This window comes from Hippopotamus amphibius, chromosome 15 (genome assembly GCF_030028045.1).
Source record: "Hippopotamus amphibius kiboko isolate mHipAmp2 chromosome 15, mHipAmp2.hap2, whole genome shotgun sequence".
NCBI lineage: Eukaryota > Metazoa > Chordata > Mammalia > Artiodactyla > Hippopotamidae > Hippopotamus > Hippopotamus amphibius.
Window position 1 is genome coordinate 69,357,961 of NC_080200.1, and position 67,157 is coordinate 69,425,117.

The 67,157-nt window shown below is 69.4% G+C and overlaps 1 protein-coding gene across 1 annotated transcript; it reads left to right on the forward strand.

Moving 5' to 3' along the window:
- The first annotated feature begins 11,623 nt into the window (after positions 1 to 11,623).
- On the forward strand, positions 11,624 to 50,081 carry SLC12A7 (solute carrier family 12 member 7). The gene is made up of 24 exons (XM_057709957.1): positions 11,624 to 11,784; positions 26,139 to 26,233; positions 26,559 to 26,681; positions 28,214 to 28,360; positions 29,549 to 29,603; positions 30,473 to 30,603; positions 30,813 to 31,054; positions 31,671 to 31,879; positions 32,346 to 32,513; positions 33,989 to 34,087; positions 34,643 to 34,700; positions 34,952 to 35,126; positions 35,658 to 35,776; positions 36,035 to 36,133; positions 36,437 to 36,556; positions 37,333 to 37,437; positions 37,883 to 38,051; positions 40,948 to 41,143; positions 41,355 to 41,524; positions 41,931 to 42,062; positions 42,778 to 42,885; positions 43,896 to 44,074; positions 47,372 to 47,505; positions 48,588 to 50,081. The coding sequence occupies exons 1-24, from the start codon at positions 11,661 to 11,663 to the stop codon at positions 48,677 to 48,679; spliced, it is 3,249 nt and encodes a 1,082-aa protein (XP_057565940.1). The 5' UTR covers positions 11,624 to 11,660; the 3' UTR covers positions 48,680 to 50,081.
- The last annotated feature ends 17,076 nt before the right edge of the window (positions 50,082 to 67,157 follow it).

Below are 67,157 nucleotides of genomic sequence, written 5' to 3' on the forward strand. Positions count from 1 at the left end.
TGGCTGCAGAGGTCATGGGCCTGGGATCCGTGGTCACCTGTGGTCCGGCCACTGTGCAGAGCAGGGTTCGAATGTTTCGGTTGTTCGGCCTGTTTTTAGGTTTCTGGGGGGACCGTGTGGCCCTGCCTGTGTGAGGTGGACAGCCTCAGCCTGTGGAAGAGGCAGAGTGGGCTCAAGGCGGGCCCCAGGGGAGATGGACCTCGTGGTGACCAGGGGACGGTGGCCCGCTGGGCGGTGGGTGCCTCCAGGGGCACTGAGTCTGGAGCAAAGTCCCTACAGCTGCAGGCTCCTGGGCGTGACGTGCAGGGTGAGGCCTGGGCCTGGGGACACAGGTGCCACCCCCCACGGGGCCCCACCAAGCTGAACCCGGGGGGAGCCAGGCCGGCCACCAGCTTGGGGAATTCGCCGCCCACCCCTGAGCCGGGCCCCTTTCTCTTTCGCTCTCCGGGCCCTGATTGTCTCTCTCCCGGATCCCTGGCCTCCTGATTGGAGGGTGCGATTCTGTTCCCAGGAAGTGTCCCCGCGATGCTGAGTCATGAGCCACCCTCAGTGTGACCGCCGAGCAGCTCGGTCCCCAGACAGGCCCCCGGGAGGCTGAGGAGCCGCTGCCGCCCAGCCGGGTCACGGTCACAGCCCCGGCCGCGGCCACAGCCGCCGTCCCGCAGGCCCGTCCCGCAGGCCCGTCCCGCGGCCGGGCCCTGGGCGGCTGGGGGAGGCCCGCCGGTGTGGAGAGGGAGGCTCCCTTTCCCCGCAGGCTCACCGCGGGGCGGAAACGCCTCCCAGACACCGGTGCCCTTTGCCCTCGGGCTGCACGGCAGGCCTCGGCTCCGCCCGCTGCCGCTCCTGTCGTCCGGACCCCCTGCTCCTCTCTCCAGGCCCCCCTTGCCCCGCCCACCGCTGCCCCCGGGGTCCCACACGGGCCCCCGAGGAGCAGCCCCAGCCCTGATGTCGGCTGTGACGCTTGGCCCACCCGCCGCCCCCGACGAGGCCCCACTCGTCTCAGCTCCCGGCCCCGGGCGGTGCCCGGCCCGTTGGAGCAGGAGAGGAGCCCCGCGGGGGGACTCAGGACCCTGAGGAGCAGGGGTGCTGGGCTGTGAAGGTCTGAATGAGGTCGTTAGGCTGAGAGACAGTTCTCCGACCCAGGAACGGTCGATCAGACACGCCTGCCTCCTCTCTCTCTTCGTGGAACGGAAGAAAGCCGAGAGAAGGAGGTGGGTTTGGTTCCGTTTGCCATGCAGACGTGAAGTTTAAAGCTTGGGGTGACCGCTCAGCCCGTTTGGGAAATGTTGGCAGAATCCGCTGCAGCCGGGCCCGTGTGTCCCTGGCCCCCACACGACACGCACACGTGTGTCCTTCGGAGGCGCGCGTGGGGGTCTCGGCCCAGAGCCGTGGGCGGCTGCCAGCCCGCGGGCAGGAGGTCCCCTCCCTGGGCCTCCGGACTGTTGGTGTGACCTTGGGACGGGTCCTGGGTCACGGTATCTGTGCTGTGGGTAATAATAGGATCGAAATCACCGCCCTGGGCGCTGGAGGGTGACCTGCTTATCTCCGGGCTGCAGCAGCTGGTTAATGTAAAAGACTGTGAGGTATTTTTGTCTCGGTGAGGCTGGCACACGGGGCGTCCAACGTAGCAGGCCCGGCGGCAGCCCACGGAGAGCCCACCCTCTTCCCTCCCGGCCCCGGGGCCGCCGCCTGTCTCCTCCTGGGCGGGGTGGGTGTGCCTGTGTGCGCACCTCTGTGACTCCCTCTCCAGAGGCGAGCGTGGCTCAGATGCTCGTGTTTCTTACTTAGACAGCGACTCTGGAAAGTGTCCCCCCACTCTGTGCAGGGGAAAACATGCAGGAAAGCAAATGGCCAGGAGGTGGAGGCGACCCACGTGTTCATCGGTGGGTGGTGGGTAAACACAACGTGGTCCTTTCAGACCGTGGAGTGTGGCTCAGCCTCCCAGGGCAGGACCTTCTGACCCAGGCTGTGGCGTGAAGGAACCTTGAGGACCTGTGAGCTGGTCCTGAGAGGACAGGCGCTGTGCCTGTCTCCTGCGCGAGGGCCTGGAGGAGGCAGAACCGTGGAGACGGAGACCAGGAGGCTGGGTCCCTGGGTGGGGAGGGAGGTGAGGGCAGGGGGCGGGAATTAGTGTTTAATGGGGAGAGTTTCAGGTTTGCGAGATGAAAAAGTGCCAGAGATGGAGGTGGTGATGGTCGCACAACCACGTGGGGAAAGGTAAACTGAGGCACATTAAAAATTTCAAGGGTGTGTGTGGTGGACACAGAGTTGAATCTGGCAGAGTGTCTGCGGGGGCCCCGCCCGATAGGACTCGGGGGGCTTTGTGGAGACAGCGGGGCGACTTGATGGGCCTCAGCCTGGTGTGGCCTCCTCGGGGAGCTCCCTCTCTGTGCCCGTGGCTCTGTGACGTGGCTGACGTGGCCGTGGCTCTCTATGACAGGTGCTCTTACACTTCCTGCTCTGACTCTGACCCTGGCTGGGCTTTTGTTTGTTTGTTTTAAATAAATAAATTTATTTATGTATTTATTTATGTATTGGCTGTATCGGGTCTTTGTTGCTGTGTGTGGGCTTTCTCTAGTTGTGGCGAGGGGGGGGCTACACTTCGTTGTGGTGCACGGGCTCCTTATTGTGGTGGCTTCTCTTGTTGCAGAGCACGGGCTCTAGGCGCGCAGGCTTCAGTAGTTGTGGCTCGTGGGCTCTAGAGTTGCAGGCTAAGTAGTCGTGGCACACGGGCTTCATTGCTCCCCCGCACATGGGATCTTCCCGGCCCAGGTCTCGAACCTGTGTCCCCTGCATTGGCAGGTGGACTCGTAACCACGGTGCCACCAGGGAAGCCCTGGGTTTTTGTTTGACACTTAGGCCACCAAGGTGCCAGAGCAGCTCCATGTAGCGGCCTCCTTGTTTAATCATGGTCACAAATGTGAGTGTTCCTGATGCCACCGGGCTGCTCATACGATGACACTGAAAATGGCAAACTTTATGTTATAGGTATTTTATCACAATTAAGCAAAATTCATTTTTGTAAAAAAGGGAACAAAAAGTCGAAAGGAGTAGACAGTTTGACGTCTCCGAGGCTGCTGTTGAAGGCAGGCCTCCCTGCCGCCGTGACCTGGGCTACAGCCCGAGGTCCCCACTGACCCGGGCCTGACGCCTGGCCGGCTCGAGGCTGGGCCCCCACGTCTCAGTCGGTCCTCACCAGGCCTGCAAGGGGGTCAGCGGTGGACGCCGTGTCCGCCAGGTGGTGGGCTCCAGGCGGACCCCGTGACCACCCCCCACGGGGACTCGGGGTGCGTGGGGGCAGCACGGCCCAGTCTTAAGGAACCACGTAGGGGTGCTGGGACCAGAGGAGCTGGGACAGCCCCGCCCCGCCCCGCCCACGGGGCTGGGACACCCGAGCCTCAGCCTTCCCGAGACCCCTCCAGAGCCTGGGGAGGGGACACGCGTGCAGGACTGTGCTGGGAGGTGGTGGCCCTGTCCAGGGCCATCTGGGGGACCCAGGGGGTGTCACCCGCTGAGCACAGTGCGCCCAGAGAGGATGGGAAATGAGGGTGAGGCTGGGGTGGCAGGGGTCTCACCCCGCAGGGCGCCTGGCCTGATTCCTGCCCCACCAGGCAGGCCCGTCCCCTGGGGCTGACGGTCTGGGGCACAGGCCCCCAAGTGACCAGCGAGGTGCCTCGAGCAGAGGCTGGCCGGAAGAAGTAGACGTCCCCCCAGCCCCGGCGTCTTCCGTCTGTCCCATCCACCCGGCACCTCCTGCCCAGCGCCCATCCACAGCCCATCCGGGCGAGGGGGGTGCCTGCTTCCCGTGGGCCTGGGCCCCGCGCTGGCACCGCACAGCCTCCCCACCTGCCGCCGCCCTCTCCATCTGCCTGCCGGCCGGGCCTCTCCCCAGCGCCCACTCCCCGTGCCCTGTGCTTGGTCCACCTCTGTCCTCCAGCCTGGGGACTTGCCTCCCAGACCGGACGGTCCCGCCCGTCTGCCCTGGGTGTGCAGCCTCGGCCGCCGTGCTGGGGGGTGGAGCCAGTCAGTGGGGGCGCCCACCCTCCCCGGGAGCCTCGTGACGCCACCCGTCGGGGGTCGGGGACAGCCCTGCCCGGGCCCCGTCCCCAGCAGAGGCTGCCCTGGCTCCCGCGGACGCCTGCGGACGTGCGGCAGGGCCCGCCCCTCGGGGCCGGGCGGGCTCCGGGTGACAGCGGGCTTAGGTCCGGGAAAGGCACGGCCCCACCCCAGCCCCCACGGCTGGGTGCTGTCTAGCCAGTCACGTAGCCTCTCCGGGCCCCACAGGACGGGTGTCATCCAGGTGCCCGTGGTTGCTTGTCTTCCTTGCTCTGCGATTGGCCGGTCATCTGCGCGAAGACCCCGAGCCGCTCCTGAGGCGGGCGGTGTCGGGGACGAGCCCTGCCGGGGCCTGCGGGCTCTCGGGGCCTGGACGCCGGCCTCCACCCTCCCCGGGAGGCCGTGAGCTCCGTGAGGGTAACGGACGCTGAGCTCTGACTGTTCAGGTGGCCTCGGCACCCGCCCCCGTCGGGGCCTCCTGCCACTGGGCCGAGCAGACCGCTGTCTGGGGTCCGACGCGCCTCTGGTGGGGGCTGCGCGGGCAGGCCCGCCGGGGCTCTGATGCCGGACGTGACGTCGCGGGTGCCCGTTGCTGTTGACAGAGGTCGGGACAGAAGCCGCCCCGGGGGTCCCGCAGCCAGACGCGGATGCGGGCGGAGATTGGGGCGGCCACACCCTTCCTTCCGCGGTGCAGGTGCCGCGGCCTAGGTTCGACTCAGAACACGCCTCACAGCCCTCCTGTCTCTCCGGTGAGGGGCGCGCACACGCCTGTCCACGCCGGGAGCGTTCTGTGCCTGGGACGCCCGCGCAGCCCCGTCCGGTCACAGCCGGGCCTGGTCAGCGCTGCGGCAGCCTGCCGGCCCGGGAGCTGCCGTCCTGGCGCCTGGCGCGCGCACGGGCCGCCTGCCCCGGAGCGTCAGGTGGACGGGATGGCACAGCCTCCTCTGGCCCCAGCCCCGCGCACATCCCACCTGCCAGCGGCACCTCCCGCTCCCCCGGCGCGGCTGGCGGGCCTGTGCGTTGTGCCGGCTCAGCCGGCCCGACGGCGCTGCGGGAACGTCCTGGGGTGTCCCTGGGGCACACATGCTGCCGGGTGGGGGTGGAGCCCGTTTCACACCCCTGGCGTGTCGGGACGTCCCCGGGCCGCGCCCGCTGGGCCTTCCTGTGGTGGTGGGCGGGCCCCGTCCTGGGGGGCTGCCTCCTCTCCGCTGTGGAGTCCACGCCCCCCTTCTTTCCTCCGTGGTCCCTGCAGAGTCGGGTCGGGCCTGGGCCGGTTACTCGGCCAGCACTGCCTTGCGCTCTGGGGCCCACTTCCCGGCCCTGGGCGGCGTCTTTGAGGAGCACAAGCGGCCGATGCCACTGACGACCACGTAGTGTCCTTCCGCGGAGAGGGTTTCCGGCCACGGAGGGGTCCCCAGCCGTCCCTCTTGTGTACGTCTGTGTGTTGCAGCCTCGACCTCAGGGTGCGCTCCTGCAGGCCTGGGGCCTCCGCGATGGCCAGCCCGGGGGCCACCCCACGGGGTGTCCTGGGAGCCTGCGTGGTGGCAGGGTTCCTCGCGGCCCCAGGGAGACCCGTGGCACCCTGAGGGCTGAAGCGGGAGCCGGCCCCTGCGTCAGCAGAAAGGTCGTACGTTGATACTCGTGCCGTGAGGTGGAGCCCCATGGCCTTTAGCGGGACCGCACGGCGGGGAGTCACCTGCACGTGTGCCAGGCCAGGGTGGGCGTTTGCAGGGAGGACATAGCAGCAAAGGGGAGCCGCCGTCCACGACCCGACCCCTCCGCCCCGCGTCCTGGCACAGGAAGCCAGGGCCGGCCCACCCTGGGACTCCCTAGGGAAGCCCGGAGGGGCGGCTGTGTCCCTGCCCTGCACCCTGAGACGCGGCCTCCCGGGGAAGGGCGGGGATGGCCCTGCCTGCGCCCTGAGCCATCTCGGGCCGGGGGGGGGGGTGTGGGGGGCCGGGGCGGGGGGCCCAGGGGGCTGGGGGCTAGTGCAGGGATGGCGGGGGGTGGCAGGGCGGGTGAGGTACGCAGCCCGGAGCCCCCACGCCCTGAGAGTCACGGCTGTTCCCAAGGCCAGGACCGGCGGCCCGGGTCTCGGGGCGCTTGAGCACGGGTGAGACGGGCAGCGCTGTAACTGCATGTGGACAGGCGTGGATGGGAGGCAGTGTCACACGTGCACCTCCCCGCGCAGACGTGTGCGCCCCCTCCCAGTGTTTCCGTGCAGCCGACGGCCCTCGGGGGGTCTGGGGAGGGCTCCGGCTGTGGCCCCCAGGACGGGGTTGGGGAGGGGCCGGCCGTGACCGTGGGTCTGGCCTCTGCACCCCCGGATCCCAGGTGCTTGAAAACTGCTGTGCTGTCGGCGGTGCTTCCCAGAGAGTCACTAGGGAGACAAAACGTCCTGCGGATCACAGACCGAGTTCTTGCCGCTTGCCCAGAACGTCTTTGCCTCCTGCGTGTGTGGCGTCAGGTCCGGGGGGGCACTGGTACTCTCCCAGGTCGCATCGTCACGTACCGGACTTCGGTTTCACAAAACTGGGGCAGGGCCCTCCTTGCTGGACCCGTGGTCACACGCGGCTCCCCTCTCTTCCGGACCGTCCACCACGCGGGAAGGGCTGCTGTGCTCTCCTCTGACCACGGTGCGGCCACTTTCCTTTTTTGAGAACTAGAACGGGGGGGGCTCTGATCACCGAGGCTGTGGGGCTCCGGGAGTGGGGCGCGCCTCTCTCCCTGCCCCTCCCGCGGCTGGTCCGGACCCTGACTGTCTTCCCGTCCGCTGGGCCGAGGCTCCCCAGAGAGGTCGGCGTCTTCGGGGTTTCAGCTCAGTTCACTCTGAGTGCGGTTGTCGGGGGTCAAGGCTGTAGCCGGGCACTCGCCCAGGCCCTCTCTGGCCTGGCCTGGGCCACATCCCACCTCCTCCCCGACCCGTCGTCACCTTCCTGGCGGGAGACTCCCCGAGGCCGTCCCGCCCAGGGCAGCCTCCTTTGGCCCGGCTGGTGACTGAGGTTGTCCGGTTGTGGCACGTCCGTGGGGTGACCGCGGAGAGTCCCGAGAGTCCCGCTGCGTCCGGCCGGTGGGCGGCCCGCTTTCCTTCCCTGCAGCCTTTGGAGAGCTCTCTGCAGAGTGCTCAGATTACAGGGAAAGCTTTCTCAGGGTGGGGGCTTCTCTCTCTCTCGTCAGGGGCTCTGGGTCCTCCTGGAGGGACTCTGGCGGGACCTGGCTTCCCAAGGCTGCGGCCTCCCCCTCCCCCACCCCCCAGCCAAGGCTGTGCCCCTCCCCCTCCCCCACCCCAGCCCGCCCCACCTCCAAGCCCTAGCCAAGGCTGCCAGTGTCTCAAAGGGGATGGGACAGCTCTGGGGCCCCTGAGTCCGTCCCAGGTCGCCCCGTGACTCTGGAGCTGGCTTTTGAGCCCCCAGTCTGGGCAGTCTGGACGCTGGTGTGCAGTTTTCCCTGAGCTGGATGCAACCATTTGTTCAAGGTTCCTTTGAAAAGCGGTTACTTGTGGAGCTGGAGGGCAGGATGGTGTCGGGGCATCTTGGACTCTAAAGGAGGTCGGAAGCCCTCGGTTGATTTGTCCTGACTCAGAGCGTCCTGAGAGTGAGGCCGGAAGATGGCGCGGGGGCAGCACCTGGGGGGGGGAGCTGCATGCCGGCGTGTGGGCCCCCGAGCCTCAGACGGCAGGAGAGACGCCCCAGACAGCCCGTGGGGTCGCGCAGAGGGTCTGCCCCGCGGCCGGATCCCTGCCCTCTGGCGCTCAGGCCCTGTGTTTTCCAACACGTGTGTTCTCTTAACGTCACTTCCTGTCCTGTCCTGCGCCCAGCAAGGTCTCCGGGGGCCTGCGGGTGGGGGTCCCGCCCGCAGGTCTTCAGATACCACCCGACAGGGACTCTTCGGGGAGGTGCTGCCCGGTCCTGCGGGTGCACCCCGATCCGGAGGCGGAGGGGCAGGGTGGCTGAGCCCGAGACATCCTGGCACCAGCAGCGGGCCACCTGGCCACCAGGCACACGGCGTCCTGCGCTGGGGACAGGCGGAGCGGGGGCCAGCTGGCGGCAGGAGGGCGTGCAGGCCGCGTGTCACCTGGGAACAAGGAACTTCTGTTTGTTTTGTTGTTTTAATTGAAGTCCGGTTGACTTACGAACTTATGTGCGTTTCGGGTGTACAACAGAGTGATTCTGTTACACATCTTGTTTTTCAGATTCTTTTCCATTAAAGTTTATGACAAGGTATTGCGTGTACGTCTCCGTGGTTTACAGGAGATCCTCGTTGTTTATCTCTTTTATATACAGTGAAACAAGGAACTTTATTTACCTAGATTTATAAAATGATTTTATTTTGAAAAATTCCAAACCTGCAGAGACGTGCAGGAGTAGCGCAGTGAGGGCCGGTGTGCGCCCCATCCCCGATGTCCTTGACGGCGGACCTCCCCGCGCCCGCCCCTTCGGCCCTCTCACCCGGCGCGGGCTGGGTGCTGCCCGCTTCTCAGGGGACAGTGGCGTGATTCAGGAGCCTGGCCATTGTTCTGCCGAACCTGGAGTCTCTTGGGTCCTGGGCGGGCGGCCTGGCTGGGGGACCGCAGGGCTTCAGGGTGCGCGGGCTCGGGGGCGGGGCCGCAGCGGGGGGCTGGATGCAGGGTCACTGACTGAGGCTTCTGCACGCTCAGCACTGACTGCCACCCCAAGTTGCTGCCGCCTGCGGGGCGGCAGGGGAGGGCGGGGGGCTGCCAGCCTCCTCACAGACCTGGCGGTCTCAGCTCCGTCCAGCTGTGTGAGTGACCGCAGGAGCTCGCCCTTCACTTTTTTTTTTAATATGTTTACTTGGGTTTATTTTTTAAGCTCTTTATTGGAATATAATTGCTTTACACTGTTGTGCCAGTTTCTGCCAAGGTGAGTCAGCTGTATTTATACATATATCCCCACATCCCCTCCCTCCGGCGACTCCCTTCCGCCCTCCCTATCCCAGCCCTCTAAGGCATCACCCATCATCGAGTTGATCTCCCTGTGTTACGCAGCAACGTCCCACTAGCTATCTGTTTTACGGCTTGTAGTGTAAATATGTCTATGCTGCTCTCTCACTTCGTCCCAGCTTCTCCTTCGCTCCCCCGCCCCCTCGAACCCGCGTCCTCCAGTCCATTCTCTGCATCTGCATCCTTATTCTTGCCCTGCCACTGGGTTTATCAGTACCATTTTTTTTAGATTCTGTATATCTGAGTTAGCATACGGTATTTGTTTCCGTCCTGACTTACTTCACTCTGTGTGACAGACTCTAGGTCTGTCCACCTCATTACATATAGCTCCATCTCATTCCTCTTTATGGCTGAGCAATATTGTATTGTGTATATGTGCCACACCTTCTTTATCCATTCATCTGCTGATGGGCATCTAGGTTGCTTCCATGTCCTGGCTATTGTAAATAGTGCTGCAGTGAACATTGGGGTACATGTATCTTTTTGGATTATGGTTTTCTCTGAGTATATGCCCAGCAGTGGGATTGCTGGGTCATATGGTAGTTCTATTTTTAGTTTTTTAAGGAACCTCCAAACTGTTCTCCATAGTGGCTGTACCAGCTTACATTCCCACCAACAGTGCAGGACAGTTCCCTTTTCTCCACACCCTCTCTAACATTTATTTCTTCTAGATGTTTTGATGATGGCCATTCTGACCGCCTGAGGTGAAACATCATTGTGGCTTCAACTTGCATGTCTCTAATGATTAGTGTTGTTGCGCATCTTTTCATGTGTTTGTTAACCATCTGCATGTCTTCTGTGGAGAAATGTCTGACAAAGGATTAATCTCCGAAATATACAAGCAGCTCACACAGCTTAATACTAAAAAAGTAAATAAGCCAATCCACAAGTGGGAGGAAGACCTAAATAGTCATTTCTCCAAAGCAGCCCTTCGTTTTCCAGATGAGGAAACGGATGCCAGAGGTTAAGGATCGTTTGCAGGGGGCTGGGAGGGCGTGTCCTTTCCTGTTCAGAGGCTGCACTTGGTCCTCCAACTTTGCCACCCAAGGTTCAGCTGTGGCCTCATCTTTCCGGCCTCAGAACTTGCTGTCCGGGAGGATGCACGGGGCCCGGGGCGCGTGTACGGAGGGTCCTGGGTCCAGGGAAGAGGCCGCAGCACCTCTCTGAGCCGCCACATGGGGGGCAGACGCGGGGCGCTCGTGGGGGACGGGAGAGAATCTGTACTTCCCCCACCACCTTCAGCCCCACGTCCGTGGTGTCGCAGAGGGAGGCTCACATCTTTCCCACGGCGCCGGTCTCTCTCCAGAAGGACATCTGGAAACCCTCCCGTCCTTTGGGGGTGGCCCTCTCCCCACCTTCCACGCCGCTGGCCCGAAGAGGCGCTGACAGCCACCCAGCGCCATCGGCAGCCCTGAGCCGTGCCAGCTCACGCTCTGCCCCTTGCACAGGCGGGCAGCGAGGCGTGGCCCAGGCCAGCTGCACCCTCGCCTCAGGAGGCCGGGGGCTGGTGCTGGTGGGGGCGGGTCACAGGGGAGCGGTCCCAGCTGGCCCGGCGGCCCTTCTGCCAGGAGCCAGGGCCGGAGGTGGGGGCCTGGGCCTCCCTGACTGCGTCTCTTGTCTCCCACTGGAGGTGGCCTCTCTGCGTTTGGCTTTGTGTGGTTTGGGTGTTGACAAGCACACAGTGGGGGGAATGCGTCTCCCTGTGATCCCAGCCCGGGGAGACTCCCCTGCCCTCAGGCCCACAGACACTCACCCCCGTTCTCCAGCAGGGCGGGGGTGGGGGTGAGGGTGAGCTCTGATGTCCCCGCTACAGTATGCCGTGACCACTCTTCCCCACACCACCCATACGTCCACCTTCTTTTTGTAAGGCAGTGTTGGGGTGACTCGTTGCCCCTGGATGCCACAACTTTTTGGACTCATTTGTCTTTGATGGCCATTGTTTGCGTCCAGGTTCCCTGTGCCTTTAAGAAACTGCGAGGTGGCCGGCCGGTGACAAGGCCGGTGGCATCCCGGTGGCGGCGCCGGGCTGGGGTCTGGAGCCCCACCTTGCTGCCCTCCCGGGGCCTCCGCAGACGGGACCGGCGGGGGGGGGGGGCCGGCAGGGGTGGGCCTGGGGTCCCCGGTGGCCGGGGTCCTGTCGCGGAGCCCCGGTGGCCCGCGTCCCTGGGGTTACGGCCGTCGTGCAGGGAGCGCCCGGCAGCGCTTCCCCGGCCGGGCGCCCGGGCAGCCTCCGCCGAGCCCGGGGGAGGCCAGGGGAGACCGCACCTCGGCCGGGGCGGGCAGTCCCGCGGCCGGGGCGAGCGGCAGGGAGGGCGGAGGCGGGCGCAGCCGCGGGCGGGGGGCGGCGGGAGGGGGCCGGGGCGGGCTGCGCGCGGCGGCGGGGGGCGCGGCGGGAACCGAAAGTCGGGCGCGGGGCCGCGGGGGCGCCGGGGGCCAGCCCGCGGCGGACGGCGCCCCGCCCGGGCCCGCGGCGCGCAAACTTCTCCGGGGCCGGAGGGGCCGGCAGGTGCGGTCACGTGCGCCGGGGCGGGCCGGGGCGGGCCGGGGGCGGGCGGCGCGGACCCCGCCCCTGCGCCCGGGCCCGGCCGCGTCGGCGGGAGCGGGCGGAGCTGCGGCGGGCGCGGGCGGCCGAGCGGGACGCGCCATGCCCACCAACTTCACCGTGGTGCCCGTGGAGGCGCGGGCCGACGGCGGCCGGGATGAGGGGGCCGAGCAGGCCGGGGCGCCGGGCCCCCCCGAGGGCGCCGAGCACGAGCGCCCGAGCCCGGGTGAGCGCGGCCGCACCTGCCCGCGGGACAAAGGCGGAGGCCGGGCCGCGCAGCGCCGGCGGCGGGTGGGGGCGGCCCGGGGGCGCGGGGAGGCGCGGGCGGCCCTGAAAGCGGGGGGGGGGGGGCGGCCCGGGAGAGGCCGGGAGGGGGGGCGCCGCCGGGAGAAGGCGCGCGGGGCTGCTCTCCGCCCTGCACCCGACCCGGGGCCCCGCGGGCTCCTCCCGAGCCGCCCCTCTGCCAGCTCTCGAGGTCCCCCCCCCCGAGCCCCGGGACGGTGGGCGCTCCCCCGCCGCGCCCCGGTGGCCCGCCCCCCCGGCGCCCAGGAGGCACCTTTCCCCCACTCGGGGCGGGGCCGTGGGGAGGTGCGGGGGCTGTGAGACGCCCCGGGCGCCGTGCAGACGCGGGCGCGGCTCTCCCTGGGGCGCGTGCCCAGCGCTCCGGGCCCGCGCGGGGCTCCCCGGGGCTGCAGCGCCTGGCCTGCTGCCTCCCTGGCCGCCGCTGCGCGGCTCGGCTCCGCGCGCCGGGGCACAGGGCCGCCGGGCGGAGCGGCCGGGCTGGCCGGGGCCGGGCGCGCGCCCTGTGGGGTCGCGAGCAGGAAGGTCCTCGCCGGGCGGGGGCGGGGCTGGGCGGGCGCAGGGTCCGCCCCGCTCGCTCGGCCTGTGCGCTCGGGTCTCTGGCGCTTTCACTTTCCCTTGGGGTGGGGGGGGGCACCTGCGGGCTCGGGTCCCCATCCCCCGGGCTCGGGGCGCCTCTGCTCTGCAGCGGGTCACCCTAAGGGCACTGCTTCATCTCCGGGCTCAGCGCCCCTCTAGAAACTGGGGGTCACTCTGCAGCGCGGGGGAGGAGGTGCCCTGACCCAGGCGGGAAAGAGGGCGAGGTCCGTGGAGGTGACGGGTCCCCGGGCCTCCGATCCTTCCGGGCCGCAGTCCTGGTGGGCAGCGGCGGGTCAGCAGGGTCCTGCCCCCTCCCTCGGGCTTCCGCCCGCTTTCCTCCGCGTGTGGGTGTGGGTGTGGGTCTGGGCACGGCTGTGGCCAGGTTGGAGGCGGAAACCAGGGCGGACTTGAAGGCAGAGTCTGTAAGCCCAGCCTTTCTCTGTCCGAGGCTCCGATGAGCGCGTCCTGGTGTGGCCCTTTCGGGGTGAGCCTGGTCTCCCCGGCCGCCAGGAGCTGTCATGTTCTCTGGGATCCGTGGTGCCTTCCGGGTGTTGACTCCCAGCCTGCTGGCCCCTTCTCAGGCGGGCCTGGGGGCTCTCCGTAAGCTCCGTGTCCCCGGGCCTTCGCGCAGGGCTGCCTGGAGGGCCGCGGGGCTGCTGCCTGGCTGACCTTGGGCCCCCAGCCCGCCCTTTGTGCCCGGCTGTCCCCCTTCCTTCCTGCTCCCGGCTCGTCTAGGACCTGCTCTCAGAGGCGGGAGCGCCGGCAAACGCCCCGTGTGGGCATTCTGCACGCTTTTCAACCAAGTCTTCAGGGTCTGAGCTGTACCTGTGACACGTGGCTGCGCGGGTGCAGCACTTGAGCCTGGGGTGTCTGTGTTCTTCACGTGTCCTGTTCCCTTAGAGAGACAGCAGCAGGGGGCCTTGGTGGAACCCCCTGTGGGGTCACGGCTGGGCTGTTGCCTTTCGGGGTGTCTTGGCTGGGCACTGAGTTGTAATGCCGGCGGTCAGACCTGTCGGTGCCCAGAGAGACGGACGGGCACTGCGTGGCCGGCGTGATGAGGGCCGGCCCCGGGGGCAGCTCCCGCTCTGCTCGTTGGTGGGACCGCCCCACGGGGGCCGGGACGGCGGGCTGGAGCCCCTCTGAAGGCCCGAGCGTGGGGCCCTTGCCCCGTGGCCCGGCCGTGGCTATGCCTGTGCGCCGCAGGGTCGCTGAAGTTCCTTCCTGACCCTGTGGCCGGCCCTCGAAGCCCCGGGGAGGCACCCGGCTTTCTGGGTGGGCCTCCCAGGAGTGGTAGTAAAGCATGTTTGGGGAGACCTTTCTGAGTTGCGCTTGGGCTGTCGTGGGACTAGGAGGTGTGGGACCCCAGGGCAAGCGGGGGAGGGAGGTGAGGAGGGGGCGGTGCTCCCCTCTGCAGGCCCACCTGGCGGACCCAGAGCTTGGTGGGAGCAGCCTTGGGTCCGCCAGTCCTGAAGCCGAGGGCCTGGTTGGTGAGCCCGTGGCACGTGGGGGCTGCCCGGGCTGCGTCTGCCCCTCTGTGTCCAGGCCCGGCCTGCCTGGGAGCCCTGTTGTCAGCCTGTGAAGCCGGGGCCCACTTCCTGGCAGTTGGAGGCCCTGGGCCTGCGTGAGGGTGTGGTGGCCGACACCAGCTCTTGACCTTGAACTGCCCCTGCTATTTTGACCTTGGCTCTTTGTCCCATCAGCAGACCTACGGTTGGTGCTTTAGAGCCGGGAAAGTGGCCTGTGGGCGGTGAGGTGAGAGGCTCACGTGTCTGGAAGAGGCTCCGTGCACCCCGTAGGAGGGGCGGCCCTGCCCGGGCCCGTCCCCCACAGCCGGGCCGCGGGCTGGACCCTGGAGGGCGCCTGTCCCCGCCCGCCTCCCGCCGGCTAGACGCATCCTCCTTCCCCTTCCTTCCTTCTGCGCTCTTCCTCTTTTTTGATTCCTTGCCTGTGATTGTGCGCTCAGGTCCTGGGGGTGCCCGGGGGTCTCCTCTCGCCCCCTGTGAGGTCCCGCATCCCCCACCTGCCCACCCAGGCAGCCCTGGGAGCGTCACCTTTGCCCTGCGGGGCTCAGGGGTCACAGGGAGCGGGCTGTGTGCTGGCCACTGCCCTCGAGGGGCAGCCGCCGCCGGGGTGGCCGGAAGACAAAGCCGAGGCTCTGGGCGTTGGGACGTGAGCGCAGCTGAAGAGCGGGCCCGGGACAAAGCCTCGCGGTTCTGCGCTGTCGGGCCTCTGTCCCTGGGCTCCAGGAAGGAAGGGCTGCGTCCCCCCCGCGTGGGGACGTCTGAGCAGGAAGGCCAGGAGGCGCCGGCTGGCCTGAAGGGCGGACCCCGGTCGCCCTCCGGCACCGTCTCCGTGGGAATCTCTGCGGGCGGGCCAGGCTCTGCACGTCATTCAGGGAGACGCGTGACACCAGGCGAGGGGCAGGGAGCCAGATTCCCCTCTTAAAGACAAAGGGCAGCAAAGGGGTTGGACGCACGCAGCGAGCGTGGCACCCCCGTTGGACACAGGCTGCGTCCTGCCCCCTTTAGAGCCCAGTGCACCCCTGGGGCTGCCTCCCGGCCCCAGGTTCTCGTCTTAGAAACGGAGGGAGAGGTGTCTGAGCGCTCCTGCCGAGGTTGCAGGTCTGTCTACCTGGCGCGTGTGCACGTGGCCGTTCCTGTCATGCTGGCGTGTGTGCCCATGCTCGCACGTGTGCTGTGGTGGGTGCAGCGTGGCTTTGTGGTCACCAGTGTCGGGTCACGTGGTGCTGGGACGTCAGGGCCCCTGGTCTTTCCTCTCAGACCCTGGCGGGTCCAATGGCTGGAGGCGCTGCCTCCTGGGGGTGCCCGGCCCCCCACCGCGGGCCGTGTGGGCCCTGCGGACGCCTGTGCCCTCACCTGGGACGTGTTCGCAGCTCGTGTGCCCTGTGACCAGCGTGGTGCGCCCCTTAGAACGCACTCTGTGGTCTTCTCTTCCGGGAGGTCCCCGACCTTCTGGTCTCGATGCTGGGCTGGGTGGGCCTCTGAGCCGTGGACACCAGCGGTGGCCGCCACGCGTTAGGGTGTGAGGCATGTCTCCGAGGGCCTGGCTCTGACGGCAGCCCCCCAAGGGGCCGGCGGGCTCCAGGGCCGCTGGGCGGGGGTTTCTAGCAGCTGCGGTTTGTTCGGTGAAGATGACGGAGCGTGCACGGCTGGTCCCTTGTGGTCCTGGGGGGCACTGAGTAGGTGTCTGCCCCCCTCCTGGGGGCCCGGCGGCTGCAGGAACCAGCACGTGATTTATGGTGTTAAGGGGAAGCTGGGGGTCTGTGAGCAGCTGGGCATCAGGGTGGCCTCTCAGAAGGGGACGCTCGTGCAGGGTGTGGGCGCTAGGGACGGTGGTGCCCGCAGGGAGAGCTGCCCGAGAGGTGGTGGCCATCAGACGTGAGCCTCAGCCCCGCCCACGCGGAGGCCGTGGGCTCAGGGCTGCTGGTCCTGGTGCCCCAGCCATGTGACCGTCCAGCCAGGGGGGCCTCTGAGCTGCATGTTTCCTGTGCGGGCCCCCCTCCCCCCCAAGAACTGCTTCGTCCAGGTGAACCCACCACCCATCTCTCTTCCTAAGGTGGCTGTGGCCTTGAGTTGGGAGCGGCTGTCCCTGGGGACGGACGCTGTGCTCGTGTGGCCACCTTTGGTGGCATGGGCCCTCGGGCCTGCGGCTGTCTCTGTGCCGGGCCTGGCCACACAGGTGGACCAGAGGGAGTCAGAGTGTCCGACGGAAAGGAGGACCAGCCGTCTGCCCTCCAGGGTTCAGCTTTACTGCAGCCCGCGCGACGGGGTAGGGCGAGCCTGGCCTGAGACCGGCACCTCAGGGCCGTGAGTCTGGGTCTGAATCTTCGGGGCGCCGGGCTGGCCCAGGGAGATCCCAGAAGGGCGGCCTGGAGCCGGCTGGGGCGGGGCTGTCCTGTCGAGGGTGTGTGTGTGTCTGGGCGGCGGCAGGAGGGCTGCCTGCTCTGTGGGTCCTGGTGGCCCCTGGCAGCGTGGAGCCGCGCGCTCAGCTGGGCTCTCTGTTAGGGCAGGAGGGGCCCCGCGGGCCAGGGGCCCTGCGCGTGGAGGGGCCGCTGTGCCGAGGCCTGGGCACGGTCCCCTGTCTGCCCGGCACCTCTGGGGGGCGGCTGGGAGTCCCTGCGGCTCCAGCGCTTGGTGGGGCCACTGGTCGTGACGCCTGGTGTGTGGTTGGCGGATGGGGGCCCCTGCTCGTCCTGGGACCTGGGGAGACTGGGAGCCACGTGGCACTGCCCACGCTTCCCTCCGTGGACGAGGCCCGACAGGTTTTCAGGGTCCTTCCTTCACGTGACTGCCCCCCACCGCCCCCGCTGGGTGCTGGGCAGCGGGCGTGCTCTCTGCCCGGGGGGGCCGGGATTCTCACAGGGCCGCTGGAGGGGGCCGCCGGGAGCGGGGGCGGGGCCTCACATGGACCTGCAGCGGTCAAGGCCGAGGTCCCCCGGGGTCTTGATTTACTGCGGCTCAGGGCGTCACAGCCCGTGCAGGGGGCCGCCGGGGTGGCCAGAGATGTCTGCCAGGCCGGACCCCGTGGGCGAGGGGGCCGTTCTCACCACACTGCCCCCTGGAGAACCCGGCGGCGGAGGGGCCTTTGCCCGGCAGGCCTGCGGTCACGGTCTGGAGCCGACCCCAGCAGGTTCTGGCCCCTGCCTGCGTGACGCCCGGGCTAGCCTGGGCTCCCGCCCTGGGGGATGGGCGGCTGCGGGCCGGGGGGGGGCCTTTCCAGGGCCGCTGTCCTCGGGGCGCAGCCGTGGGACCATGGTTGGGCTCGGGGCGGAAATCAGAGGCCCGACGGGAAGGTGGTGCCGCCAGCCGGCCGCCCGTGACAGCCTGCGCCTGGCTGCGGGGCGCGTGAGGCTGGGGGGCAGGGGCCGACGTTTGCTGTTACGTGTTAACTGCTGCGCCTGCAGCCGGTGCTTCTGGGGCGTCCCTCCCGCGGCCGCTTTGCAGCGAGGCCGCGTCGGGGAGCCGCTGTGGGAGTGTGCGGCCGGCCGGGGGCCCGAGAGGGAAGCCGCCCTCCGCCCTGGGGCCCTGCGAGGCCGAGGCCGGCGTGGCGGTCTGGTGCCCGACGGGCGTGGACGGCACTCCGGAATGGAAGCCGGGCCTGCGGCCGTGGGGGCTCCGGCCGGTGGCTGCTGTGGTCTCCCTTCTGGGGGACCCTGGGCAGGGCCGCCCAGGGAGAGGGCAAAGGGTTAACACCTTTTTTCTATGAGGAAGAGGGAACTCCCTCTTCGGAGCAGAGGTCTGGTCTGTGCAGATAAGCCCGCAGCTTCAGCAGGACCAGCAAAGAATGAGACACCCTGGCTTCCCCGTCCATGGCTGACCCCGCACCCGCGGTCGCCGGTGCTGCGTCGGTCCCGGAGCCTCCTGCCAGGAGCCGCGGTGAGCGGCCCCGTCCAGGGGCCCCTGTGGCGGGGGGCGCGGGGCCGCAGGACGGGTGTGAGCTGTTGCGCTGGGTCTCGCCTGGGGTCTCGGGGGTCTGCACGGGGCCGCTGCCCAAGCCCCCGGCCAGGCTCAGAGCAGGGTCCTGGTGCCGCCGGGGCCCTGGCCTGGGTTTGTTTCCTCTTTCTTTTCTCGGGCGGTTTCTTTTTGAGAACAGAGTAGGGGAGGAGGCGGAGGTCCCGTTTCTGAGCTTGCGCGGCCTGGGTGGGACCTGTGACCCGTCGTGTGCTTCCCACGTTCCGGGCTGCCCTGGGGCAGAGTCCCCCCATGTGCCCGTGGCCCCGGGGTCTCTGCAGGTGCCGGGCCCCGGGCCCGCGTTACCTCTCGCAGCCAGAACCGCTGTCCGTCTGCCCGGCCTGTGGCTGCTCTGCGGCCGAGCCCGTCCGGGTGTCTGCGCGGTCGGCACGTGGCTGTGGTCTGGCGCCGTCGGCGTGGTGGGGGCGCCCCACATGTCCACGTGAGCGGGATGCCCCCCGGGGTGGTGAGGGCCCGTGCAGACCCCGTGCCTGTCTCCCCCCCCCGGAGCTGGCCTGTTCCAGAGGCGGCTGCGTCCTGGGCCCCATCTGGCCACGGCGCCCACGGGTCAGGCCTGGGTTCTCAGGGAGGCTCTCGGGACGGTCACCGGGGAGGGATCGTGTGGAGCCAAAATCAGAGGAGAGACGCGCCAGGTGGTTCTTGGGTTTCCTCTTCCCTCTGACGGAGGGTCCTGACCGTAGCCAGACGGGAGCCTGAGTTGGTAACAGGAGCCGCCCCGCGAGGCTGGCGGGGCTCCTGGCTGCCGGCCTCCGCCTTCACCCCCGGCTGGGCCGGCCCCGCCGTCCTGAGCCCTGCACCCCACCCCCAGGCCGGGGTCCCAGCTGCCGGTCCCCGAGGAGGGAGAGGCCGGGCCGGCGGTGAGCGGGCAGTCCCGTGACTGGGCGGTGGCGGGGAGCCCGTGTCCCCCAGAGGCCCACGCTGTCCAGGAGGGAGACGTCCGGCCTGGAAGGCTGGTCCGTTGGACAGAAAGTCTCCGAGACACGCGCTTTTCTGGAGAAGCAGCTCGCAGAGCTGTGTCTCGTGGGCCTGCACACGTGTGTCAACGTGTGTGTGTCGTGTGTGCGCGCTTGTGTGTTTGGCTGGCTCCTCTCAGTAGCGGAGAATCCCAGGACTTTCCTCACTGTCTTGACTGTGCAAGTGTCAGATTTGTGGAGGACGTGCCAGAGGGGGTGTCCTCGGCCCGACTGTTGGGGCAGCAGCGCCGAGGGGGCTGTGGCCTCGGTCCTGGCTGAAGGGCAGCGGCGTCCCTGCAGCGCCTGGAGCCTTCTTGGCCTTCTCGGCGTGCCCCGGTCCTCGGTGCTGCCCGGGGGAACCGTCACCCCGCGGCCGCAGGCGGTGTGGGAGGTGGCGGCGGGTCCGTGGGGGGAGGGGACGCACCTGGGCCAGGGGGGCCTTTACTCCGCGGCTGCACTGCCCGCTGCTGGTAGGGGTGCGTACCTGGTGTCACGGGCGTGTTGGTGGCAGGGTGCTTCCAGAAGCGAGAGCCGTGTCCTTTCAGGAAGGCCTCGCAGAGGTGCTGTGAGCCGGCCCTGCCCGTCTCTCCAGGCGGGGCTCCCGCCCCCGCCGGGCGCTGGGCTCCGGGTGGCCGGCCGGGTGCCAGGCGCACGTGCACGGCGCTCTCGGGTGGGGGGAGGGGCCCGTCCTGCCACCACCCCTGCACCCGTGGTCCATGGGCCTGTTTTAGCCCTAGGCAGTGGGGTTTGTTCGTGGTGGGGGTGGCCGGGGGCCGGGTGCACAGGGAAGATACAGATTTGCCAACCCGAGGGTCGCTCCGCAGGGCCCTTGGGAAGACGCGTCGGAGCGTTTGGGCCTCCCTGAGACGGCACGGTGAGCCCGCAGGCCGCGCTCAAGGTTCAGGCAGGGACCCTCGGGGGCCCTGGGAGACCAGGCCCCAGGGACAGGAGCGCGTCCACCTCCGCCCTCTCGGCTTTTGCCTCGTGGGCAGGCGCCTCGCGTGGCCGAGGCCCGGGCCGGGGGGCCGCCAGCCCTGCGGGAGAGGACGCTGGGGGAGACGCCCGGGCCAGGGGCCGCGTCCGGCTGCGGGGGCTGCGGGGCTTCCCGTCCTGTCACTGTCTCTTCTGTGTTTGCCGCAGAACGGGTTTCTGTCTCAGCCAGAGACTTGCTGTGAAAGCGTGGGAGCGCTCGGCCTCGAGCATTTCTGCGTCTTCCGGCCTGAACGCAGACCTGCTTCTTCTCAGCCTGTGCCCCTCGGGGAGTCCGCCGGCCCAGGCGGCCGGGCTCCTGGGTTTCAGATCCAGCATGGATCCTGGCCGCGAAGCGCGGAGGGCAGGGGCAGGGGCCAGAGGGCCTTCGTTGACCCTGAGGGTTGTGGAACCTAGAACGCCATGCCAGCGCTGAACCACTTGGGAGGGAGGCCCGCCGCCGGGGCGGGGGCCCTGGGGGTGCCCGGGGGCCGGCCGGAGGCACCGTGAGGTGGGCAGGTGGGGCTGTTCCGCTGGAGGTGCCCCTGCGGCCCCCGGGGGAGGACGGCGTGCCCCCCGGTGCCTGCACCTCGGTGCCGGCCCACCGACCCGCGCCGGTGACCCGGGCCGACCCCCCGCGCTTGGTGGCCGGAAGGGGCCACAGCTGCGGCCGTTGGCCTGGCCCAGCTTATCCTCGGGGACGCCTCTGGCTCTGAGCCTCAGGGGTCACTCTCTGCTCCTCCCCTGGCAGCCTCGCCCAGAGTGGCCGGGGTGGGGGTGGGGGGAGGCCGGGGTGCGTGAAGGTGGGGGCTGCAGAGGCTGCGGCCGGAGACGGGGAGGATGCGGCCCTCGGGGCCCTCGGTGGCGGTGGGACCCTGACCCCGTGTCCACAGCAGGCTGCCAGGCGGGGTCCGCTGGGCTCCGCCGTGCCCCTGGGCTGGCGCCCCCGCCCCGCCTAGGCCAGCCCGTCCCCTCCTGCCCCGCAGAAGGCCAGGACTCACGCTCTTGTCGCTGCGTTTCCCGTTCCACCCTGAGTCCAGGGCACGGGGCCTGTGCGGTCCCTGGTCACCTCTCACGTTTACTCAGGTTGGGGTTAAGTTTGCATTCCTTGGAGCCAGAAACTGGGCCTGAAAACAGATGTGGGAAGACGGATCAGAGTCAGAGGGAGAGGACAGAGGCCGCCGTGGGGGTGGGGTCGGGCACACGGGCGCTGGGGGCCGCGGTGCTCGGGGCCGTGTCAGGCCCCCTGGACGGGGAGGCTCTGCGGGGATGCGCGGCCGGTGCTGGTGGGCGCGGGGGCGTCTCAGGCTGCCTGCGATGAGAGAGGACGCGCCGTGTGCGGAGCGCGCCGCCGCCTTCACGGGAAGGAGGAGGCGTGCTGTTCGGGGCCGATACCCAGCCCCTTCCGGCCCACGGTGGCTCCCCGGGGCTCGGGCTCGCGCTGCCGGGCACCAGCCCGTTTCCGGGAGAGCCCCTTGGTGGTCCGGGGCCGAGGCTCGGCTGTGGCTCTCTGTCCCGGGCCTGGTCCGGCCCAGCCTTGCTGGGCAGGCGTCCTCCCCGGCTGCTCTCCTGTCCCGAGCCACGGCCCCCGGGGCAGGCGGGCTTGGTGTGTCGTGTTCAGAAGGTGCCTCTGGCAGCCGTGCTGTTGGAACCGTCTTTAGAACCTGGAGGGACGCCGGCAGGTGGGCGGCCACTGAGGCCTGGCCAGGCCACACGGAGCAGTGACCCCTGGAGCCCTGGCTTCCTCGGGCCTCTGGGGCCTGGGGGGCGCGGGGGCGCCAGGAGCGGGGAAGGGGCTTTACGCGGGCCACTCTGGGGCTGTGACCGCGCCTCAGGCCTCGCAGTGTCCGTGACCTGGGCAGTCCGAGGGGCTGCCGGCCAGGTGCGTCGCGGCGTCCTCAGCTGGGGTTTGTCTGACGTCTTCCGCGGGATTAGACGGGGTGCGGGTTTTCCGGGAGCGCCCCGGAGGGAACGTGAGTTCTCACCAGCACACGCGGCGCGGCCCTCGCCAGGGCTCGGCACGGGGGCGTCCGTCAGGTTCTGCCGTGAGGCCCCCCTTCCCCCTTCCCGTGCTTCATCCGTGGGAAGCGAGGCATCGGGGCAGCACCCCCATCCTGGCTTTGTGGGTGTTTCCTCTTCAGCGGGTGCCCAGGTACCACTCTGTCCTCCTGCTCCGCCTGCCCAGCGTGGCGTGCCTGCGCCGCGGGGGGGCCAGTGAACGTGCATTTCAACGGCACGGAAGCGGTTGAGGACAGCCTCTGGCTGCCGTGTCCCCGGAAAGCTAAACCCGGGTGTGCGTGGACGTCGCAAGTCCAGGGCCAGCTGTGTGGCCGGAGTCCCAGGGCCCGTAAAGCGCGGCTGGCGTCCGGGGCGTGGGACGCTCCTGGGGTGTTTGAATTCACCACGTGGGAGCCGGGGGGGACTGTTACAGGCCCTGTGGCCCCTGCCGGGCAGCACCGCGCACGGCACCCGTCCCGATGCCTGCGTGGGGGTGGCTCCGCGGGCGCGTCCCGTGGGTTCCTGACCTGTTTCCGCGCGTCGCCCCCGCCTCTGTCCCCTCCGCCCCTTCCCTCCTGGTGCTGCACCCACGGTGCGGCCGTTCCTGGGCCCCCCGGCCCGCAGGCACCCGCGCCGGCTGGAGGGGTCCTGGCCGGGCCCGCGGTGACGACCGCGATGAGCTTCCGAGCCTTGTTTGTTCCACGTGGGTTTATTGGCTGCAGGATCCTTATCTTAAAACCAAGTCAGCCTCCTTCCTCGGCGATGAGAGGCGTGAGTCATGGGCGAGGCGGCCGGGCTCTGAGGGACCTCCTGGCCTGGCAGGGCCTCCCCACCCCCCCGCGCCCGCCCGGCCGGACGTCAGGGGTCCAGGGGTCCCGGGCGCGCGGAGGCTGCGACCCTCGACCGTGTCGGGCTGTCATTTCTGCACGGTGGGCCCCGGCGGTGGCCCCTGAAACGCGCAGGTCGGAAGCCCCGTGTGTGGACGTGAGGTGCGAGTCCGGAACGGGGGGCCAGGTTCTGCTGGGGGTGGGGTGGGGTTACTCCTGTGGCCTCCGGGCCGTTCCTGGGATTAAACATCTGAGGGCCGAGCCTGCCCGTCCGTTAGAGCAGAGGAACGAGACGGGTTGCCCGCCGCGCGCTCCCCTGCCCGGAGGCAGCAGGTGTGGGTCCTGCCCCCCCGGCCAGCCTGGCCCAGGACCCTGATCTGCCGGTGGGGGGCCCCCCTCCCACCCGGCCCAGCCGCCAGCGCCGCGCAGCGTGGGCGCCCAGTGACGTGGGGGCTGTGTGCCCGGCAGGGGCACCACGGGGGACCCGCCCCGGGAGGACGGGCGCGTGGCGAGGCCGGGCTGCCCTCCAGCACCTGTGCCCCCAGGGTCTCCTCTGCTCGGGCGTGTCCCTGGTCCTCGTCGTCATGAAAAAGCAGAGGGACGCGGGGGGTCCAAGCCCAGGTGAGTGGTCTCCCCGAAACGCGGGGGAGGGTCTCGCCCGAGGAGGACCCCTGCGTCTCAGGGCCGCACCCGGGCCTGGCACGGACGTGCCTGCTGCCGTCAGAGTCAGGTGGGGGGGTGGGGTGGCGGGAAGGGTTTCCATCCAGCGCCTGGGGTCTTCAGAGCCCCCTCTCCCCACGTAGGAAAGGCTCTGGCCCTGGGCGTTTCTGTACCGAGACTCCCTTTGTGCAGATTTTAATTGTAGCCCATCTCTCCCTTGAAAAATAAAACCTGAGATTTGTGTATTCTCCAGCATGAAAGCCATTCAGGGAACCTCAGGGCTCACCCAGGTGGCCTGTGACGGGTGCTTCTGGTCTGTGGGATCACAGGTGAGGCCCTCAGGTGGAAGCGTTCGGTTTTGAATCACGTCTCTGCTGCGGCAGCTTGAGGAGTAGGTTGCTGCCTGTGGCGGCCGGCCGCGGTCTCCCAAGTCGGTGTCCTTTCCTCCGGGTCCCCCAGCCGTTTGGAAAGCACACCTGAGGGCTGCCTTCTCGAGAAATGAAGGGAAACGTGTTCTCTTGAGAGGATTAGTGATGAAGGCTGGCTTACTGTGGATAACGAGAGTCACCGCTGGCCGCCACCTCTGGTGCGGTGGGTGCCGCCCCAGTCGGCGGGGCGGGGGGTGCGGAGATGCCGGGGTGGGGGTGGGGTGTTGCGGCTCCTCGTGTGCACGTTGGGTGCGTTCCCCCGTTTTCTGTGCGTTGTACCCGTGATGCTGCTTATAAGCAGCAAGATGCAAAACCGGAGGCTCACAGCCTGGCAGGCCAGCCCTGGCCGCCCCGGGCGCTGGGCGTCCTGTGCACACGGGCCTGGCACATGTGTCCCCACGGGGCTCACGGGCTGTCCTGGCCTTGGTGGGGCATTTGTGACGCTGTTTCCCAGGCCTCCCTGTCGTCCTGTGTGCAAGTAAGGTGGTAACGTCCGCCTGACTCGAATCTGTTGTTCCCGGTGGTGGTCTCTCTGGTCCCCCTCGCCCGGGCACATCGTGTGCTCTGTTCCGGGAACTTCCTCCGTCGTGGGAGACGGGCCGGCTGTCTCAGCTCCTGCTCGAGGTCACGATCGCGCTCTCCCAGCCACTGGGAGCATCAGATGCTCAGGGAAAGATGTTTCTGCGGATTGAACGCGGTTGCCCGTGCTCTTGTGCCCCGTGCCCGGCGGGCATGCAGACGGACCCTCCAGATGCCCCCCATCCCCCTCTGTGCTTTCCTGGCAGGGGCACCCGGGCAGCTGGGCCGGAGCTGAGTGGAGGCCCTGCCCACGGTGGCCGCCTGTCGCAGACGAGAAATACGAGACCCGAGAGCCGCGACTTTGTCCAAGGTCGGGCGGAGGAGAACCTGACACCGCCCCCAGCCTGCGTCCTGCACGGCCTCTGAGGAGGGCCGGTCCCTCCGTGGGTCTGTCTCAAGCTCGCCGCGCTGGGACCCGGGGACCCCGGCAGTCGCGTCCCCTCCTGGGTGTCAGTGGGCCCGCGACGCCCGTGCTCACCTTGACCCTTGGCGCGGTGGGTGGTCAGCTCCTCCAGGCGCCGCCCCGCCCCGCGGTGGCTCTGACCCCTGCTCCCGGCGTCTGCGGGCGGTTCCCGCCCCAAGCAGGCACCCCGGCCGCTGCGTCCCGAGGGCCTTCTGCTGCCCCCGCGGTGGTCCCTGGGGCTCGGCAACGAGGGGTGCGGCGTCTGTCCAGCCGGCGGGCGGGACTCTGCCTGCCATGTGGCCTCCGTGGGCTGGTCCCTGGGGACCTTCTGGAGCGGGGCTGGGAGGCCTTGCTGGGTGAGCGTGGAGCCGAGCGGGCCCTGGGTTTCGGGGGACTGGTCAGTTGAGCGGGGTCCGAGGGGCGACGCCTGGGCCCTGGTGGCGCCCAGATTTGCGTCCGTCGTGAGAGGCGAGGACGGACGTGGGCGCCCCCTGCCCGTGCGCCTGGGCTTTGGTTTCCTTCAGGGGGTTCGGGGGACTCCGTCGGGAGGCGGGGCACCACCCCGACAGGACGTGGTGAGCGGGCCCTTCCCCGCCGAGGTCGCGCTCGGGTGGGCGCGGGGCCCCGGGGGCTGGGAGGGTGCTCCCCCGGGGGTTCTGCCGCGGGGTCAGCTCTCGTGCGGAGCGCCTGCGGGCGGTGTGGCCGTGCGGGCGGCCCGGCTGGGGTGCAGGTGTCTGGTCACCCCGCGACCCAGCTGACCCGGTGGGTGGGGCGGGGCTGCACGTCAGCGCCAAGCCGCCAGGGTTTTCTCTGCGCCTTGAGTTTGGAACATGTGGCCAGGCCCGCGATTGAGGATCTGGGAGGAGCTCCCAGGCTGACTCGGTGCTGACCGTTTGTTCCTCGGTGGCCTGGCCGTGCCGAGGGCCTCAGTGTCCTTGAGCTGAGGACGGCAGGTCGGGCCTCCGTGACAGATACAGCCGTGAAGACGGCAGGGCCGCGACGGGCTCTGGGATGCTCCCCACGGAACGGACGGGGTCCCCGGTGAGGCCGCCGAAAGCCCCCGGGGTTGGGGGCGTAGAGACCCGGGCCTGTCGGGACAGGGCGGCGCCGCTCTGTGCCGCGCCGTGCAGGCGCCCGCCTGGTCACGGGCCGGCCGTCGGGAGGTGCTGGTCTCCGGGTGTTTGGCCTGCGGGACCCGAGAGGCAGGGCCGGGGCTCGACGCTCCTGGACCCCTCGTTGCGCCCGGCCTCCTCTCTGCCTGGTCCCCTCGCCCCCCGACAGATGACGTAGGAACGTCGGACGCCCGTGGGGACGCGCCGGGCGGCGCCCCTCCCCCGGGGCCCTGGTTGCCCCGTGAACCCCTCCCACAGCTGACCGAGCCCCTTCCCGCAGGAGATGGACAGCCCAGGGAGAACAGCCCGTTCATCGGCAGCGTGGACGTGGACACCGAGAGCCTCTCGGAGAGGAAGAACATGGCGCTCTTCGAGGTATGCGCCATGCCCCTTCGGAGCAGGAGGCGGCGACCGCGGCCTGAGACCCCGGCCTCACCGAGGGTCTGGGCAGAGGCCGCCGGGAGCCCCTCGGAGGGGCTGGACCGGGCTGTGGGGAGCCCCGCCGCCCTCGTGGTGGCCCTGCGCCTCGTGGCCTGGAGCCCCTGCCCCTAGACCCACGGGGCACGTGTCCGGGGCCCCCCCTTCGGACCTGTCGGCCTCGGGGCAGGCGGGGCGGGGACCCCGCCGGGTGGCGGGCTTGGTCGGTCTGGGCGGCGCGGCGGGGGTGGGGTCACGGACGCCGCGTCTTGGCCCCGGACAGGAGGAGATGGACAGCAACCCCATGGTGTCCTCGCTGCTCAACAAGCTGGCCACCTACACCAACCTGAGCCAGGGCGTGGTGGAGCACGAGGAGGCCGAGGACAGCCGGCGGCGCCAGGCCAAGGTGCGCCCCCCCGCCCCGCGTCCTGTCTGCTGCCGTCGAGGCGGTTTCACGCGTTAAGCGTCCTCTGGTCTCTCGAGCCGGGGTCCCCACGTCCCGCCCGGCGCGGGTGTCACGCTGGCCGGCCCCGCCCCGCGCCCGAGCCGTCCCCCGGGCTGCTCTGCCCGGCCGGCCGTCCCGGGTTCCGGGAGGTGATCCGTCAGGTCCCCCCGGCGGGCGGCCCCTCCGCCAGCCGCGTCTGGTCCCCCGTGTGGTGGCGGGGCCTGAGGACGGGGAGACTCACAGGCCGCGCGTCCTCTGAACGCACTGGGTCCCGCCCAGCCCCCGCGCTGGTCACCTCCTGCACGTGGCTCAGGGCCCTGCCGACGTCCGTCTGAGCCTGGTGCTGCTGTGCCCTTTGTCGTGCAGGGAGTGGGGCCGGTCCCCGGTCGTCCTCCGGCCTCGTGCCCCTCGCGTCGTGGGCTCCTGTCGCGCGGGACGGGGCCTGGGGCGGCTCGCTCCCCGTCGCTCCTCCGACGGCCCCGCCGTCCCGCCGCGCCCCGGGTGGGGGAGGGGCCGGGCCCGTGCCTCCCCTCTCTGCTCCCGGGCGTGTGACCTGGTTTTGCCCCAGCCCCCCCACCCTGGGCGGCGACGGGGTCGCCGACATCTTGGCCTCTGTACGCAGGTGCCGGATGGAAATGTGAGACCGTTTTGGGTGACGCAGAAGAGAGTGGCTGTTGTCGCTTTGCCAGGCAGAGGGGGCCGCGGTGGGCTGACGCCCTCCAGGCTGTGTGACACCCCCCCACCGAGGGGGTGGAGAGGAGGCCGTCGTGTTCAGGGAGCTGGGCGTGGTCAGCTCACGGGCGAGTCTGGGCTTGGCTGGCACCGGGGTGACGTGTCAAGCCATCATGTGCTTCCCAGTTCCCACCCGTCTGGGCTCCGTGTGCTCGTGGGCAGCCGTTTCCGTCTGGAGGGGGTCTGCTTGCTGCGGAAACTACTTAGGGACGTGTGTCAGGCCTCACCTGTACCTTTCAGGGAACCGGGGGTTTGGTGATTCTGGGATGTGGCAGAATCATAGCCTAAGCTGTTTCCAGGTACCCAGTACAACGGCTGTTTTTTTTTGAACGTTCTATTTTATTTATTCTGTGGCCGCCCTGCGAGGCGTCTGTGTTTTGGGATCTTAGTTCCCCGACCAGGGAGCGAGCCTGTGCCCCTGCAGTGGAAGCCCAGAGTCCTAACCGCGGGCCCTCCAGGGAAGCCCCCGACAGCTACTCTTTGTTTCCGCATCTTCACGTTTCCCGGTCACGAACCCTCGAGTCAGCATTTTATCTCAAAAGATAAGGACGCAGGGGCGGGAGCACGCTCTCAGGGGGTCCTGCTCCAGGTTCTCTCCGAGCCCGGCCTGGCTGCAGCCGTTTTCCACGTGACGGAAGCGGGTGGCCCGTCTTCCCGTCCCCCGACCTCTTGGGTCTCCGGGGCGCGCGGCGTGGGCTCGGCTCGGGGTGGGGCGGGGCTGGGGGGCCGCTGCCGGCCCTGGAACCGCCGCTCTCTTCCAGAGCCCCCGCATGGGCACCTTCATCGGCGTCTACCTGCCCTGCCTGCAGAACATCCTGGGCGTCATCCTCTTCCTGCGGCTCACCTGGATGGTGGGCGTGGCCGGCGTGCTGCAGTCCTTCCTCATCGTGTCCGTGTGCTGCACCTGCGTGAGTCCCGGCCCCCCGGCCCCAAGGGCACCCTCCCCCGCGCGGCGTGAGCCCCGTCAGCGCTGGCTGCTGCCGGGCCCGAGGGAGGCGCGCGGGGCTGTCTCCGCAGCAGCCAGGGCGCGCGTCCCCCGGCGGCCACCCCTCCCGGCCGTCCCGTCCTGCACGTCCGACCGGGTCCCCCGCCCGCCGGTGACGCGGTCGGGCCCGGACCCCGGCTCACCGGGCCCTGCCCGTGGGCTCTGCGTCCGCGTCCCTGTCTGCCTCCACGGCACAGAAGCCTCTGGACAGCGTCTCGAGGCTGGCTCAGCCCCTACGTGGCCCTCAGCATCTGTCCCCCGCCTCCTTCCTCCCCATTCTGTGACGAGGGCGGTGATCTAGCCGCTCTGACCCCAGATGCCAGCGGCCTGAAAGAAGCAAACAGCGCAGGCGACCCAGCGTCCTCGGCCCCCCTCGGCTGCCCCGCCGGCGCCCTGGGCCTCCCCGGGGTCTGCGGCCTTCCCGGGGCTGTGGCGTCAGGGCCTCAGGGGTCTTGCCGTTGTGCGTGTGCTGCTTGCACTTAGTGAGCCTGGAAGCATCTTTGCAGTAGTCCACACCCTCCCCCACCCAAAAAAAAACCCACGAAGAGCAGGACACAGAGCAGGGCCTCGTTGAGCTGGACGCGTGCCTGGCAGGGGCCGGTCAGGGGGTCACCGGGGCTGCACGTTCCTCCAGGGCTGTTTCTTCCGGTCCTGGGTTGTAAAGCCATTGCTCCCGACCTACAGGTGTGGCCGCTTTCCCGAGCAGGTGGTGAGAGCTGGAGGCGGCCTGCCCTGGATGGGCTCTGGCGGTCCCCTGGCTCCACGGGGCGGGGGTCCCGTGCGTGTCGCGGGAGGCGGGGGGCCTACGTGGGGATCCCCCACGTCCCACAGGGACCTGGGCACCCGGCGGAAGCCAGCCCTTCAGCGCAGGAGGGGGTCCCGGGTCGGCTGTTTCCCGGGGGGCCCGCGGGAGCGCGGCCTGGGGGTCGAGCGGGGCGGGGCGGGGCAGGGCTGCGGGCCGCGTCCTGCGCCCGGGGACGCGGCAGCCCCCCGAGGCGCGGAGCCGGGGGGGGGGCAGCAGGGGGGGCGCTGCCGCAGGCCTGGTGCCGTCTGCGTTGCGCAGCGGCTCTCGGAAGCGTTCTCTCTCCCCAGCGGCCCCGTCTTTCCGCAGACGATGCTCACTGCCATCTCCATGAGTGCGATCGCCACCAACGGCGTGGTCCCGGGTAAGGGCGCCGCGGGGAGTGGCCGGGCGGGCGCTGCGGCGGACGGGGCGCGCGTGCCACTTGGTGTGAGGCCAGCCCTTCAGCCCGGGCGGCCTCGGGCGGCAGAGGGCGTGTCCCCCGCGGCGTGGACGGGCCTCTCCGCGCTGGAGGCCCCGTCAGCGGTGACCCTGCCCTTGGGCAGCGAAGCTCACGTGACTCCCGGCCCCGCCCCCGCACACGGTGCGCCCCCCGCGTCCCCCCCGCCGAGCGCACGGCGGGGCTTCTCTGAGGCCGGGGTGGGGTCTGCGGCTTGTCCCCCAGGGCCTGCCCGGCACGCGAAGCGGGGCTTCTGCTCAGAGGGAACCTACGGAAACGCCCCCGAGGGTTTTCTCGTCCCAGTCACGCTGCCCGCTGCTTGCTCTTCAGGAGGGGGTGTGCCCTGAGACGTCCTCCGGGTGTCCCGTGTCCCGTGTGGTCCCTGTTCGGTATCTGAGCGGGGTCTCCGCCGAGCGACAGGATGACCAGGGACGGGTCGGCAAAGCCGTGGGTGTCACCGTGCCTGCGGGTGTGACACAGAGAGGATGACTGAGCAGCCCTCGGTTTCGTAAACCTTCTTGGGCGGAAGTGAACAGAATCAAGACGCTGGGTGTGACCTCAGCTGCAGACTTTCTGCAGGCGCGGCCCTCAGGGTTCATGCTCCTGCTTGTGGCTCGATCTCGTTTGGTCGCAGCTCCTCAAGACGGCCGCGAGCAGGGGGAGGGTGCCTGTGGACGCCACGCGTGCCCCCTGCCTGCCACCCTCGTGGCCGTGGCCGAGCCCGTCTGCCCCGGGAGGTCTGTGTCCTCGCGGAGGAGCCCGTAACCAGTGTTTCTGTGCGGCGTGTTTTGCAGCGGGCGGCTCTTACTACATGATATCACGGTCTCTGGGGCCGGAGTTCGGGGGCGCCGTGGGCCTCTGCTTCTACCTGGGCACCACGTTCGCGGGGGCCATGTACATTTTGGGCACCATTGAGATTTTTCTGGTAAGTGCTGTGTGCCAGGCGGGTTCCCTGGTCCCCGCGCGGGGGCGCGCCCCGCCCCGTCCTGGGACCCGCGCGTCTGCTGACGTGGGGGCTGCGGGGCAGGGGGCGCCCGGTGCCGAGCCCCCCCGGGGAGGGGAGCGCCCGGTCCCTCCCCCCGTGGTCCTCTCGGGAGGGGCAGTGGCCCTTCTTGACCTCGCTCCGCCCCACAGACCTACATCTCGCCCGGCGCGGCCATCGTGCACGCCGAGGGGGCGGGTGGCGAGGCCACAGCCATGCTGCACAACATGCGCGTGTACGGGACCTGCACGCTGGTCCTCATGGCCACGGTGGTCTTCGTGGGCGTCAAGTACGTGAACAAGCTGGCGCTGGTGTTCCTGGCCTGCGTCGTGCTGTCCATCCTCGCCATCTACGCCGGCGTCATCAAGACCGCCTTTGACCCGCCCGACATCCCGTGAGCCCCCCGTCCGGTCCCGCTTCCTCGCCTCGTCTGTGGCTCGGGCCTCGACCGCGGGCCACACTGGCTGGGCTGGGGGGGGGGCCGCGTGTCCGCCACCATCCCCACTCTGGCCAGGTCAAGGGTGAGCAGGTCACGGGGCTCCCGTAGCCGTGCCGTCTGCAGGGATGGGACAGGCTGGTCCGGCAGCACCGAGCTCCTCCGGCTGTGGCCCTGTCCCCGCGGAAGCCCCTGAGCGGGGTCTTTTCTGGTCCCCTTTCGGGTGAGGACCCCGCGTCAAAGGAGGCGGCGCTGGGTCAGAGAGCAGGCGGGCGAGCCCCCGTGTATCCCTCACAGGGCCGGTCCAGGAGGAGCCTGTGGGGGCAGCTGCTGGTCCCAGGCACCCCAGCCCCACCCCCCGGCTTCACTGCGTCCGTGTGGACGCGCCACGGACCGTTCACGTCAGACGCCCCAGAACAGAGGGTGGCGGGACAGACCAGGGCCCGGTCCCCCACACAAGTGCTTCTGTCATCCTAAGCGGAGGCTGTCGGAGCCCCTCACGAGGGACCCGCGATCTTCCCTGGGTTACGGGGAAGAGCGGTGGGTGAGGCACGTCTCCACCCGCTCCCGCCAGGGTCTGTCTGCTGGGGAACCGCACGCTGTCCCGACGCAGCTTCGACGTCTGTGCCAAAGCCCACACCGCCAACAACGTGACGGCCAGCGCGCTCTGGGGCCTCTTTTGCAACGGATCCGCAGCCAGCACTTCCTGCGACCCGTACTTCGTCCAGAATAACGTCACCGAGATCCAGGGCATCCCTGGCGTGGCCAGCGGCGTCCTGCTGGGTGAGTGTCCGGCAGTCCCTGCTGGGGCCGGGCCGTCCCAGCTCCGTCCCTTGGGTCCCGTCCCGCCCAGCCTGTGGCCGCGTCACCCTATCCCCGGCTACTGGCCCAGGGGGGCCCCGGGCCGATTCTCCCCCGGGTCGTAGACACCAGGCGAGCCGTGGAGACCGCAGGTCGGGCTGCAGAGTTGATCCTGTAGGGGTTTACGGTGTTAATACGGGAAACAGCGGGTGGAGTCCCTCAGGCAGCTGGTCGGGGCACGACCGTCGCACAGGGTACGTGTTTCCGTCATCAGACTTGACCTGAGGATCGAAATATTTCGTCCGGAGGTGAGGAGAGAACGGTGTTCTCGGAGGTCAGTTTCTCCGGGTCACTGTCCTCGTCCTGGTGTAAGGTTGGAGTCCGGGGCGGGGACAGGTCACCCGACAGCGGAGCCCTGGATCCCCGTGACCCGGCCGTCCCCCCGCAGATAACCTGTGGAGCGCGTACGCGGACAGGGGGGCGTTTGTGGAGAAGAGGGGCGTGCCCTCGGTGGCGGTACCCGAGGAGAGCAGAGCCGGCGGGCTGCCCTACGTGCTTGCCGACGTCATGACCTCCTTCACCGTGCTGGTCGGCATCTACTTCCCGTCCGTAACCGGTGAGGCCTCTGTTCCTGGCGGGTCAGGCCCCCTCGGCTCTGACGCACACCCCGTGCGTCCCCTGCCCCATCTTGCGTTCCCTTTCGGCTCAGAGACGAGCCTAACAGTCTCTGTTCCCCATCGGTCCTGAGGGGACGGCTCGGGAAGGCGTGTGGCATCGAGGCGCCTTGGCCATGTTCTCGTGCGGGGCCCAGACCGTTGGGAGTGGCTCTGCGACCTTGGCGGTTAGCAGTGGACGTGAGGGTCGTCCGAGGTCAGGGGCTGCAGCGTCCTTGTGTTTACGAGAGAGGCTGCTGACCTTCCCGGAGGGCCCCGGTGCACACCAGTGACCCCCGGCACGCGTGCACACGCACACACGGGTCCACCCGTGCACCCGTACCTGCTCCCGGACACCCCTCTGCCCGGCCCGGCACAGCCCGGCCCCCCGCCCCCGCCGGCCGCCGCTGGCCCACCAGGAGGCCCGGAGCCTTCCACGCGTCCGTCCGTTCTGCCCCCGTCCCTGCTCGCGCCTGCCCCCGTCCCCGGGAGGCTGGCCTGCCAGGGGCTACTCTGAACGTGACCTCCGCCCTCCCCGAGGCCCGGAGCTGGGGCAGGTGGAGAGGCCTGAGCGCGCGCGTCTCCTCGGCCTCCCCGCGGAGGTGGGGTCACGGTGTCACGCGGACGGGCTTCAGGGGTCTTTCTCCTGTGCTCCTGTCCTTCACCGTCTGTCCGTGATGAGGGCGGGGAAGCCTCTGTGGACGGCCGTCCTTCCGTGCCCGTGGCGTCGTGTCCACGAGCTCTGTGCTGGCGCGTGAGGCCACGCCTGGGGTAGCATCACAGGTGCCGAACAAACCCGCCGCCGCCTGCATTCTCTTTGATCCCAGTTGGAATCACTTACGCTTTATGAGCCGAACAGAGTGATGGGGTTGGGGGGAGGGGGCGGCGGAGGCGGAGGCCGGTCACCACGTGGGGAGGAGGAGGGTTGAGGCCACCGTGGAGTCCGTGCGGAGGCTGAGCTCCGCTCTGACCCAGACCTGGCCCCGGCGTGAGTCAGCATTTGGCCTCACCCTCCGGGGAGTTTCTAACTCGGCCACAGGGATTAACCAAGGTCACGGGGGATGAGGTGGCAGCCGGATGCGCACGGAGGCTGCGTCTGGTTTGGGCGTCCGCGGTGCGTGTCTGGGCGGAGCCGTGCTCTGGTCTCCACCGTGACTTAGTTCACGGTGGGGGCAGCTGTTCCCCTGGAGGGCGTGGGGGACGTTTGGGCGCCTGCCCACGTGCCCCGCGGCAGCCGACGGGCAGCCGACGCGAGGTCTGCGGGGAGGTCTGGTCCTGCTCTCCGAGGCCCGACGGGAAGGCCGGGGTCTCCCCTGTGTGTGGTGGGGAAGTCCTGGCCCCGTTCTCTGGACGCCGCCCCAGACGGCCTGGGCAGGGGCACGGCAGGCGGCGTCTCTCGGGGGCGCCGTGACGCCCCGCTCCTCCTGCGCCTCCGCAGGCATCATGGCAGGCTCCAACCGGTCCGGGGACCTCAGGGACGCCCAGAAGTCCATCCCCACCGGGACCATCCTGGCCATCGTGACCACGTCTTTCATTTGTATCCTTCGGGGCTCGAGGGAGGGGCGCAGGTGCTGGGGGCGGGACGGCTCTGCGCCCTCCCCGCGGCTGCTGGGCCTTCCAGGCCGGCCTCCCTGCCTCGGGCAGTCCTGGCCACACACCCGACCGACCGCAGAGGGGGCCGGGCTGGCGGCGGCCAGACTCGGGAGAGTGAACACAGACTCCCGGACGCCAGCCGGGGGTGAAGAACGTGGTTTTGTCTGAGAGCCGCATGTCGTGACCACGCTGTCACGTGTGGCTGTCGCTGCCGTGTAGCCCCTGTGCGCCCGCGTCCCGGTTCTGTCAGGTGGGCTCCCTGGCGTTGAGGTGCCAGGGAGGCCTTTCTCCCCGAGCTCATCCCCTCCCAGCTGGCGAGGGCTCCTGCCCGGTCCCCATGGCGGTCACCCCGTGGGCCAGGCCCCTCCTGACGGACCTGAGGTCCCGGCAGAGCGAGGGCGCGGCCTGGGGCCCAGGGCGGGGTGCACGGGGTGTGGGCTCGGTCCAGCCCGCCCATGGCCGCTGCATCGCGCCCACCGCGTCCTTGACCCAAGCCCAGACCTCTCGTGCATCGTGCTTTTTGGGGCCTGCATCGAAGGCGTGATCTTGCGAGATAAGTAAGTTTCGTTTACGCCTTTGGGGACTCCTGGGGCCAGGGCTGGTGTTCGCGGTGACGGCTGTGGCTTTGGGTCGAGAACCCCAGCATCTCCGGCGACGCGTGTAGCGGGTGGCCCCGCGGCCTGGCTGCTGGGGTCTGACCTGCCTCCCCCCTCACGCCTGGAACTGGGGGCCACACGGTGACCTCGGAGCCCGGCGCGCTGGGGCGGAGGGCTGCCTCAGCTGGCGTCTGAGAGCTCACCGCCCCCAGGTTCGGGGAGGCCCTGCGGGGAAACCTCGTCATCGGCGTGCTGGCCTGGCCGTCCCCCTGGGTCATCGTCATCGGCTCCTTCTTCTCCACCTGCGGGGCCGGCCTGCAGAGCCTCACGGGAGCCCCGCGCCTGCTGCAGGCCATCGCCCGGGATGCAATCATCCCTTTCCTCCAGGTGAGCCCCTCCCGAGAGCGGGGACCCCGGGACGGTGCCCATCCAGGAGGGCCCGAGGGTCTGCCCCAGGGCGTGAGCCACGGCCCACCTGCGCCGGCAGCGCCCACCCCAGGTCTGCATGTCTCTGCTACGTGCCCTGAGTCTCCCTTCCTAGGACCACCGTGCTGGGGGAGAAGCCTCCTCCCGGGAGTATGTGGTGGCGGGCGAGGCCCAGGGCCTCAGCAGGGTCCTCACGGCGGGCCTGCCGCAGGGAGAGCCCCGTGCGGCGCGCGCCCCTGGCTGGCACGCGACGAGGGTCCTGGGGTCTCGTGGTACCTGGGCCGCCATTGGCCTTCTGGGCGTCAGGTGTTCTTCCCGGACACGGCTGGGCGAGGTCTGGGTCGTGTTGTGAGCCGTATTTCTGCTTCTGGTGCAACCCTGAGGCCTCTCGTGGGTTGGACGCGACCAGTTCGGCTTCTTGCCTGAAGACGTGCGTTTTCCCTGTGGCCCCCCCACCCCTCAACCCCAGCCCACCTGCGCTTCTCCTGGCAGGTGTTTGGCCACGGGAAGGCCAACGGGGAGCCCACGTGGGCCCTGCTGCTCACGGCCCTCATCTGCGAGACGGGCATCCTCATTGCCTCCCTGGACAGCGTGGCCCCCATCCTCTCCATGTGAGTGGCCGCCGGCCGCCAGCCTGGGGGGCGTGAGGCCCCCTGCTCGGGGGACGGCAGGCGGGTGGGCGTGGGGCGGAGCCGGGTCCAGGCCGTGGGGGACCGGCCGGGGGCGGGCAGGCCCCGCGCGAGGGGATGGTGCCGTGGGCGGGGGGGCTCCGGGGGCGGGGAGGGGGATGAGGGGCTCCGGGGGGGGGGGGCGGCGGCTGGGGCGCGTGGCGGCCCCCCCGGACGTGGTCCCGCCCCGTGGCCCCGCAGGTGCTTCCTCATGTGCTACATGTTCGTGAACTTGGCCTGCGCTCTGCAGACCCTGCTGCACGCCCCCAGCTGGCGCCCACGCTTCCGGTACTACCACTGGTGAGTGGCCGCGGGCGGCCGGCCCTCCCGTTCTCTGGGGCGCGCGTGCGTCTCGGGGCCAGCTGCCACCGGGGTCCCTGGCTGTCCTTCATGGAAGCAGCCGGGTCTCCTGCAGGCGCCTCGGGGCCGCTTCAGCCACGGGGCTGGTCCCGGCGGAGGAGCCGGCCTCCAGCACCCTTGCCATTCCCTGGATGAGACTGAAACAAGGGTTTCCACTGGGGGTCGAGGGGCGCTCCCAAGGCAGCTGCTCCGGGGCCGGTCCGGGGGTGAGGGGCGGGCCCCCTGAGCCGCCTGCCCCCCCAGGACCCTCTCCTTCCTGGGCATGAGCCTCTGCTTCGCCCTGATGTTCGTCTGCTCCTGGTACTACGCCCTGTGCGCCATGCTCATCGCCGGCTGCATCTACAAGTACATCGAGTACCGCGGGTGAGCTGTGCCGGCGTGCGCCTGAGCCGCGGGGCCCTCCCTGGGCGGGCGCGCGGGGACCTCCGGCCGACGCGGTCACAGGCCACGCGTCCGGGTGGAGAGCCACGCTTGCTGTGTTTAATTGACTCCACGTTTGTCACAGCGTGTCAGTAGGTTTATCTGCGTCCCAGTGTAGAAAGGGTAGTGTTTTAGCCGTGCCGTTTGTGAACTGAGATCCGCTGAACCGCCACAGCGGTGTGCGGTGGGTCCAGCACGTGTGAACGGTGCCCTGCAGGAAACCGAAGCTGTGGGCAGATCACGTGCAGCTCAGAGCTCCTGGTCCCTGCCTGGGGCAGTTCCCCTGGACGCCCCGGCCCCCTCCAGAGGGCGCGGCCCTGGGAAGGTGGCACCTGGGGGGAGCGTCTCAGGGTACGGGGGGGGGGTGGGCACGAGGGGTGGCGGGAGGGCCACGGGGGACGCTGCCTCAAGTCGCCTCCCAGCGCTCCGGGGTGGCTTGGAAGGAGGGTCAGGAGGTCACGACCCCGCCTGCTGGCTGCCCCCTCCCCGTGCCCTCTCCTTCGGGTGCCAGCGCTGCCTCCGCCCTCCCCGTGCCACCCAGGTGCCGCCTCTCTGTGTCCTGCGCCTTCCTGTTCCCCACTCGGTCTGGGAAGCCCCCTCCTCTGTCACAGAAGCGCTGAGAGAGGCTGGGTGGCTTCCTGGGGAGGCCGCCCGCGGGTCCCGCCGGGGCGTGCCGGGGGTGGGGTCTCACCGCGACGCCCTGCTCCCCGCCCGCGCAGGGCCGAGAAGGAGTGGGGCGACGGCATCCGGGGGCTGTCGCTGAACGCCGCCCGCTACGCCCTGCTGCACGTGGAGCACGGCCCCCCCCACACCAAGAACTGGAGGTGAGCCCCTCCCGCCTCCGACCCGCGCGGCCCGGTCCCCGAAATCGGGCTTTGCGGAGAGAAGCTGGTACCCCGGCCCCTCCCCGCTGAGCAGACGGTTGTCTCGGGGAACACGGCGCGCCGTCGTCCCCGTGCGCCGGCCCGGGCTGGTCCGCTGGGGCCCGATCGCCCAGTGGCGAGGCGTGGGTGTGCTGGCCCAGCGGGGGGCCGGCTGTGGACGGAGGGCGTCTGCTGGTCTTCTCGCCTCGCGCGGGGACGCTGCCCCTGAGGAACCCAAGTTTTCTCTGCCCTGGAAGCCCCTCGGCCTCCGCCCCACGCGGACCTGGGGGTGCTTCCCGGCGAAGAGCTTGGGGCACGTGGCCTGTGGCTGGGGAGGGGTCCTGCCCGGCTCCCGTGGTGAGAGGGGTGGCGTGCTGCCACGGTGACGGCAGCCCCCACCCCGCAGGCCCCAGGTGCTGGTGATGCTCAACCTGGACGCGGAGCAGCGCGTGGAGCACCCCCGCCTGCTGTCCTTCACTGCGCAGCTCAAGGCCGGCAAGGGCCTGACCATCGTGGGCTCCGTGCTGGAGGGCACCTTCCTGGACAAGCACAGGGAGGCCCGGCGGGCTGAGGAGGTGGGCCGGGCGCCAGGGAGGGGGCGGAGGGGGCGGGGCCGCACCGGGGTCAAGCCGCCGCGTTTCCACGTGGTGCCGGCCGGGGCCCTGCGTGTCCTGTCGCGTCCTGTTTCCACGTGGATGGCAGCTCTTGAGTTTGAAACGCGCGGGATGGAAAGCCTGCTGAGGAGACACGGCGCAGCGTGGCTGGATTCACAGCCCCCCCTGCCAGACACGGGCATCCTCACCTGGCGTGTCTCCATCTGTACTTTCTCCTGTCGGTGTTTTTTAAACGAACGATCCTGCAGACCTACCGTTTGACACGCCTGTGTTGCATTGAGCTGTTGCCATTCCAGTTGGCTGGGTGCCTGTTTTGTTTACGATGGCTGCGCGGTGTTTGTTTCACCGACTCTGGGTTTTATTCTGGGAAATTGCTGTCCTTGGGGTGGGGGTGGTTCCCAGTGCTTTGGTGTCAGGAAGTGTGGTGTGAGCGCCCCTTAGATGTGTCTTATTCCACGGGGACGGCTCTTAGGATGGTTCCTGGAGTTAGAGCCTGCCTCCCTGGTGCCGTGCCCCTGAGGCTCTGGGCCGAGTTCCAGTTCTGGTCTACCTGGCCGTTTGTGTAAAGGCAGGTCCGTGTAGCTGGTGGGACACAGGGGGACCTCAGGCCCTGCCCTGCCATCCTGTCCCGTGTGCCGCTGGCTGTCCCGTCGCTGTGGGGTAAGGGAGGCACAGCCCAGACCTCGGGCAGGGGTGGAGCGCCGAGCCCAGTGCGCGCCCGCGGGGCGGGGCTGGCGTCTGAGCAGCTGGGTGGAGGTTCGCACGGGGGTCTGAGAGGTCGAGGACTCCAGGGATGCTGAGGTCCAGGTTTGCTGCGTGGGCCACAGCATCTCACCCGCTGCAGGGGCACCGGGCACCCACCCGGCTCTGCAGGTCGAAGCCTGGGCAGTGCACTTGGACCTGCCTCCGCGCGTTCAGCGCGTGTCCCGCCCTCAGAGGCCGAGGCCTCCTGGGGGGGCACTGAGGGGCTCCACCAGATGGTCCGACGCGGAGGCGTGCCTGCTGGGACGTGGGGAAGGCCGCGTTTCCCAGCCGGCAGCGGGAACGAGGCTGGTCTGGGGACGAAGGGCTCGCGCGGTGACTCAGGTCCCACGGGGCCTGGTCCTCAGAGCCCAGGAGCTGGGCGTGGGGCTCCTGAACCCTCATAGGGCAGCGGGCTGGGCTTATCCAGCAGGGGGACGGGGGACCCGAAACCCCAGTGTGGCTCCTTGAAGCTGCAGCATCATGTCAGCACTTCCACCAGGGACCTGAGAGGCCATCGGTCTCAAAGCTGGAACGTGTGGCCTTTAAGCCCCTCGAGCGACCGTGTCCTGGCTGAGCCACTGGGCTCTGGCGTCCGGGGAGCTCGGGGCTGCAGTGCGGCTGCACAGAGGCCCCGGGTTTCGTCCACGCGCCTGTCTGGACTCTTCCTTCTTAAGCCACGTGGTAGCTCAAGTCTGGTGCTCGAGGGCACACGTGGCTTCAGCCCTTCTCACGAGGTCCTGGGGCAGCGGTGACAAGTACCAGCAACAGGGGCTTAGGACCGCCGGGACTCGCTCTGTCTCAGCTCGGAGGCCAGAAGTCCAGCATCAAGGGGTCATGGGGCCGCGCTCCCTCCCGAGCTCCAGGGAGGGTCCTTCCTGCCTCGTCCCGCTTCCCGGGGCTCTGGGTGTCCCTGGGCTCGTGGCCACGTCCCTTTAGTCTCCCCTGCTGTCTTTACGTGGCTTCTTCTCTGTGCCTTCTCTCCTGTCCCTTGTAAGGACACCTGACAGTGGATTTGGGGCCACCTGGATGACCCAGGGTGGTTTCACGTCGAGACTTTAATTTCATCGCACCAGCAAAGACCCTTTTCTGCAGTCAGCCTTCCTCACAGGCTCTCGGGATGAGGATGTGGGCGTGTCTTTGGGGTCTGTCCTGTGGCCCCTGAGATGCCCGTCTGCCTGATGTGTAAACTACGTGTATCTCATCACTGCGTCCTCCCTAGTCTCAACCTTTACGGGGTCAGCGACGTCCAGGGTCTCACCTGAGTGCCGACAGCTCAGAGCTCCCAGATCTCGCCTTCGGGTTCCCCTGACCCAGGCGTTGGTGAGACTCTGAGTGGAGCCCATCCTGGGGCAGCATCCCTTCGCCCACAGCCTGTGCGACTCGGAGGCAAACAGTCCGAGCTCGCACGTGCGCTAGGGCACCTGCTCGGGCGGCACGTCCCAGCAGGGGAGGCACAGGTCGGAGGAGCCGACGGGACTGGACTCCAGCAGGGCAGTTCCGCTTGGTGTCGGGCCGGCACGGCTTCCCTGTGGCTCGAGGCTCGGCCCGGGGGCCCCAGGCCAGACCCCCGAGTTCCGGTCAGCATGGCCGGCAGAGGACCCAAGGGTACGGGTGGTGCCGCCTTGACCGGGGGCCTGCTGCCGTCACGGTGTGTCCAGCCTCGCTGTGACATCGAGCTGCCTGTCCGGGGCCTGGCGTGTGGCTTGGGGGGCACCCCTGCACCCACCGGGCACTCCTCCAGGGAGAGCGGCGTGGTGACGCGTCCTGGCCAAGGTCCCCGCGAACCAGGAGCGGGCGGCCGGGCTGTCTGTGCAGCGGCGGGGGGTGTGGGACCGTGCAGGTGGCAGCGCGCCCGCCGTGGTGGCCTTGGCCCTCCCTGCCGTGGGCACGTGCACACGGGTGTCCTCACGCCCGCACGCAGGCGGCCCCCCGAGAGCACTGGGCCCCGGCCTGGACGCCAGGGACCGCGGGGCACCCTGTGAGCGTTCGGCCTCCGTGCGTGAGGCTGTGAGTCTGCGCGGGGCCCGCCTGGCCCCCTCGTGGCGGGCGGGTGCCGGCGCCCGCCACCCCCGGCCCACCGCTGACCCCGGCCCCCACCCACCTGTGTCCGCAGAACATCCGGGCCCTGATGGGCGCCGAGAAGGCCAAGGGCTTCTGCCAGCTGGTGGTGTCGTCCAGCCTGCGGGACGGCACGTCGCACCTGATCCAGTCGGCCGGCCTGGGGGGCATGAAACACAACACGGTGCTCATGGCCTGGCCCGAGGCCTGGAAGCGGGAGGACAACCCCTTCGCCTGGAAGAACTTCGTCGGTGGGTGTGGCCGCGCGGGAGCCCCTGGCCCTCCCCCCCCCCCGGCCCTGTCCGGGGTTCCTGGGGGCGCCCCGGCCTGGCCGCGGGGTGACAGGGGGCCGCGGGCTGCGCCCGGCGGGGGGGGCTTCACGGGGACCCCGGGCTTCTCCGCCCCCGTCCCGGCTGGTGCGGCGGAGCCTGTGACCCCCGGGACCTGCCCGCCTCTCCGCAGACACCGTCCGGGACACCACGGCAGCGCAGCAGGCCCTGCTGGTGGCCAAGAACGTGGATCTGTTTCCGCAAAACCACGAGCGCTTCGGCGGCGGGCACATCGACGTGTGGTGGGTCGTGCACGACGGCGGTCTGCTCATGCTGCTGCCCTTCCTGCTGCGGCAGCACAAGGTGGGGCGGGGCCGTGGGAGGGGCGTCACGGGGGCGGGGCCACAGGGCGGGGTCGCGGCGAGGGCGGGGCCGCGGGAGGGGCGTCACGGGGCGGGGCCACAAAGGGGCGGGGTCGCGGGGAGGGCGGGGCCATGGGAGGGGCATCACAGGGGCGGGGTCGCGGGGAGGGAGGGGCGTCACGTGGGAGGCGGGAGGTGGGGCCATTGGAGGGCGGGGCCACGGGGAGGGCTGTCATGGGGGGCGGGCCACACAGGGGCGGGGCCATGGGAGGGGGCGTCACGTGGGAGGCGGGGTCACGTGGGGGCGGGGCCGTGGGAGGCGGGGCCACGGGAGGGCGGGGCCACGGGGAGGGGCGTCACGGGGAGGGGTGGACACCCGGCAGGAGTGACCGCGCCCCGCCCCCCAGGTGTGGAGGAGGTGCCAGATGCGCATCTTCACGGTGGCCCAGATGCACGACAACAGCATCCAGATGAAGAAGGACCTGCAGACATTCCTGTACCACCTGCGCATCAGCGCCGAGGTGGAGGTGGTGGAGATGGTGAGGGCGCGCAGGCACCGGCGCGGCTCTGCTCTCGGGCCGCGACCCTCACAGCCCGGGGCCTTGCGCTCACCCTGTCTGCAGCGTCCTCCTCTGTTCTCTGGCTGTGGTGGCGTCTCGGGCTGCTTCCTTCTTTTCTCGGTGACCTCGACGGCCTCGCGCAGGGTCGGGCGATGGGTAGCGAGTCCCTCCGTTTAGGTTTGCCTCACGCGTTCCTCGTGGCGGGACTGAGTCGCAGGGCCACGGGAGGAGGACCCGGCTGGACTGAACATGGCCACGGACCCAGTCACAGCCGCTGGTCAGGGGAGCCGCGCTCGGGGGCGGCTGGAGGGTCACGGTTCTGTGCAGACGAGCGGCCTCCCGGGCACCGAGACGCCTCCTGTCGCCCGCGAGCCTGGGCCTCCCTCCCGGGTCTGCACTCGTGGCCACAGGGGGCGGGCCTGTGTCGAGAGCCCGCGGCTGTGGTGCTTCCTCCTCGTGGGCGTCCCGTGTGTTCGTGGACGTGGGTTCTGGCGCAGGTGGGGGGCGTTCCGCCGTGACCTGCAGTCACGCCTGCCTTCTGAGGGGGTGGGTGCCGCGTCGGGGCTGTGAGCCGCAGGGGGCCACCCGAGAGGCCCCCAGGCCACAGCGTGCTCACGGGGGGACGGCGGGGTGCGCGTGGCGGAAGCACACCCATCTTGTGCTCGTGTCTGCCTCCCCGCTTCGGAACCTGCAGGTGGAGAACGACATCTCGGCGTTCACCTACGAGCGGACGCTGGTGATGGAGCAGCGGTCCCAGATGCTGAAGCAGATGCAGCTGTCCAAGACGGAGCAGGAGCGCGAGGTGCGTGGCGGCCCCGGGGTCCTGCCGGCCCCGTGCACCGCGGGCGGTGTCCTCCTGCACCGCGCTGACCTGTTCTTTCCGAACCCCTTGAGGCTGTCAGGATGGGGTCTTTGAGGTCCCTTCAGGCGTTTCGTTCCCACACCTGGTTTTGTGAACAGCTGGTGGCGTGGCGTCTGCCTCCACCTCCCTTCCCCACCTGGCTCAAGGTCACACCCTCAAGGCCTCCAGGGTCAGGGGCTGTCTGCACGGAGCCCGTGTCTGCCCAGCCGTCCTGCTCACGCAGGCCCCACTTCTCTTCCCTCATCTAACTGGCCGCCTCCTCCTGTTCCTCCGTCCTCAAACCAGCAGCCACCAACTCAGGACACGTCCCAGCTCAGGTGTCCCCACGGCCCCACACGGCCCGACCGCATCCCTGCCTGAGTGCCCTGCGCTCTGGCCACAGAGGCCACGGTGGTTTCCCGGGGGGCCCTCGCCCCACCCCCAGGGGCCTCCTGAAGCTCCTGGCTGTCCGCAGCGCCTGCTTTGCCTGCTGCTCCGCACCCTGCACCTCCCCCTCCCCAGACTCCACGGCCCTCACGGCCCCACCCCAGGGACGTGGGCTCCCTGGCAGCCCTTCTGCTGTGTGTGAGTGGGAGGGTGGACGGATGGTGGACGGACGGAAGGATGGGTGGGTGGATGGATGAGCGGGTGAGCAGGCGGGGCAGAGCCTGCGTGTGTGGGGCTGTGTCCAGTGCAGACGTGTCAGCGTCTCTCATCAAGGGGTCTGTAAAGGTCCTTTTGCGGAACTTTCAGAGCTGGGGCGGGAGGCGATGGAAGGGAGCGACGGGTCTGGTCTGGAAGCCCAGGAGGAGGGGCCCGGCCGGGTGGAGGTGGGAGGACCGCCCAGGCGCCCGCAGGCCCCGTTGCTCGTGCCCTGTCTTGGGTCCGTGGGGCCGGCCGGGTCTGTCCCCATGCGTCTCCTCCCCGCGGGCGTCACCGTGAGGCCGCTCACCGCCCTGCTCCTCCTCCAGGCCCAGCTCATCCACGACAGGAACACCGCCTCCCACTCCGCCATGGCCGCCAGGGCCCAGGCCCCGCCCACGCCAGACAAGGTGCAGATGACCTGGACGAGGGAGAAGCTGGTCGCGGAGAAGCACCGGAACAAGGACGCCGGCATGTCCGGGTTCAAGGACCTCTTCAGCCTGAAACCGTGAGTGTTCACCTGCGCTGACCACAGCCAAGGGGCCTCTGGCCGGCCGACAGGGCCGCAGGCGCACGCGGCCCGGGGAGGACAGGCCCTATGGGACTGTAGTCTCCCTCCAGGCCCGTTAGCAGGGACACGGGCGGCGAGTCGGCGGTGAGGCCACCGTTGTGTTCCTGGTGGGTGTCCCAGCACCTAGAGGTCAGGGCTGGACCCCTCGGTGGCCTCCAGGCTGCCTGTCAGGCCAGGGCCCATCCCCCTCCTCGGTTCCCGGCCGCAGCCTCGAGCGGAGGCCCCCGGTGGGCGGCGTGGCTGGACCTGGGGAGGGTCCTGAGGGGAGACCAGGCTCGCACCTCCCGGGTCTCCGGCAGCGGAGCTGAGCCCTGGAGCCCTGAGTCGTTGGCAGGGCCTGGGGGCCCTCTGGGGCCCTAGGGGTCCTCTCCTTTGAGGAGGACCCCGGGCAGCTGAGAAAGGGCAGCCTGGGGCGAGCCCTGTAGCTGTTCGAGGCATGTGTCGTGTTCTCTCCTGAGTAACGTGCTCTCTGTTTTCTCTCCTGTGTAGAGAATGGGGAAACCTGTAAGTCACTCGCTTGCCCGGGACGCGTAGACGTGCTTGCCTGGCATGCGCTGCATGCACCTGCCCCCATGAACCGCGTGTGCGTGTCCGAGTGTGTGCACCTCCCTGTGTGTGTGCAGGGCCCCGTGTGTGGGTGTGCCCGTGAGTACAGGTGTGTGCGCAGCCTTGCGCGTGCCTGTGTCCACACATACGTGCTCAGCCGTGTGTGTGGGTGTGCCCATGTACAGGCGTGCATGTCCCCATGTGTGTGTTTGGCCTGGTGTGTGTGTGTCCACGTAGACGTGTCTGGCCTGTGTGTGTGTGTGTCTGTGCAGACGTGTTTGGCCCGTGCGCGTGTCCGTGTGTGCTGGTCTGTGTGCAGGTGGCGCTCGCCCGCTGTGGCTTTTAGTGACTTCCTGTGTAGTTTGCTTCCTCTGTTCAGAGCAGCTCAGGGCCCACACCTGAAGTCCCTTCTCTGGATGCCACGTGAGGACGGGGCTCGGGGTACGGCGGGTCCTGAGCGGCCCTGCAGCGGAGCATGTGCTGTGCCCGTGGCTGGTAGTGATGGTTCACCCACGTCCCTCGGGGCCCCGGGTCCGGGTACCACGTCTCAGCTGGGCCGGGTGGCGTTTCCTCCTGCCTGCCGGCGCTGGGTGCATTTAGTCTCGTGGGAGGATGTGGGTGAGCTCTGCCTGGCCGGGGCTCCGGGGCCTGCCTGGGGTTGCTGTCTGTCTGTCCGTCTGTCCGCTTCCGGCTCGCCTGCGATCTTCGGGCTGTCTCTCCTCCCGAGGGAGCCCAGCGCAGCGTGCTGCGTGGAGCCTCGGGACGCGGGCGGCACTTGCTGTTCCAGCCCCTCGACCCGGTGCCTCACGCACTGAGGGAGCGTGCGTGCAGAGCGCCGGGAAACGCTGGCCAGGAGCTGCGCTGCCTGCTTTTTTTGTGTGAGCGTAAAATGTCCTCCACGTAAAGCCTCCCGACGGAAGGCAAAAACAAGCCCGTGGACACAGGAATGGGTGTCCCCCCCACAAAAGCCGCTGTGCGCCGAGGGCCCGCGCCCTGCGTGTGGCCAGCAGGGCTCAGCGGGACACAGCGGGAGCCGGGCCTCCCTCCCGCCTGGCTCCTCCTCGGGGTGGGGGGTGGGCTGGAGGGGCTTCCGGAAGGTGGGAGGTCCGCCGCAGGTGACACGTGCCCGGCCGACGGTGCGCCCCGCGGGGGACGCGCCGGCCCCGGGTGTGCGCTCCCCTCGCTCTGTGTCTTGTCCGTCTGCGCGGGACACGCGTGGCCGGCTCGGCCCCCACGCTGGCCACGCGCCCTCTGCGGCCCTGGGCGGCGGCCCCCGCCAGCCGCAGCCCCCAGCCCCCAGCCCCAGGGAACCTGGTGTGGGGGGCCCTTCTCCAGGCTCAGCACGTGGCCACGTCTTTCCATCCGGTGGCCTCCCGGCGAGCTGTGGAGAAGCCAGCGCAGGTGTCTGTTAACTTCCGGGACGCGTGAGGGCTGCCCGGCCCCCCGTCTGCCCCCCTCTGGCCTCCACGGGCCCGTCGTCGCGGAGCCGCGGGTCTGCGCTGACCCAGGCTCCTGACGCTGAGACCAGCTGCGTTTTCAGACTCGACGCCGAGGGACCCGTGATGTCACGTGCCCGTTCCTAAGCGTGCCGTGTCCCCGGGCGCTGGTCGTGGCGGTCCCTCCTGGCCACTAATTCATGGTTCTTGTAATGAAAGACCCCCACTGCTGTGGACAGAGACCCAGTCTGTAATTTAATCGGACGAGATCAGAGAGAGGAAACCGAGGGCCCCGTTTCCCTGTTTCCCTCCTGGTGATTGGAGGCTGTCGTCGGGTCTGTTTGGCTGAAGGGTCACGTTGATGAAAGGCTGTGGCCTGGGGTGCGTCCTGCGGGCCGTGCCCTGACGCCTCGTGGGGCCGCCGCTGTCTGTCCACGCATCTGCCCGTCCCTCTTGTGTCCGGGTCACGGGTGCGCTTCAAGCGGCGTGTCCTGCGTGCGGCCCCGGAGCTGGCGGTGGTGCTGGAGTCCCCAGCGCCGTGGGGGCACGGAGGCGGGTCCTGCCGGCAGGGGGGTGGGGACGGACTGCGTCCTGGGATGCGGCTGGCTGGGGAGGGGCCCGGGGAGGGGGGAGGGGGGGCACGCGGGTGGCTGAGCCGCTGGTTTCCCCGGGAACCCTCCCTTGGGGGCTGCTGCTGGGCCCGGCTGCCCGGGACTTTTAGAGAAGCCCCGGCGCACAGTGGGCATTGCGCCTGCTTCACAGAGCGTGAGGACACGGGCACGGCGTCCGGGTCACCAGGGCTGGGGGGCTCTCGTCCTTCAGCTGTTGGGTGTGCGTGGCCGCGTCCAGGTGGCTGGAGCTGGGGGCGGACCTCGTGCTGGCCGTGCTTGCGGCCAGCGTCTCTGGCTCCGCGCAGGACCTTGGGAGCGGGTGGGGGGCCGGGCCCCTCCTTGCTCGCCCTCTGTGTGGCCCCTGGACCCCAGCCCACGTTGGCAGCAGTGAGGGGAGGCGTCTAGGGCAGGTTGGGCTGCAGGGCGGGGGACTCGACGGGAGACGCTCCGTGACCTGGAGGTGCGCGCTGTGCTGTCTGCTGTCTGTGTGGCCGCGCGCGGGGCGCAGAGGCCGACGCGCCCGGGTGTTGGCAAAGCCCTCCCGTGGAATTGCCACGCTGGGAGTCCTCCGGGTGGCGGGCCTGGTTGTGTTTTCACCCGGGCCCGTGGCTGGAGGTGCCGAGTGACCATCCCCCCCGCAGGAACCACTCGAACGTCCGGAGGATGCACACGGCCGTGAAGCTCAACGACGTCGTCCGTGAAAGGTCCCAGGATGCCCAGCTGGTCCTGCTTAACATGCCAGGGCCCCCAAAAAACCGGCAGGGGGACGAGAACTGTATCCTTTCCCGGGTGCTGTCCCTGTGGGGAGGGCGCCGCTGCCACGTGGTAGAGTAGCATCCCTCTCTCCTGCTCCGCGGAGGCGCCTGGGGCAGGGGGCAGGAGCGGCGGGGGCCTCCACGTGGGTGGGGGCCGGCTGGGGCCACTTTGCCGCAGGCTGCACGTGGGGCCGTGGGCCGGTGGACGCAGAGGCTGTGTGCGGGCGGCTCCTGCTGGCTGCCTGGTCCCCACGTGCTCCGGGGGTGGGAGCGGGCGGGCGGGCCTGCGTCCCCTTCCCACGTGTGAGCTGCCGGGGGAGCCTCAGGAGTCACCCCGGTGGACACGGGATGCGGGCGCGAGCCCCGGGGCCAAGGAGGCCGTGCGGCCCGTGGCAGGGAGGAGGCGGCTGCCCGGGCCCGAGGCCTCCGGCAGGCCCGCCACAACCCCGAATCAGGCGGCCAGGGAGGAGGCCGTGGGCGCAGACCCTGAATGCCGGGGGGGGGGGGTCGCCGCCTCCCCGCCCCCGCCCCTGCCTGCCGGGCTCCGGGGCTGCCCTGGGGCCGGGCCCTGAGCCCCCGCCTGGCCAGGTCCCTGAGGCCTGCCCGTGGCCCTGCCCCGAGCCCTCCCGGCAGCAGGTCCCCGCAGCCCCCCGCGGGTGGAGCCCTGGTGGGCCGGCCACAGGGCACGGGCTGCCGGCCTGGCCTCGGGGTCACAGGTCAGCCCCCCGGGGGCGGGGGCGGGGGTGGGGCGGTGAGCAGCTTGGGTCCCGGGTGTCACGCCTCGGGCTGACCACACGCCTCGGGAGCCTGTGGTGACCAGGACTCCCCGCCTGTCGGGGGTCTTGGTGGAAGGACAGGTCCCTCCCTGGTGGGGTCAGTGCTCCTCTGTCCCTCATGGCGGCTCCCTCCTTGCCTGCCGGCTGCCTGGGTCTCCTGCCCCCGAAGGACTGCACTCCAGCTTTCCCTGGCCCGTCCTGCACCTCTTCCTCCAGCCGGCACCGGCTCTAACTGGACACGGGCTCCTGGGAAGGGAGGGCGCGCCCTTCACGCTTCCGTCTGCGTGCCCGGTGGGATCATCTGTGTCCTTGACTCGGCCCCCCAGACATGGAGTTCCTCGAGGTCCTGACCGAGGGGCTGAACAGGGCGCTGCTGGTCAGGGGCAGCGGCCGGGAGGTGGTCACCATCTACTCCTAACGCCTGGCCGCCAGGGCCGCACCAGGCGGGTGTGCGGGTGGTGCCGCGACGCTCACTGACCAGTGCCTGGCGTCCTGTGAAGGCTTCTAGAACAGCGCCGGGGGCTCTCCTGTCCAGGCTGAGAGCCCGCGTGTGACTCCAGATTTCCTCCTGTCCGAGGGGAGGCACGAAGCCGCCGTGCCCCCCCCCCGCTCCCCCTTGCTCCCCACGCCCGGGGAGGCTGGCCGTGACCTGGGACACGGCCAGCCATCCTGCGGTAGCAGAGGTGGCAGGAAGCCGCTTGGATTCTAGACTCCGTTTCCCTAGGTGGGCCTTCGGGCTGTCGTGCAGTTACGGTCACCGAGACCCACGCCCCTGGGTGCCCACGAGAAGCCGCACAGACTGAGGCGGACCCTCGGGCGGCTCGGGCTCGGGCGCCGGGTCTCCCGGCTGGGGCCCCACCTGGATTTATGCTCCGGGGACCGGCAGGGGGCCCTGGGGGCCGGGAGCGCCACACACCCGGCGTCTGACGAGCGCCTGCAGCCTCGGTTTCCACACTTCACACTCGAGGGGACACGGCTGCAGCCGTGGGAGGGCTCGTGGCGTCCGCTGAGCCTGTGTGTCCCCCTCTGCATTCGGGGCACTGATGGGGGGTCCCACCCGGGTTTAGGGCACTGACACGACACCGTCCGAGGATTCTGGACTGTTTGCACTTTACACGCGTGACCACGCCCACTGTATGTTGTCACAGTGACTTGTGCCTCACGTTTCCTGTGGCTTATTTATTTATTTAAACACCTGGGGGAGGTTGAGTGATAGACGTCCACAGGGAGATGGCTTCTCTGAAAGGGACCCCAAACAGCCCAGCCCTTGGCTTTCTCTGGCTTCCGTGGGCTCCCAAGGGAATCGGCCTGTCCACGGATTTCAGGTCAGGCAGCGTCGGTGCTTCCAGACGCTCTTGAGGGGCGGCCGGGCAGCGTTCGGCGGCCACGGTGTGTGCCAAAGGCCGCAGCTGGGCCGGGGAGTGGGGGTCGTGGTTCAGTGCTGTTAGTAAAACCCAGCTCAGGGGCTTCAGGTCCCTCTCCCGTGTCTGGGGCCGGGCCCCCGGCCCTCTCCTAAGTCACGTGACCTCAGCTCACGTGGAACGGAGGTGCCGCGCCCTCCGTCTGTCTCCTGAGGCGTGTGTGTCTACACCAGGCATCTTTTCCACACTGTTAACCATGTAACCGTAACTGCAGCCACTTAAAGTTGATTCCATGTTCTTCTTTTTTAGGTTGTCTTTGTATGATTTTGTTAGTAGAAGAATAAAGTTTTATGAAATCTCTGTGTTGAAGAATCTCCGTGACGCGTTCAGCATGGATTTTAAACGTTTGAGGGTGTCCCCCTCCCTCTCTTCTCTTGGAGCAGTTTATTTCAGGTCTGATCCGCCAGAGCAAACTCAGATGGCGAGAGAATCACCATGTGAATTGGCTGAAAGTGAAAAAACCCAAAACAGCTAAAGCTGACGTCAACAGGGAGCCGGCCCGTGTGCCCCGTCGTCGGGCGTGCGGCGCGGCCGTGAGAGCCCGCTGTTGGCTGAGGCGGCTCCACCTGTGGCTTCTGCCGGGTGGGTCTGTGACGAGGGACCCTTTGTTGCAACACACGGGCTCACAGGCTGCCACCTGTGCGGATGCAGGTGTGACCCGGGGGAGGGAGACGAACGTGGAGAACAGCTGGTGGGGACCGTGTCGCAGCTCCTACATGGGTCAAACCAGGTGGCCCGGCAGTTCCGCTTCCGGACGTGACAGCGGAGAGACGGGTGTCCGTGCAGATGTGTAAGTGCCTGTTCCCAGGCCGCCTCGGAACGGCCCCCGTGCCCGTCAGCTGATGCACGTGGGTGAGCACGACGTGTACACGTCCGATGGCGTGTACCTCGGTCCTGAGACGGAGGACGTGCTGACGCTGACACACAGATGAACCGCGAGGACGTTCCGCTGCGCGGAAGGGGCCGGACGTGGTGGTCAGCGTCTCGTCAGACACCCAGAGCAGCAGAGCCCGAGGTGGGGAGTGGCCCACGGTGCCGTCGGGTGGTGGTGCAGCCCGTGGTGGGCACGGGGTCTGTTCAGGGCGAAGCAAATGTTCTCAGGAGGCTGTGAGTCCTTGGCCTCCCGGCCGCTGCCTCCCCACCTCCCCTTTGGTTTTGGGCCTCGCTGGTTTCCCTGGCAACATCTGACCCGCTCCCTCCCCGCCTGGCGCGGCCCCCGACTCCCGGTGCTCACCCTGTCCTCCGGCCCCGCCCCCCGGCCGTGGACGCCGGCAGCGGCTCTCGCCCCGGCCACCGTGCGCGGTAGGGGCCCGGGTGCCCGTCTGTGTCTCTCCCCTGCCGTTCGCTGCGTCTCGAGAGGCAGTGGGTGGTGGAGGCCCTCCCCGTGGTGCGTGTGGACCCCCATGCTCGCGTCGCCGGGGGTCACGTTGAGGATGCAGTCCCACTGGACTTGGCACCAGGAGCTTCGGAAGGCGAGGAGGGGGCGGGGGGGAGGACGCGTCCGTGGCTGGCTCCTCCCTGGGGTGGCGACCCCCCCAGCCTCGCCCTCCACCCTAAGGGTGGTGCCGTGGTGTTTGGTGGGAGCGGGGGTGGCTCACGGAGTCCGTGGGAGGCCCCGTGTCCCAGCTCTGGCGGATGGTCAGTGGTGGGCGTGGCCCTGCCTGTCCTTCCAGGCTCGGGCCGGGCGGCGGTCCCAGCCGGTGGCTGTGGCCGTGGCGTCCAGCCACTGCCCACACACTCGCTCAGCCCCTGCGCGCTGGGCCCCAGTGAAGAGCCTGCCCCCGGGACAAGCTGTGGGGCCCACGGGCAGCAGGCCCAGGCATGGCTGGCACGTGGCGGGGGCCCAGGGGGCATCTCCGGTGCAGAGAAGCAGGAGGGCTGCAGGCCGAAGGGAGGGGATGACGCAGAGAGTGGCCGTGGGAGTGGGGGTGGAGGCCGTGCGGGGCGCCCTGGGGTGGGGGCGAGGTTGTGTGGGGGTCTGCAAGTGGGGGCAGGGGCCCCGGGGTGGGGGCGGAGGCCGTGTGCGGGGGTGGGTGCCGTCTCCTCCTACGTCCCACACCAGCTGCGCGCGTGCAGAGACTTAAATGGCCACATCATGTCTGTGCTCAAGGGAGGTGGAGAAGAGAGTCCCTGGGGCTCGGGGACAGGCGGGGCCTCGTGGCCTGCGTGCTGTGGCACCAGGCACGCTGAGCTGCGCGCTCACGGGACCCACTTTTGGGCCGAGCAGACAGGATGCGCCCGCACGAGCAGAGTGGCTGGGAGCACAGGCCTGAGGGTTCAGATGGCGGGCGGCCTGGCCTCCTGTAGGCCCAGAGCCACGGAAGGAGCAGCACTGGACCCTGAGACCCCACGTGAGGCCTCGCCTGCCCAGAGAAGGGGGCAAGAGGAAGGCTGGCGTGAGGATGGCGGGACCAGGAGGCGGGGTGGCCAGCTGAGCAGCCCTGGGGTCCGCCTAGGACCAGAGGCCACGCCCCAGCGTGTCACGAGAACGTTCTTCACTCGGTACCAGGTGCATCTGGCCACACACGTTCCAGAAGGGCCTTCTTGGGCATGAGATACAGGTTGGTCCGGTTTCAAGATCGTTGTCCAGTAGCCAAATCTGCACCTAAAAACAAATAAGTACCAAGGATCTTTGTTTCTGTTACAAAAGGCATCTCCTCACTGGACCCGTCACCACGAGGCCTCCCTGGTGCCCGGTGGACTCAGCACCGGGGCCTCTGGCTCCTCCCCACCCCGCCGCCCACGCCCCGCGGGCAGGACCTGCCCCCAAAGCAGGCTGGACACAGCCCCACTGACCCCCTCGGCCTCCATCGCCGGCGGGCACAGCCTCTCCTCCAGGAGGGCGTCCGCGTCCCCTGACCGTGCGGCCCCGCCCCCAGCCCCCAGCCCCAGGTCAAGCCACCGCATCCACAGAGCCGGGCTGTGTTCCGCGTGTGGACGTTTGGTTGACGTGTCTGTGGCAACACAGGGCCCTCAGTGCCCGCGAGTGGTCTCTGCTGTTGCTCTCAAACAGCTTTCCGTCCGTTCCGCCAAGGAGGGTGGGCGTCTCTGCTCCGCGCATCTGCACGGAGCAGACACTCAGCTTCTGCTCTGTTTGATGGCGTTTCACTTACGCTTTGTCTTTAAAATCAGGGTGTGGACTCCGAAGCTGACGTTCAGGCCTCCCCACACCCTGGGCTGGTCAGGGAGCTGGCGCCCGAGGGCGGCCTGGGCCGTGGCAGGGCTGCACGGGTCTGCTGGGAGAAAAGGTCCCCTCACGTGGGGACCCGTGTGGGAGCTCTCCACACAGAGGATGGGACCGGGGTCGGGGAGGACATCTCGTGGGGCAGGTGGCCCGGAGCGGAAGTCATGACCGAATGGCACGTGGGCTCGTCCACGCAGAGGGGACACACCCTGCCACCCGGCCGCTGGCCCGGCCCGTGTCTGCTGAGATCCCTGGCGCTCTGAGCACGTGGGGTGCAGTCACGGAGAGCAGCCATGAACATGCATGTAGAGCGGGGAGGAGACGGAGGTGAAGGGGCAGCCGCAAAGCTGGTGTCTCCACACACACCGCAGTCCACGCAGCTCCACACGGCGGTGTGACGTGTCCCCGTGTCATGAACCCAACTTTAGGCTTAGGTTTTCTTCATTTTGTTTTTTTAGAGCAGTGAAAGGGGAGAAGAGTTATCAGTCGCCGCGGAGCTGTGTGTGCCTGCGCGTGTGTTAATCTTCCGTCTGCAAGTGTATATACACAGGGACGGACACACGCTTCCAGTGTCGTGTGCCGTTCGGGCGCGTGGCCAGCTGTGCGCGCTTATGGCCACACGCTGGTGTACGGGGACCGACCGACTCTATTGAAAACTCACTTTTCAAACAAGGTGTGACGTTACAAAATGCACATATTTTTATTATGACTGGGGAAAAACTCAATCACAGGTCGACCACCAATGTGCTTTATCCTTAAAAACAGTGCCAAGGAGGCAAATACAAAACCAGCTGCACAAATCCACAAGCTGCGCGTCTTGGCGGGAGCGGCAGCAGTGTCCTGCCCCGGGGGGACCCCACGGGTGGGCGTGGGCTCCACGATGCCAGGACTTCCTGCCCCCCTGCAGCCCCCTTCCCGGCCTCCCCGAGGGAGTCGCGATTCTCCAGCTGAAGCCACGCCAGCAAGCAGTCGTTTGTGCCCATCTCCCGCCCAGCTGTCCGCGGGCGCGTCTCAGGGGCACCCACACGGCCCCGTCCCGCCTGCCGGCCCTGCGTCCTCTTAGGATGCCGGTGGCACCGCCAGGGGCTCTGCCCGGCCGCCCCGCCTCTCAGCGCGCACCTCCGCCGTTCCGGACAACTGGCCGCTCCCGAGGCCGCCCTTCTCCCTGTGACGAGCACGGGCCTCGCACATGCAGCCCCGAGCAGCAACGGCTCCCCGAGCCGCCCTCCTGGCACCACGACGCAGGCCCCACAGCAGCCACGAGGCCCCACGGGCGAAGCCCCCACGGCGCGGCCCCGAGAGGAGCGCGCGCCAGGACTGTCCGAGCGGAGTCCCTGTGACCCTGCGGCCCCGCTTTGGAATCGGACGGAAGCAGGCGCAGGAAGCAGGCCCAGGAAGCAGGCGCAGGCGTCTCTCTAAGCGCTCGCGTGTGTTCACGGCCACGGACGACACAGAAAGCTCTGGGGCTGGGTGCCGCTGGCGCCGACGCTTCGTGGGGGTGGGGGTGGGGGGCGGAGGCTCCCCGCGGTCCCGGCGCCGCCCTGGCCGCCGGGGCGCTAGGCCGGGTGGTGGTGGTGGTGGTGGTGGTGGTGGTGCTCGTGGCGGTGGTGGTGCTCGTGGCGCTGGACCGCGGGCGCCAAGTAGGCCTCGCCCAGCAGCGCGGGCGGCAGCTCCCTCGCCGCCTCGTGCTCCGGCGCCGGCTGGCCCGGTGCGGCCTTGAGCGGCGAGTGGCCCTCCCGGCCCCTCTGCCGGCACCGCCTGTGGCCGTAGGGCGGGGGTGGCGGCTGCGGGACGTGGCGGCCGTCCTGGGGGGGGGCCTGGGGCGGGGGCGCTGGCGGGTGGAAGCTGAAGGCCCTGCCTGGCCTGCTCCCACTGGGCGCCCCTGCCGGCCGCCCCGAGCCCTGGGGGGACCTCAGGAACGGCCGCTCCGGCCCCCTCGGCCGGGGCGGCAGGTCCAGGGCCCGAGGCCCGGGCTCGGCGGCCGGCAGGGCGGGCTCGGCCAGCCCCGGGCCGCGGCGATGGTGTGCGGCCTGTGCGTCCGACTCCTGGGAGCGGGACCGGCCCTGCGGGTGTGCGGCCCTGGCCGGGGGCTCCTGCCTGGCCTGCAGCGGGGGGGACCCTGCAGACACGGCGGCTGTGAGGCCCTCCGTGGGGCCCGGGGCGTCTCACCCAGACCCGGCCCCGCCGGCACGCCTGCACGGCCCCCCCGGGACGCGGCGTTGCCGCGGGGACCTGCACCCTCAGGCCCGGCGCCCAGGGGCCCGGTCTCCAGGACGCACCTGGTCCGAACCTGGACGCGTAGTTCTCGATGCCGGCCAGGTCCAGGTAGTGGTTCCTCCGCTCCGTGTTCTCGTCCACACAGTACGGCCCCCGCTCGGAGCAGGGCTGGGGGTCCGCGCTGGGCCTCCTGGTGGGGTGTGGAGGGGGCGGGCTCCATCTCTCGTGCCCTGATCAGACCCCCACACAGACAGGGCGGCTGCCGGGACAAGCAGGGCCCCACGGGACCCCAGGACCACGGCCCACCCACTGGCTCCGCCCTCTGTGGGTCACCAGGACGCCAGGCTGAGGGTCTGGAGATCGACCCCTGCTGCCCTTCAAGCCCAGGCCTCTCAGACGACGCTGGATGTCCCAGCTCCGGCCTGAGTGCCAGCCGCCACCCCGTCCCCGACGGCAGGGAGTGCCTGGGGCCCCCGGCCGGCATCCAGGCCTTCGTGTCCAAGGTGCCCCTCCTGGCCGGCCGCCCCGAGGGGACAGCCCCTGGGGCCTGCAGGAAGCGGGGGCGTGGCGGGGCTGCTCGCATCTGAGGCGGGCGGAGCTGGACCCCAGCCCCTCACCTGATGTGTGTGGACAGTCTCCTGTCGGCCACCCTGGGGTCCTCGGGGAGCTCCCCCTCCATCCTGCAGCGGGTGGGCTCGCGTTCTGAAAGAGGCAGGCGGGCGCTGAGCCACCTGTTCATGCACGCGCTCACGCGCTCTCGCGCTCAAGCAGCCTGGAACTCCCTCCACTGAAGCAGCCGTTCGGAACCCCCGCCAGGGGCCAGGCCCCGCGCGCCCCGTCCAGGAGGCCGTGGGGACGCCTGCCGTGAGGGGCCACAGCGGGCACAGTCCACAACGCCGGGCCTGCTGAGCGGGGCTCTGGGGAGACGCGGCGTGGGGGCCTGCCTGCGGGGACGGCGCGGCCCTCACCCTGGCCGGCGGGGCCGCCTTCCCTCTTCTTGCTGGAGGGCTCGGGGCTGACGGTCAGCTTCACACGGAGGGTCTTGCTGCTGCCCGAGGCGTGGTTGACCGAGGCGTCGACAACCTCGTAGATGGTGTGCATCAGGCTGGACATGTCCTGGGGGCAGGCACGAGGTCACCCGCGCAGGCGGACGGGGGAGGCCCGCCCAACCCACGCTGCCGGCCGCCGCCTCCGGGCCGCCCGCCTGATGTGCTCGGCATCCCAGACGGAGCCCGGCCGGACGCGGCGGCCCGCCTGCGCGGCCTTCCCCCAGCCCCGTGGGTGACGCGGGCGGCCTGAGCCGGCAGCCCTGCTGGAATCACGTCTCTCTGACCTTTTACATTTCAGGCTGAATTTGTATTCACACGACTTAGAAGCAGATAAACTATCACATTTTGCTTTTAACTCAAACACCCGTATGTCAGTCACCTGTGGGTCTACTTCCTCTCGAGGGGCACTCTGTGCCCCCGACCCCAGCCATCAGAGCAGAGAGCCGGGGGCAGGGGCGCCCCCGGACCCCCGCCGCCCTGCAGAGGGGCCGCTGCCCGGGGCGGAGACAGGCGCCGGGCTCTGCAGGCAGCGCGCAGACAGCAGCCGGGCGAGGGCACAGGAGGGCACGTGGATGGCGGCCAGCCCGCGCGGCCCGGGGTCACGCCCCCCCGGCCTCGCCCGCCACCCTGGAGGGGCTCGGCCCGTGCCCGTCGCGCACGCCCGGGCGCCATCGTCCGTCTGCCGCCAGCGCCCTCGCGGGGCCAGCCGGCGCGGACGCCGCGTCACCTCTCTGGTGGCCTTCCCGCTGTTGTCGAAGCCGTAGAGCGTGAACGTCCACTCCTGGCGGTCGTCCTCCTCCACCGACACGTCACACTGGAGCGCCTGCGGGGCACGGGGCGGGCGAGCTGGGTCGCCCTCTCCCCGCGCCGGGACCCCAGCCCCCGCCCGGCCCTCCGGGGAACGGACCCCTCCCCTCCTGGGCGGGCTGGGGGGCCGGTTCCTCACAGTCGGCCTCTGGGCCATTTCCGCGGTGCTGCCACTGAAGCTGGGACGGTCCCTCGCGTTACCCGGTGCCACGCTGGCCGGCTCAGGCCCAGGGCACCCCGACACCCCCACCCGGCAGCGCTGCGGGGTCCCCACCGCAGGGCGACGCGCCCCCCCAGCCCCGGGCCGCCGGCAGGAGGAGGAGCAGGACGGAGACCTACGTCCACGTTCAGGCGCCGCCTGCTCAGCCCGCGGGCGCCCTCGCGGCTCGCGGCTCTTTCTCCGTCGTCGGCGCCGAAGAGCTGTCCTGGGTCCTCCCGGCCCTCGGCCTTCTCAGGAGGCAGTGCCGCTGGAGGGACGAGAGGGGTGTGGCGGGCCCGTCTCCCCTGGCCTGGCCCCGGGGCCACTGAGCTCTCGCTGGGCCTGTGACCCTCTCCAGACGGGTCTGAGCTAAGGGCCCGGGCTTCCGCAACACGGGGAGTCCAGGCACCTGAGCTGCGTCCGCGGTGGCCCTCCTGCCCCCGCCTGCCTGGCTGCAGGGGCTTCAAAGCCGGGGGCGGGAGGAGGGCTGCCTGCAGGCCCGCGAGGAGGTGGCCCCGGCCCGAGGGGCCTCCAGCGGGTCACAGCGTTGTCTGGCTCCCCCGCCCCGGGGACACGGTCCGGTTTCCCAACGACTTCCACCTCCAGAGCCTGGGGGGCCGCCTGTGCGCTGGGCACCCCCTCCCCGAGCTCCGGGCGTGATGGACGATGAGCTCGCGGTTCCCGGGCTCACGTGCTCCCCAGGATGGAGGCCGGGCGTGTCGGGGAGACGCAGCTGCCGAGAGACGCCTGGGGCCCGAGCTCCTGACTGGGGGGCTCCCAGAGACCCTCCAGAGGCGGCCCGCCGTCAGCCTCCCCGCCCATGTGGCGCTGAGGACACCCGCAGTACCTGACCCGGACAGGCCTGGTGGTCACCGGCCACACTCCGCAGGCGGCACCGCTCCACGGCAGGTGCACACGTGTGGCAGTGACGCGCGCACTCAGGTTCCACGCGTGGGCTGTTTTGGACAGCCTTACACTAACACAGAGCGTCACACCCACATGCGACCCTTAGGTCCACCAAGTTGCCCGTGTGTGGAGCCTGCCCGGCCCCCATCGACGGGCTCGAGGGCCTCCAAGGACGAGGGGGTCAGAGGCCCTGTGATGCCTTTTGCTTCTCCGAGGACCACGTCGTCTGCTTCACTAAGGAGCCCAAGTGAGATGTGTCTCTAAGTGCATCTAAGGACTACTTGCTTGTAAGACCAGGGAGCGCGTCTCACCTGTGCCTGCAAAGGGCCATCGTCGGGGCCCCGCGACCGCCCAGCGCTGGCCTGGGTTTGGCTGCATAAGTCCGGGAGTGTGGGACGCGGTGGTCCCGGTCACCAGGGTGTCCTGGGGGCAGGTGCCTGGGGCACGGAGTGGCGTCAGTGAGGTCTAGGGGGCAGGACTTACCCTCGAGGGGGCACTGGTCATCCTGGAAAGGTCCTTCCTTGGGGTCCCCGCCTGGCGGCTCCTGCAGGGAGAAAGGACAGGCAGACCGTGGACACCCCAGCATGAGCTCCAGGTGCCGGAACCGGACCCCACCTCCTGGGGTGCCACGAGTTCCTGGTCTAGAAACACCAACCTCTCCACACTCACTGAGCCTCAGATGTTTGAAAGTAACACACACACACATCCCTGGGTGCTGCCTGGTTCCCTCAAGAACTGCCTCCAGTGCTTCAAAGTGCGCCCCTCACGAGGAACATGGCCTTTGCCCGAGGGCGCGGCCGCAGTGAGAACAAAGCCTGGCCTCTGCTGAGAGAGGCGGGCGCAGACCGGAACCCCGGGCTGTGCACAGAGCCCCTGCGCTCTGCTCCCTGCCCGCACGCAGCACCTCCTCCCGCCGCCGGACAGGACCCCGAGTGGGCTGCCCCCCGGCCACCCACGGGCCCAGGGCCGGGGCTGCAGGGGAGACGGCACCTCCTTCAGGGCGGCCAGGCCGAGGGTGCCGACGGAACCCTCCGCCCGCCCCTGCTTCCACGGCCGGGCCCAGCACCAGTTACGAGACAGTGAGACCAGGCTTCCCCACACGTCCAAAGGGCGTTTCAGCCGGGAAACTACGGAGCAGCTCCCACAGCCCGTGGAAACAGCCCCCGGCAGCCAGGGCACAGACACGGGCAGCGGGGCGACATGGGCGGGACAGCCCCTCGGACCCGGCTCCAAGCAGGGTCCCTGCGGCGGGTCCCTGGGCGCCGCCCCCAGGAAGCCGGTGTGTCCCCGGCGGCTCTCCAGCAGGCGGGCGTCTCTGCCCCCCACGTTTCCCTTCCTGACTCCGATGGCCCAGGGCTGCTGAGAGCCGGCCCAGGATGCAGTGTGCGGGCGTGTGCGCGTGGACGCGGCCCCCAGGCCGCTTGCCCTGACAGCCCTCCTGGGCCCCAAGGCTCCAGCACACCCCCGACGCAGGGTCGCCGGGTCACGCGGGATCCCTCATCGCCCCCGAGGGCTCAGGCCCGGGCTGTGGCCCCCCCCGTCAGGAGACCCCCTGGGGCCGCCCCCCGAGGGCGCCTGACGTCCCAGACGCTAGGGGTCCTCTACCGCGGGGTCACGCTGCCCCCCCACCGCCTGTGGTGTGGACGGACCGGGGGTGGCAGCACTGGAGGGCGCGCGGCTCAGGCCCTGCGGGGAGGAACCGCAGGTGGGACCCGCGGGCGGCAGGGAGACAAGGCCACGCGCCGTGGAGCCCGCGTGCCTGAGACCCGCGGGCTGGCCTGGGGCGTCCTCACACGGGCCGCTGACCGCAGGCCCCTCTGCCGGCCCGAGGCCCCCGGTCGCTGCCGGGAACAGCCGGCGGCCCGGCGCTGGCGCGGCCACACGGCCGCCACGCTGCTGCCCTGCCCTCAGGTCCCTCGTCGAGGGGCCCACCGCCCGCGCCCCAGCCCGGGCCCCGCCAGGCCCCCCAGCGCCCTCCGGGTGGCCGTGGCTGTCGGCAGGAGGGGAGCTGACACGCCGTCCTGAAGCGCACCTCTGCGCCCCTGGCTCGTTCTTTCTGAGGGTAAACGAACCAGACCCACGGAAGACACCGGAACGCGCTCTACCCGGAGGTGCCAGCTGACTGCTCTGAAGGCCTTGATGACAAACAGAGGCCAAAGACACGCCTGGAGTGCCTGGCGCGTGAGAACAAGCCGGCAGAGCACGCCTCGGTTCTGGGCACACGCGGCCCGGGATGCGATGAGGACCCCCGGGAGCGCGGGTGCGGTGGGGCGGGGCCGGGGGACACTGCACGGGCTCCCCGGGGTGAGATGCTGGCTCACGCGTGTCCCGTGTGCGGACCCCGCACAGGTGCCGGGAAGGAACCCAGCCCGGGGCTGCAACGGGGCCAGGGGCGCCCAGAGCACCTTGACGGCAGGAACCATCGCCGCCCAGGTCGAGCCCCGAGGAAGATGTGGGTGGGGCTGCCGTCGCGGCCCAGGAAGCAGGGGGCCCTGCCGTCGGTCTCCGCGGCACCTTCCTCTCTCCTGCTCCCCCGCCCTAACCCCCCGTGTCACACTCTCAGAACAAGGCTGCTTCCATAGTTTTCTCAGAATGCCAGGTGGGCAGTGTGCTCAAGCCTGTTTTACTATGAAATAGAAACACCTGATTATCAAGACGCCCCTCCCTCCAGCACCCGGCCCGCCAGCGTCGGAAGCACCCACTTTGCCCCGCGGTGAGGGTCCGCGGGGTTCCGCGGTGCCCAGCACACACAGCCCCCGGGCTCGCGAGGGTCTCTCCTGCCAGAGACGGGGCTGAGCTCTCTGCCAGGTGGACGTCACGATGAATCCCGATCACATCTAAAACCCCGATTTTTAGTTAAATTTTTTCTGTAAAATCAAAACAGGCCGTGAGGCGGAGGTCCCAGGCGTCCGTGAGGGCAGGGGCAGCCCCCAGAGCAGGCGGCAGAGGCCTGCAGGCCAGCTGGCAACACAGCACGGCATCTCCTGCCAGAAGGGCCAGTCTCGGGGTGAAACGGCCGAGGCCCCCACACCGTGTCTGGGAAAGTGCCGGCCACCAGGAACCAGAGCCGCGGGCGGGAACCCAGGGTTTCCACGGCGCTTGCCCGGCCCCGCCGCTGGGAGCTCCAAGGAGAGACAAAGCCCACCGCCGCCCTCCACACACGCCGGAAAGAGCTGCAAGTTCAAAAATTCCTTCCATTTTTTTGTTTTAAGATAATTCGAGCGCTTGCTTTTGGTGAGTTCTGTCGGCCACAGACAAGATGACGGACGCTTTGGGCCGCGAGGCTCGAGACAGAAGGGTGCGCGCAGCCCCTCGCCTGGACCCGGAGGCCTTCGCAGCGCTACGGTCACACACACAGCAAGGACACGACGGGCCGGGCCGGCACCTAACCGGCCACGGGTCCGCCGGCCGGTCGCGACGCCGTCCCCGAGAGAGCCGGACACCCAGGACGTCCGGAACGGCGGGGAAAGGGACCACGCTCGCCCCGGGACGGGTGACGTCAACTCCGCGCCGTCACACAAAAATGCCCTCTCATCCGCGCTGCCCCGGCTCAGCAGAAGGGCCAAGAACTTTACCTGCAACGCACGACACGTACCGCGGGGCTGCTGGCCACACGTGCGGCCACTCCCCGCCAGGCGACCTGGCGAGACGGGGCTGAATCGGATGCCCCATCTCTGACGGCCCCACGCAAGGGCGGCTCCCGCAGCAGCGCCGGCCCCAGTGCGGCCCGGCCCCGCCCCCCTGCGATGGCCCCGCTCCTGCTGGCGGCACCCCCACCCCACCCCTCCCTGCACTCTGCGCTCCTGCTGCAGACCCTCCGCGGCATCAACCCCACCCCGCACGCCCTCTGCGCCTGCACACAGAGCCCGCCAGCCCCGCCTGCCCTCCTCCCCCTCCCCCCACCCCTCCCCCCCGCCTGCCCCGAGGGTCCCCGCCACCAACCACCTCCTGGGTCTCCTGGTGAGGCAGCCCCGTCCCCACGGCGCCCGGGGCTCCCTTACAGCCAGCAGGGGCCTGTGGGACCTCAGTGCTCTACGACGGCGCGGGGGCCTGACCTCCTGCCAATCCCCAGGGCACCTGGCGGGCAGCCCCCCCCCTCCCGCGGCACCTGCCCTCCTCCTCCAGCGTCCGCGGGGCCCTCCTTCGGCCAGGCGCTCTGTGGCCCCCGGGACGGCCCGCGCGTCCTGATGCTTCGTCACCCCTGTCATTTGTATGCCGTCAACCTCAGGTGGCCGTGGCCTTCACTGCCGGGTCCCCAGGGTCCCACCGCGGCCTCTCTCACCTCCAGGGGCCCTCAGGGGAGCCCACCAGGCCCGCGGGCCCCAGAGGCCGCCGTCCCGTGCCCTGCCGTGACCCTGTCCGGGACTCAGACTCCCGAGGACGTCTGCCGCGGGAGCCACGGCACAAAGCAGAGCTCGTGGTCCTCCGACCCCTGGCCCGGCCAGGTCCTGCTGAAAGGCTCAGGCCAGCCCATCTGCCCAGGTGAGGCCCACGGGCACATGTCACCGGAAAGCTGGGATACCGGCCTCCCTCGAAAAGCCAGGAGGCCCGGCCGCACATCCCCACGGCCGGGGTCCGCCTCCACCCGGCAGAGCGGTCCCCGCTGGGCCGCCCCCCGCCCCCTCCCGCAGTGCAGGCCTGGGAGGGCACACACCCTGGCTGAGGGGCAGGCGTCGGGCTCCTGTTTAAGGCCACACGGACGTGGGGACCCGGGTGACTGGACCGGAGAAACCTTTGGTGACGCAGACGATCACCTCCTGAGCACCGCCTGCTTTGCAAATGTCACCATTCACACATTGCCACAAAACCCAGTGCCTCTGGCCCTTAGGAAGCATGTTCCTGGGTTTCCAGGGCCGTCTGTTTTCCTCTCCATCCCCGACTCCCAGAAAGATCCCGGAGGGAGGCGGTGCACGGAGTTTCTGCTCTTCCCCAGGAGCCAGGAGCCCGCCGCCCTTCGCGGCTGGCGCCCTGTTAAAGGGTCAGGTTAGAAAACTGCTGCGGGGGTCCCGGTGTGGCTGTGGGGCTGCGGCGGGAGCCCAGCCGCTGACGAGCCTGGAGGGGCGCTCCCATCCTGCCTTGACGCCCCCGCCCCCCAGGTGCTGCCAGCAGAACCCAAGGCACCTCCAGGCAGCCGCCCTCGGGGTTAATTCAGGCCTTGTTTTGCCCCAGGAAGGCAGGTGTCTCCTCCTTTCCAAACAGATCCACCTGCGCTGTGTTTCCCTTCAAAGATCCAGGTTGATTCAACCCGAGTCTTAACCGGGGGCTTCGTGCGAAGGTCTGGGGGATGTGCGCTGCAACAAACAGGAGCTGGAAGGATCCCAGGGCCTGGGGGGCGGTGTGTCCGTGTCCTGGGGCGGCCGGGACAAATGGCCACCAGCTGGGTGGCTTAAAACAAAAGAAATGTACCCTCTCCCAGTTCTGGGGCCAGAAGCCAGCTCTCAGTGCGGTGAGGAGCTCCCCCTGGAGGCGCCAGGGGACGGTCCTTCCTGCCGCCACCAGCCCCTGGGGGCCCCGGCGTCCCTGGCCTCGTGGCCGTGTCCTGCCAACCTCTGCTCCGTGGCCACATGGCCTCTCCTGGGTGCATCTTCTCACGTGAGCCAGACCCCTCACCTCCCTCTTACAGACATACACGTGGCAGCAGTTAGGGCCACCAGGACCATCTCTTGTCTCTAGACCCCGCGCTGAATCTCGCCTGCAGGGAGCCCTGTTCCATGTAAGGGAGCAGCCGTGGGCTCTGGGATGAGCACCGTCTAGAAGCCGTGAGCCGGTCGAGAACCCTGGACCGGCCGTTGACCTCACGGCCTCGGCGACACGAGGCCGGGGTGCAGAGTGACCACCCGCGCTCACCGCGGGGCCTTCCCCCGAGACGGGGGACAGATCGGGACGCACACTGGCCAGAAACCCAGCCGCGGCCGGGCCCCTCCTCTGGCCTGTGACCCTGCGCCGAAGCCAGGGTCACAGCAGGAACCGAGGACATGCTGGCAGGCTCCCGTTTCTGAGAATTCGTTTCCCCAGAGGACGGAAAACTAGCTCTGTGGGCGGAGTCCAGGGGAGCAAGAGCGGTTTCCTTCCTGTGCAGGATCCAAGGACGGGCGGGGGTGCAAGACCCCAGAGGGTCTCCGCAGAGATCTGGGCGGCGCCCCCTCCCCCCAGGAACGGCCCCGGTCCCTCCGCTGCTCTCGGAACAGCCCGCTTCCCATTAGAAACACGGAGGGACCCCGCAGCCCCTCACCATGGCTCAGGAGCTAAAGCGCACAGAACACCTCGGGTCTGGGAATACTGGCCCCGTGGAACGTGAGACGCAAGCCGCTTCCAAGAGCCTGGACTGGGTGGACTCGTGAGTCCCGAGATGTCTGGAGGGGGCGCCGTGGACTGGAGTCCAAGCAGGGGGCAGAGGAGGAGGAGGAAGTCAGAGAAGGGGGAGAGATGAGGGAGGGGGAGAGGTCGGAGAAGGGGAGGGGCTCCCCGGGGGAGGGCGGGGAGGGGTGAAGGCAGGAGGAGGGCCCAGCCGGCCGGCTGGGGGCATCCTCCAGAGAGAACGGCTCCTGTGGAACAGCCGCGGGTGCTCCCCGGTCCCTCAGGAGAGCGTGGCCTCAATGCCGGGAGGACGCTTGGGGTCCACTGACCTGAGGCCGCGGGACGCACGCGGTAGGTCCTGGGCGCGCAGGGTGCTGCCACGGCAGCTCCTAGAGTCAGCCCGGCCTCGCACGCCCGCGGGTGTTCAAATGTGCCTGTGCTTTTGTGCTTCCCTGACTTCAGAGCGCACAGCCTGCGCCGGCTGCCCCGGAAGACAGATCCTTCCCTCTGGCCGCCCAGCGTGGCCGTCAGGCTCCAGCCGGTGCTGCCCAGACCCAGAGCTCCGCGCCGGCCGCACAGCCGCCAGAGAGGCCGCCCACCACGGGGGGGCTGAGCTCAGGTCCGGCGCAGGGGAACCGTCACAGTCCCGCTCACCGTCCCGCTCTCCGTCCCGTGGAACCGTGGGCTCGGTGAGACGCCCGGTGCGGGGATGGGGTGGCTCCACCTCCTCGGAGGCTGAACTGCCCCCTGTCCCTCCCGTCTGTCCGTTTAAGGAGACCCACCCCACGCACCAGGCGTCGAGCTGCGTGAGTCAGGCGGGACTGCAGCCTGCGAAGGCCCCTCCGCCTCCCTGGGCAGCAGCCCAGCACCGCGGGCAGGGGAGCAGAGAGGGTCGAAGGCACCGGGCGGGGTCCCCGGGGACAGGTGAGCTGTGAGCAGACACTGCAGCCGGCGAGCTGGGCCGCGGGGACAGGCCTCCGAGCGGAGGGGCGGCGCGGGCCGGGCGCCAGCATCGGGAAGCTGCTCAGAAGGGCAACGGGCCGGGAGCCAAACGGCGACGCGTGGCCCGTGGCCCTGGAGCCGCCAGAGAAAAGGCACTGGCGGGCGCAGCCCCAGGACTCCGGCTTCCTGGGCCTAGAGCTCAATCTAGAGACACGTTCTCAACTCAGCAAACACTAAAACACAGCCACGCTGCCACTCAGCGTGGACACTGCTGGGGCCTCAGAACAAGGTTCAGGTCGGCGCGTCCACGCATCAGAAGGGCTTTGCGGACGACCTTCCCGATCCGAGTCCCTTCGCGCCCAGGTGAGAACCCGCAGCGTCAGACCACAGCCACGGGCGCCGGGCCGGCGGGGTCGTGCCCCAACCCACAGCCTCCGAGGACCTCAGCGTGGGACCTCACTCGGGGCTGGGGTGGTCTTTGCAGATGTGATTCGTTGAGTAGGTGTCCCCGTGGGAAGAGGAGGGGCACAGAGGAGGAGCCACGTGAGCACAGGGCCGAGGCTGCAGGGACGTGGCCACAAACCCGGGACGCCTGGCGCCCCCGGGAGCTGGAAGAGGCAGGGAGGACGCCCCGCCCCCCGCCTCCAGGCCTCCAGAGGGAACGCCGCCCTGCCGACAGGTGGCTGTCAGAGTTCTGGCCTCTAGAACCGTGGGAGTAAACATCTGTCACTTCAGGCCAGCCAGTCGGTGGCACCTTGTCGTGGCCACCCCAGGAGACCAAGACAGGGAGCCCGAGGCTGCTTTTTCACAGAATTAATTTAAAATATTTAATTTTAAGGCAGTCCCAATGCACTCCTAGCCACCAGAGTCCTAGAACTCCAGAAAAATCTACACTCAAACGTCCCAGTGCCTGCTAACCACACGTAAGACCACGGGGCCGGCTCCCCTCGGGAAGAACTACCCAAAGCCTCCCGGTGGGGTCTGGGGTCCGCCCGACCTTCACCCAAGGAGCAGCGGGCTGGCAGCCCGTGGGTTTAGGACACACATCTGCAATCCCCGAGACCGGACACCTTGTCCTCTTGGGGGAGAGAGAGCTGAGGAGCAGGTGGCCAGGAAGACGCAACGTGCCCCAGGATGTCAGGGCCCACCGGCCTCTGGACAAGGTCAGCCAACCTCCTACAGCCCAAAGCAGAGAGGAGAGAGAGAGGGAGCGGAGAGGAGGAAAGGGGAAGGGGTGGGGAGGAGAGAGAGGAGGAAGGGGAGGGGAAGGAGGGGGGGGAAGGGAAGGAGGAGGGGGAAGGGAAGGGAGGGGAGGGGGAGAAGGGGGAGGAAGGGGAGGGGAGGGGAAGGAAGGAAGGGGGAGGGGAAGAGAAGGAGGGGGAGGGGGAGGAGAGGGGGAGGGGAGGGGAAAGAGGAGGAGGAGGGGGAGGAGGGGCGGGGGTGGGCTTCCCAGAGAAGAGCGTGGAGGAGGGCTGAGCCGGAAGCTGCAGACAGACCCCTGCGGGCAGGCTTAGACCCCTGCTTGGCTTGTGAGGCGCCCGGCGCCCGCCCTCCTGTGCCCGGAGAGGAAGCCAGTGCTCAGAGAGGGGGTGCATTTCCAGCGCCTCTTCTCTACAGGAGAAGGGGGGCGGCTCTTTCACCAGAGGGCCCAGCCCACCCTCTTCCAAGCACAGCCGCGGAGGACGACAGGCCTCCCCCTGGAGGCAGGGACCCCTCCCCGGGCGCCGCCTCCCCAGACGCCCTTCCGGGGGGCCCCTGCTGGGCAGCGAGCCCGTGCAGCTCCGCGTGGTCCCAGGAGCCCCCGCCCGGGGAGGCACCGGCTCAGGGACGACAGAGCCCAGGACGCGGGCAGCCTGCCAGCCGTCAGAGAGGCG

Bases quoted from the DNA above. Each gene is read 5' to 3' on its own strand.
- SLC12A7 (XM_057709957.1), top strand. From the start codon at position 11,661: ATGCCCACCAACTTCACCGTGGTGCCCGTGGAGGCGCGGGCCGACGGC. The intron at 26,234-26,558 runs GTATGCGCCATG...GGCCCCGGACAG, and splicing joins AGAACATGGCGCTCTTCGAG to GAGGAGATGGACAGCAACCC. The intron at 44,075-47,371 runs GTGAGTGTTCAC...TCCCCCCCGCAG, and splicing joins GACCTCTTCAGCCTGAAACC to GAACCACTCGAACGTCCGGA.